This window comes from Jaculus jaculus, chromosome 14, assembly GCF_020740685.1.
Source record: "Jaculus jaculus isolate mJacJac1 chromosome 14, mJacJac1.mat.Y.cur, whole genome shotgun sequence".
In the NCBI taxonomy this organism is placed as follows: Eukaryota; Metazoa; Chordata; class Mammalia; order Rodentia; family Dipodidae; genus Jaculus; species Jaculus jaculus.
In genome coordinates this window covers 12,408,992-12,481,080 of record NC_059115.1, presented here as the reverse complement: position 1 = coordinate 12,481,080, position 72,089 = coordinate 12,408,992, and the positions used below count along the sequence as shown (strand labels likewise).

General features: G+C 43.6%; 2 protein-coding genes across 2 annotated transcripts in view; both read right to left on the bottom strand.

Annotated features, from left to right (window-relative positions):
- LOC101615035 (zinc finger protein 723-like) overlaps nucleotides 1-4,621 on the bottom strand; it is a 20,853-nt gene extending 16,232 nt beyond the window's left edge. Inside the window, exon 1 of the mRNA XM_045133683.1 lies at nucleotides 4,464-4,621. The gene's annotated coding sequence lies outside the window, so the exon portion shown is untranslated. The remainder of the gene's footprint in view (nucleotides 1-4,463) is intronic.
- An 8,779-nt stretch (nucleotides 4,622-13,400) lies between these two features.
- Peg3 (paternally expressed 3) lies at nucleotides 13,401-47,497 on the bottom strand. The gene is made up of 9 exons (XM_045133682.1): nucleotides 47,343-47,497; nucleotides 42,934-43,021; nucleotides 29,981-30,125; nucleotides 29,356-29,445; nucleotides 28,132-28,239; nucleotides 26,395-26,498; nucleotides 22,673-22,775; nucleotides 21,593-21,685; nucleotides 13,401-21,447 (listed from the first exon to the last, which is right to left on the bottom strand). Exons 3-9 carry the CDS (start codon nucleotides 29,994-29,996, stop codon nucleotides 16,889-16,891), a joined length of 5,073 nt encoding a protein of 1,690 aa, XP_044989617.1. The 5' UTR covers nucleotides 29,997-30,125; nucleotides 42,934-43,021; nucleotides 47,343-47,497; the 3' UTR covers nucleotides 13,401-16,888.
- Between the last annotated feature and the right edge of the window lie 24,592 nt (nucleotides 47,498-72,089).

Here is a 72,089-nt window from a genome sequence, read left to right as displayed (position 1 = left end):
TGCAGCATCTGGACCTATGAAGGGGCAGAAAGGAGAAAGTTTGAGCTGAGAAAATGGGCCTGTGTCTTGGCAGACGTGGTCAATGCTGTGGTCATGATAAAACCGCACAGTGAGATAAAACACACAACGTTGCTAGTCAACTTCCTGAGGATCAAAGGCATTCAGGACATCTCTGCACTGTTTTTTAACCTCCTTTGAATATGTAATTATGTGCAAGTAATTGAGCTTGCCAACGTTGTGTTGTTGTTTGGAAGGGGGGGTGCGCAGGAGCCCCACCCCTCACTAAGGGTTCCTGCATAGTTAGACTGTTGGAGGAGGGAGAGAAACGTCCTCAGTGGTACAGCCACTGGTCAGGTGCCCATGATCCTGTAAACAGCCACTTACTCATGCTTCTGTGAGCAACCCTAATGTAACTCACTGGGCCATCTTTAAAGAAAAAGGAAGAAGAGGAAATAAGAAGGAAGAAAGAAAAAGAAGGAAGAGGAGGAGAAAGGAATGAAGGAAGTGAAGGAGGGATGGGAGAGGAAGGAAAGAGAAGAACAGTTCATAAACATATTAGGGGAACTAGTTGGGAAGGGGAAGGGGAATCAGTGGGAGGGAGATAAAAGAGAGTATTGGGCAATTGATATAATTAAAAGACATTACTTCATGTATAAATATAGAAAATTAAAAAAAGGTTTTGAAACATGTATTTATTTATTTATTTGTAAGGAGAAAGGGGGAGAAAAGAGAGAATTGGGTGCACCCAATTGCCACTGTAAACTAACTGCATATGCATGTGCCACTTTGTGACTCTGGCTTTACATGGGTACTGGGGAATGGCATCTAGGACGTCAGGCTTTGCAAGCAAACACCTTAACCACTGATCAATCTCTTTAGCCGCCCCCCCGCAAAGGTTAATTTAAAAAGGAGAAGTTGGGCATAGTGGCGCATGTCTGTAATTCCAGCACTTGGGAGGCAGAGGTAGGAGGATCACCGTGAGTTCAAGGCCACCCTGAGACCACACAGTGAATTCCAGGTCAGCCTGGGCTAGAACGAGATTCTACCTCAAAAAAAAAAAAAAAAGAAAGAAAAGAAAAGAAAAACAGAAAAGGAGGCAGCCCTTGGACCAGAGTCACCCCACTGATAACCATCCTCATGAGACCCTTTCACATTGGTTGCCTCCACCCTTCATGACAGATAGGCCCTTGACAGAATGGTTGGAGATGAGGCCAGCAAAGGCAGGTTCTCTAGGCCACAATGAAGAGCCTAGGTGGCCTTCCAGCTCCCAACACACATCCCTGCAAGGGAGTGCCCATTTGACAAAATTGCCCAGGAGTTCCACCCCCTCTCGCTTCAGGAGAATTCATTTGGGGGGGTCAGAAGGCTTTGTGGGCCTCTCAATTCCTATCTGCCCACATATTCCCACCTCATGTTTCTCTCACCTCTATAAACTGGGGCATAGGCTTCAATGCTGGGGTCTTCTTGCTCTTGATGGTGAGGGGGTAAAGCACTAGGACTACTGTAGGCAGAACTGCCAGGTGAGGGCAGTGGAGCCAGGGTTCTGGGTTTGCATCAGTAACTCTAGCTCCGGGTAGGGCATGTCACTTCTCTAAGGTTTCATGTTCTCGACCAGAAACCAGCATCAGCAAGGCCTCCTTCCTTGAAGGTCAACTGGATAAGTCGTGTGGAGTGTTTGGCCTGGCATTTGACAGGCACAGAGGCTGGTTTGTGCATTCTGGGCTTGAAAGGGTCCCTCTTTAAGAAGAAGCAAATGGCCAGGCGTGGTGGCGCACGCTTCTAATCTGAGCACTCGGGAGGCAGAGAGAGGAGGATCACCGTGAGTTTAAGGCCACCCTGAGATTCCAGGTCAGCCTGGGCCAGAGTGAGATCCTACCTTGAAAAACATAAACAGAAACAAAAATGAATAAAATGGTGTTACATACCTATAATCCTAGCTATTTGGGAGGCAGGAGGATCACAATGTTCAAGACTGACCTGGGCAAGAAAGAAAGAAAAAGGAAGAAAGAAAAAAAAAAAAAAAGAAAGAAAGGAGGGATGGAGGGAAGAGGGGAAAAATCACATGAAATTTGTGGATACTGAGATGATAATCAGGGCTAGAGAGATGTCTAAAGGCATTTGCTTGCAAAATCTAATAATGGCCCAGGGTTCGATTCCTCAGTACCCACGTAAAGCCAGATGCACAAAGTGACGTATGCATCTGGAGCTGGTTTGTAGCCACCAGAAGTCCTGGTGTGCCCATTCTCTCTCTCTGTCTCTCTCTCTCTCTCTGTCTCTCCCTGCTTGCATGCAAATAAATAAATAATAAAAGGCGGACTCAAGACTGTTGGCTGAAATAAGAACCTTTTATTTCTTTCCTGTATGTGTGTGTGCATGTTTGTGTGTGAGTTCACATGTGTGGGTGCTCGTGGCCATGTGCGGCGAGGTGTCTCCTTCACTTGTTTTTTTTTTTTTTTTTTTGAGACAGGGTTTCTCATAGAACCCAGAGCTCACTGACTCAGCTAACATAATTTGCCAGCTTGTCCTGAGAATATTCCTATCTCCACCTTTCCAGTGCTGGATTACAGGCATGTGTCACCATGCTTAGCATTTACATGGGTGCTGGAGTGGGCAGGGGGTGGGCGGAGTCCAAACTCAAGTCCTCATGCTTTCAAGACAAGTGTTTTGCCCCCCAAGCCACCTCCCCAACCCCACAAATACACTTTGTAAAGGGCTTTCTAAAGCCTCACCAGAAATCCCTTCAGGTTCTGGACTCACTCCATGCTTTTCACACCTTGCACATATGCATCTATTTCTGTAACAAAGTTTATTTCCTTTCCCTACAAGGGAACATCCATCAAGGAGCTGATGCCATCTTATCCCTCAAGACTCTAAGCCCAGTGAGCTTTGTACCCAAGACCTGACATAGATTTGCCCCTTTTCTGCTAATGAAAACTTCCCTTTGCCTCAGCCTTGAGCACACCCGTAGTTTACTCCAGCACATGCATTCTCATTGCAATGCCCTGCTACTAGCAAATAAATAACTATTATTCCTTGCAGAGCCTCTCTTGGGTGACTGCAATGGACCATTAAGAGTAGAAAAGTGCTGGGAAAACTCTAACTGGAAATCAAACCAATTCACCCTCCAGTGGCCGGGAAACAGGCAGTGTGTGTGCATGTGACACAAACACACAAACGCACGCGCACACAAAGACAGCTCTTGGAGGCTGGGGAGATGGCTCAGCTAGGTAAGGGTGCTTACTGTGCAGGCACGAGAACTGAGTTCAATCCGGAACACCTCCATACAAAGCCAAGCATGGTCACACATGTCTATAACCTCAGTTGCTACAGGGCCAGAGACAGGAGGGTCACCAGGGCACTGGTCAGTCAGTCTAACTGAAAAACGGCAAGCCCTGGGTTTAATGAGAGACTCTGTCACCAAAGAGTGATTTTTTTTTTTAAAGGACACTTGATGTCATCTTTTTGCCAAATGTATGTGCACCAGGCATGCACATTTGCTTTCACATGTTCATAACACACACACTACAAACAGAAGACATTTCTTAGTGAGCAAACTTCCTCCTTGAAACTCAAAATGCATCAAATTGCTGAAAATGAGGGACTGTTGGGACACTTCTATCAAGCCCTGCAGGCTCAGAGAACACTGTAGAACAGGCGGCGAAAAGAAAATAAGAGCCAGAGGACGGGAACAGTGCTTTGGCCCGCTGTCTTCTGGACATGAAGTGGCTATTGCATTCATGACTCACAGTGGCTGTCCTTACCTTCATAATATTGAGCCCATCAGCATTCCATCGTTTATGATGGAGAAGGGCCAAAAAAAAGAAAAAAGACATCAAAATAGTTGGAAAGAAGTTCAGTGAAAGGGGAACAAAAGAAGGTAATCAGAAGGGATCACGATCAAAATGCATTATGTACATTATGAAAATTGTCAATAGAAAAGTTTTTTTTAAAAAAAAAAATCTCTTGGTTTTTTAAAGCCCCGTTCTAAAGTGATGACATAGTGTCTTACACCAAAAAAAAAAAAAAGAAAAATCTAGAGTTTAATAACCCAGTTTCAAATTCCAGGCCCTCCACAAACCACACAGAACTTGAACTCCCAAAGTATTCCCTTAATGGCATCAAGAAGATGGAAACCTAAAACTGCCTTTAGTGTTTGAGATGGGGCTCTGCAGAAGTGGTTAGTAGGTCTTTAGGGTGAAGCTCCTATCGTGTAACCCTCATTAGGAAAGGGAGAGAGTCTATGCAGAGAGAAACACACACACACACACACACACACACACACACACACACACACACACACGATGTGACATGGACAAGGAGAACTTTGACAAGAGCATGCACTATATTTTTAGACTTTTAACTTCTAAAATTATGAGTCAAATGCTCTCTTCTCTTTATGAAGCAGCCTGCCTTGCTTGGGTATGTCGTTATAGTAAATAAATAAAAACATTAATACTCCTCACCTGGACCTTGAGCAAATGACCCTGCTTCATTTTCCCTGGGCAGCTCCAATTCTGAAATGGAGGTGTTAAGTGACTCCTTCCCAGGACTTCTGCGGAGATGGATGGGCTGATACTCTCAACACGTCACATGAAGAGAGGCCAGCTCTACGGCAAGGGGCTTACTAAGAACATTCAGCTGTGAGCTCCCTGACTCCTCCTATTACTGGGAACATGAGAACACAGCAGAGAGGAACTGAGTTCAGCCAGCCTGCCTGAGGTTGAAGGGGAGGGTGGTTCTCCCAGCTGACCAGTCTCCAACTGTGACACCCCCAAACACATGGTTGTCAGAGCTAGCAAATAAAAATACGTGGGACACCATGAAATTAAGTTTCACATAAACACAGAATAACTTTTTGATCACAGATGTATCAAAAATATTACCAGTGGCATGTCTAGGCAAAACAACTATTTTAAAATGTATTTAGTAAGTTGTTTTTAAGTATAGGTATGTTCCATATAATAGTTGATAATTACTTTAAATATATATTATTTATCTGAAATTCAACATTGAGTCAGTGTCCTGTATTTATTATTTGTGTGTGTGTGCGTGTGCATGTGTGTGTGAACATGAGTGTGTGCATGCATGTTTGTATGTGGGTGATGGGTGTGTATGTGTGAAGGTCAGAGGTCAATATTGGTAGTCTCCCTCAATTCTTTCCAGCTTACTTTTTCTTAAAATTATTTTTTTAAGGGCTGGAGAGATGGCTTAGCGGTTAAGCGCTTGCCTGTGAAGCCTAAGGACCCCAGTTTGAGGCTCGACTCCCCAGGACCTACGTTAGCCAGATGCACAAGGGGGCACACGCATCTGGGGTTCATTTGCAGTGGCTGGAAGCCCTGGCACGCCCACTTTCTCTCTCCCTCTCTCTCTCTCTCCCCCTCTTTCTCTGTCTATCGCTCTCAAATAAATAAAAATGAACAAAAAATAATAAAAAAATAAAAAATATATTTTTTAAATTTTTTGTTTATTTATTTATTTGAAAGTGACAGAGAAAGAGACAGACAGACAGAGAGAGAGAGAGAGAGAGAGAGAGAGAGAGAGAGAGAATGGGCGCACCAGGGCCTCCAGCCACTGTAAACAAACTTCAGATGCGTGCACCCCCTTGTGCATCTGGCTAACATGGGTCCTGGGGAGTCGAGCCTTAAACTGAGGTCCTTAGGCTTCACAGGCAAGCGCCTTAACTGTAAAGCCATCTCTCCAGCCCTAAATAAAAAATATTTTTAAGGGCTGGAGAGATGGCTTAGCAGTTAAGCGCTTGCCTGCAAAGCCTAAGGACCCAGATTCGATTTCCCAGTACCCATGTAAGCCAGATGCACTTGGTGGCACATGCACCTGGAGTTTGTTTGTAGTGGCTGGAGGCCCTGACACACCCATTCTCTCTCTCTATTTGCCCTGCACTCTCTCTCTCAAATAAATGAATAAAAATAAAATATTGTTTAAAGTTTATTTGCTTATGAGCCTGGCTTTGCAGGCAGGCGTCTTAACTGCTAAGCCATCTCTCCAGCTATACTTTTTAAAGAACAATTGAGCCTGGCTGACAATTTCAGTAGACTAGCTAGCCAGTAAACTCTAGGAAGTCTCAAACCTCCACCTTTAGTGATAGAATTATAGATATGAACTAACACACCCACTATTTACATGGGTGCTGGGAATCTGAACTCAGCAGCAAGCACTTTACTCACTGAGCCATCTCCCTAGCCCCAGGTTCTGTATTTTTAATAGGCTATTTGAGTGTTGGATTGAGTTATTTAACCTCTGTATGCTTTTAGCTCCATAAAAATAAAAACAAAGCCAGGCATTGTGGTGCACGCCTTTAATCCCAGCACTCTGGAGGCAGAAGAAGGAGGATTACTGTGAGTTTGAGGCCAGTCTGAGACTATATAGAGAATTCCAGATCAGCCTCCGCTAGAGCAAGACCCTACTTCAAGAAACCAAAATGAACAAATAAATAAATAAATAAATATAAATATAAAGAATAAAAGCAAAAAATAATCAAATATGACTACTGTATGTTTCAGGTATACCGAGGAACTAAACAGTGCTTAAGTATGTGCAGGCTGTTTATGTGCTGGTTTCAATTTGATTAGTATTATAATTTGGGGGCAAAGGGGTCTTTTCCTCCACTCTGGCCCTGGCTTCCCTGCCCTACATTCCTGTCACTGAAGGATTCAACTGTGTCTCACGTACCTGTGCTCTTCCCCCAGGACTCCTTCTGTGTGAATTCACCCTCCGGGCTAAAGTAAATTGCTGCTGAGGAAAAATTTTAGGTCACAGTTTGTTGCTTCTGTAAAGCAGGGACACACAAGTGCCTGGTACCCATGACATGTGGTTGGGGGACAGGGGCAGGTTCACCAGACACTCAATATCCCCTGATACATGAAGATTGTCTTTATAGACTGCCATATATACACACCTACTGAAAGCGATAAACTTTTTACAAATAATGACATATTTGCAAATTTGCACAGGTACTGTCCCTATGCCTCAGGAGCCTTTCTCTCTGTGTGTGTATATGTGTGGGTGTGTACACATACGGGCCACAGCACATGTGTGCAGGACAGAATACAACTTTGGGATGCTGGCTCTTTGTTTGAGGCGTGCTTTGAGGTTGTGCTTCACTGTTCTGCTCCTCAGGCTTTCTCTCCCTCACTTCTCCCAGTAGACAAGGTAAGACTGCTGACCCCTGCTGCAGCGTGCAGCTTTACAGGGGCATCAGGGGAGCACTTATCAACTGAGCCATTTCCCCAGCTTTTCACCGGCATTTTAAAAGACATTGGAATCACTGGCACATCTACCCCCATGCCACACACACACACACAGCTTCAAACTTGGGAAGAATACGGGCACATCCAAACACAAGGTGTTAGAAACACATTTTCAGATAATGACCAAGGACTCTCCAGCTCAGAGAAACAAATGCATCTGCGTGTATACACTACAGAGAGATCGAGACACTCACCCATTCAAGCTGATGCCTAGCTATAAATACTCAAGCCTGGACATACATGCACACTACCTTCAGGCAAACATTGAGAACTCTAAGTCACCCGCCTGAATGCCTTGCTGGTAGACTTACACACACACACACACACACACACACACACACACACACACACACACACCATTAGTGCCCACCCTCAGCCTCACCTGATGACCTATAGTAGCAGTCATTCTTGTTTGACAATGCTACCTCCTGTCCCCACCCATAGCTGGCATACTCATCGTAAGTGCTAAAGCCCTTTTCCAAGTACCATTCTCATCCACAAATTTACATATATGTCCTCTGTGGATTCCCAAAGCCACATTAGCTCATAGACTTTTTTCCCACATATACCCCCTATTTCTTCTACCCGAAGCCATCCCTTCATGCCCCACCAAAGGAAGGGTGTAAGTGGGGCTGGAGAGATGGCCTCATCTTGCTTCCTGCACAAGTTCCATGTTCTGAGGGGGGCTGAGACTGCCCCAGGAGAAATATCCAGGATGGAAGTAAAAGGGCTAGGCATAGCCATGTGCACTTGTAACCCCAGTCCCACAGGGGGTTAGAGACCCAAGCATCTTCTGGAATAAGTAAACTGAGGTAGAAGAGTCATGGAGTAGGGCACCTAATGTTTGACTCCAGCCACCACAGGGGAGTATCCTCCTCAGCAGGCAAGCATATGGGATGGAGAAGTGCACATACACATGCATGCACCACACACACAAACACACACATGTGTGTGCAAAAATGGGAGGGGCATAACTGGTTCCTTGGCTTCCAGTTGACCATCTAGCCTCCTGGAGGTCTCCTGCTATATTCTGCTTCCAGACCCCTCTTGATCATGCCCAGCCCGTAGAGAACCCACCCCACCCCCTCCTCCAGAGCAGCTCCAGTCTCCTCAGTTGCTCTATGGCTCAGAAATGCCTGACAGATGTCAATAACAGTCTGAGTGCCTGGTCCACTCGTTCGCAGGCACGTGTGGTCTGTGGAATCCCCGTGAGGTCAGCAGGCACATCTTAGTGGAGATGGGACCTCTGCCTGGTCCCGTCATTTGCCCTGTAGCCACACCACTGCCTCATATCTCTATCAATGTCCCGATCCTAATGCAGACCATCCAGTCTAAGCAGAGGCTATGAGGCTGTCCTCCAGGCTGGGTTTAAAATCAGCTAAAGCTTCATGTTGGTTACCAGGCACTGGGCAGGGGCAAGGTGGCATGCCCAGTGTGACTTTGGCTTGGGTACCTACAGGGCTGTCTGATAGATATGCAGGCACCACATGGATATGCTACTCACAAAACTATCTGATCACACAGGTTAGATCTGATTTGCATAAATTCACACGCTCACTCACATCAAAAGCAAATACTCTCAAATACACACAAACACCCAGTCACACAGTCAGATGCTCACAGAAAGACACAACTCCCCAAACTACACAAACTCAGACTAAATATGTATGTCCACACAGACAAATCTCCAGCCACAGTATAGATTCAGGCACATCCTAACACACACACATTGATATGAGCTCACACTTGGCCACACTCACAAGGTTGGAACAGTTGGGCAAGAGGGCAAGTCACAGACTCAGAGAAACAGCCACAGCTCACAAGTGGGCAGAAACAAAGTCACACAAACAAAGCCGCACACAAACTCACACCTGACAAGGAAAGAAACCCTTCAGTTTCTCCTGTAGTCAGTTTTGCTACAGCTCCAATCACACAGGCAGTACAAGTTCACCCGCCCAAGGACCTCAACACAGACTCACTCATGCGTTCAATATCTGACCCAAGCACACGTGGAGAGCGGCGCGCGCGTGCACACGCACACACACACGCAGGCTCCAGCCCCTGGACCCACAACTGGAGTCCCACAGCTCTTCATGGCGTGACGGGCACGACCACGCGCACCGCCTCACTTTTCCCTGGCACATCCTCCAGATCACGGTTGTAATCCCAGAGTGGTGACCAGGCGGGGCACCTGCCAAGGAGCAGACAGCCCTGGTCTCGGAGCACCCTCCCCTCCTCCGTGTCACCTCCCTCCCTCTCCCTCCTTACTCACCGCACCTCCAGCAGCCGGTGGTCACCGGGACTGGAATGCCGCGGGAAGACTTTCAAAACCCAGCTCCTATAACAGCCTGAGGGCACCGCCCACTAGACTACAAATCCCAGAAGCACGCGCGCCCGCCACACCGAGGCTTCCCGGCCGCCCAAAGCCCCGAGCCTGCGGTCCCTGGCGCGGGGCTCGCTGGGAAGCGTAGTCCTCAGATGGACAGGCGCCCTAGATGCGCTCTCCATAAAACTCTGGGTTTCTGAGATTCAACTTTTAAAGCTCTCTGTCTAGTTACTGCGTTTCCTGGTGGAATAATTCCCTTGCGTAGTATAACTCCTGAATTGGCATTGCCCTGATGGCAGGAAAACGGGAAGAATATTTAGACTGCATAATTGATGTAATGGGGAAAAAATTTGAGTTTGTTTTGTTTTGCTTTACTTTGATTGGTACCTAGTCAATATGTAGCCCAGGCTGGCCTAGAACTCATGATCCTTGCCTTAGCCTCCTGAATGCTAGGATTAATGCCATGAAGCACCAGGCTGGGCTTCTGTTGTCATTTCTTTGCTTCTGGACGTGTATGTTACCATCACACATGGACGCTTCAAAAGTTTGGGGGATTATATCTCAGCTGGTAGAATGACTCTTCATGTCTAGAAGTGGCATCTCCTCGCGGAAGGCCATAACTGGTGTTTCATATAGATCATGCCGCTATTGTACATAGGGCGTGGAGGAGACATGTTGGGGGGGGGGAACATCAATGGGTATAGCTATAGCATTAATGCCTCCAATTATTCATTCCTCTTTACATACATGTTCTATGTCAGAAGGCCTTAAATTTACTCTCCTACAGGTGGAGTAAAAACTTCCTTGTTACATGTGACTTCTTTTAGCTAGTAAAATGAGATACCATTGTAATCAACTCCAAGCTTTAGGCCTGGAGATACCAGCTTTCTCCTACTTCTACTCCATCATGAAGAGGATGCTCACCTCAGAGAAATGAATGACATAAGAATATCCCACCTACAGCTATGCCTAGCCTAGGTTAGCTGCCAGCCAACCATCTGCCAGGCAAGTTACGGTGCCACCCGGCCAACCCCGAGGTCATCCTAGGCGAGCACCGTGTTATTGAAGTTTTGTGGATGCTCATTGTGCAATTTCTGTAGTTAACTGCTACATAGGATATGTGACACAGGACACAAGCCCTTAAGTTCATAGTTGTCAATATGAATCTGGTGATCAGAGGGGGGGAAATCTAAATTTAGAACAAGTCTCTACTTCATTAAGGATACAAAGTTGTCCTGTCTAAAGTGAAAGTGGCTTTAGTGTGATCAACCTTTAGGCTACCAGATGCCTGGCTAGAGACTGGTATAACACTGGACTTCCTTCTTTCTCACTCATGCCTTCCTAGGGAAGGAACTGGTCATAGTAGTTACGGTCTCATTGATAAGGCAAAACAGCTGCCCAAAGCATCTGCTGGGAGGAAAGGGTTTATTTCAGGCTTTCAGGCTTTAGGGGAAGCTTTGTGGTGGCAGGAAATAGAGCAGAGGCTAGGCATTACATTGTGCCGCAGCAGCTGGGAGGTAGCAGCAAGCATGAGCTAGCCCCGAACACCCACTGGGCTGGACTAATAAACTTCAAGCTCTTCCCCGCACTGACACATCTCCTTCAGCAAGGCTCCCAAAGTCTCCACCAGCTAGATATTGAAAACTTGGCTTAATCACACACTCATGAGGCTACGAGGGGATATTTCAAGTTCAAATCGCCATACTTCCATTCTCAAAAATTAGTATTGTTTTGGTTTCAACATTCAATAATTCTTGAAAGGATTTTTTTTTCCTTTGGCCACCAAGTGGGTTTTCATGTTTGTGGTTTGGATGAATGAGTGTGCCATAAAGGCCCACATGCTAAAGGCTTGGTCTCTGAGGTGCCACTATTGGGAGGTGACAGAACCACTGAGAAGTGGGGCCCGATAGGAAATTCTTAAGAGTCACTGGGTCATGCTATTGAAAGGGATTGTGGGATCTTGGTCTCTTAGTCTCAATTTGTGTGTGTGTGTGTGTGTGTGTGTGTGTGAGAGAGAGAGAGAGAGAGAGGGAGAGAATTGGCACACCAGGGCCTCAGCCACTGCAATTGACCTCTAAATATTTGTGCATCTGGCTAATGTGGGATCTGGAGAGTGGAACATGGATTCTTTGGCTTTGCAGGCAAGCTCCTTAACCACCAAGCCATCTCTCCAGCTCTAGTCTCACTTTTTCTTCTGTGGTTCACGAGCAGTGAGTGGTTACTCTGCCACCACACCCCTACCATAATGTGTTACCCTTGCCAGAGTCCCAACGGGATGATGTGGGTTAGAACCTCCACAAACCAACCCTTTTCTCTGTACAAGCTAATTTATTTCAGGCATTAAATTATGGTAATGTGGACAGCAGGCCTTTGAGCCTTCAAAAGGTACTGGGTTGAATGAGACAGTAGGGCCAAGATTCCCTGTGACCAATCAGCTGAGGCTGGGGAGTGGTCAATGTCTCATACAGTGAATATGGTGGCTGGGAGTTCATTATCCCTTCAAGTGAGGTGCTGGTAAAGGAAGAAATTCCTCAAGAGTTTAAGGGCTGGTCTGGCACCACCATCTGATATGTTTCATTTCTTTTCTCTACGATATTCCATAATATAATCTTCAGAAAACCAGTATTTTTTTCTAAATATTTTATTTATTTGAGACAAACTGAGAGAAAGAGGCAGAGAGAGGGGTGGGGATAGAATAGTTGCACAAGGGCCTCTGAAAATGAACTCCAGACCCATGCACAACCTTGTGCATCTGGCTTTAGGTGGGTACCGGGGAATTGAACTCCAGTCTTTAGGCGTTGCAGGCAAGTGCCTTTAATCACGGAACCATCTTTCCAGCCCCAGAAAGCCAATCTTGTGAAAGAACTGGCCCTCTCATCTTGACCTATACTGGTATCACTTGTCACACAGAATGGCCATCCAAGCTGTGACCAAATTTGTCACCTGCCAATTAGGTATCACAACTCAAGGGGCTTTCACTTTCATGAAAATAATAATTGTAAGGATGTAAAAAATTACAACACTCTGCCAAATTCCAGAGTGATCAGAATTAAATGAAAAGTATACTATTAGAGGTTAAGAGCAAAATACAACCAGGGAACATGGAGTGATAAGAGGAAGTGGGATTCCTGTCTATTTCTTTGAGTTATGGGATCAGATACAACAGCCACTGGTTGGGTATAGTATTACCATTGTGGTCACCCACAGTAATCCAGTTGGCAAATGGACTGAAAATCTCTGTTCATTATGGAACCACAGGCATGTTTAAAAATTACTTTCCAAACATTCTGTGATGATAACTGGCTAAATTGTTTAGCTGTTTCCACTGGTGAATTTAGGTTAAAGTTTAGTTAATGAGCTGAAATGACTCCCATGAGCATAATACATTGGATCTTTACCCAGGAGTTAGAATAGATACCTTACAGAGATTCTAAACCCCAATATTAGTATTTTATGTCATGTATTCATGGCGTCTTATTGTATGGGACCTCGTATTTCCAGTTAAAAATGCCCCATCAAGTAACTGAAGTATATTTGTGCTTATAATAGAATTTAAATCACTACTGGAATACATGTTTTCATCTTAGAAGTGAGTTAAAAACATGGAATCAAGCGGTCTCCAAAGATCCCTTCGAAATAATTGTTAAAATATGCAATCCTTGAAGAATGCAATTTGCAAGCCAAACTTTATAGGAGGTCTAAGAAGACACTAAAGTTTTTGGACTTATAACCTTGACAACAGCAACAAGTCCCACATATTTAACAACCCCAGACACTTTAAACTGGACAAAAGAAGAGACTGAAGAATATTTTATTTTAACTTTATTTTTATTGTTGACACTATTACAAGATAGAACAATCACAACCATATTAACAAACCAAAAACCTGTGCACAGAAGTAAGACAAAGAAAATTATCAAGATGTTAACACAGTCTTTGGATGGTGAAAACATGGGTGAGGTTCTCTTCTACATTTTCACAGCGTCAAGGTTTCTAGAATGTGTGCTACATATATAATGGAAATCTATGGAATAAAAGTGAACTATTAAAACACTATGGTAAAGACCACTCAAAGAAACTGAGAAAATACACTGCACTGTAATTCCACAACAACCATTTCTAAGCACACAACTGTTTCTCAGCTGTTTTCATGTGCCTTCCCATTTTTGGCACTCACACATACTTATCACTTACTGGTGCACAGATCCAGGTGTTAACAATAGTTGTTGAAATCATGAGTGAATTTTCTTCTACTTAACCGCATTTCTCAGTTTTCTATGAGTCTGTCTTTACGATGAAAGCAAAATACTTAACCATAATTCCACAACACTATTTTTCAATTGTTTTCCATGTTTTTTAATATTTAGGTTTTATGCATATCTACTTAACACTGTCATAATCACAAGTTTATGCACTGGAAACAAGATGGAGGAGATAGAGTCAAATCTTCACAATTGTTGGGTGTTGGGAACATGGGTGAAATGTTTTCCTTTTTCTTAATTGTTTACTGTATTTTCCAATCTTTCCTCTGGATAAATATTATGCTTCTAATGGTGACATGCATAATAAATTTTGTTATCAGGACACTTAATAGGGAGCATTTGAAAAACTTAAGATGAAAGTGTTTAACCGTAATTACGTAAGAATAACATGACAGCTATCTTGAATACACATTTTGACACAGTTGTAATATAAACCTGTGCACAGTAACAAGAATAAACAAGATATTGAAGAGATATTATCTATCTTTGGATGGTGGGAAGATGGATTATTTTTCCTCCACTTTTCTGTATTTTCCAGGTAATGAGTTCAAATTATGTTCACAATGGAAAATGGGATCATTAATGTCTTAACACTACCATTAAAGAACATTCAAGAAATTTAAGAAAATAATGCTCAACTATAAAGCCTACAACAACACAATAGCTTTTGACTATTTAAGCATACATTTTGAAAGTTATAATTGTAGTATAAATATAATCTTGTGTCCTGCTTTCTTCACTTAATATTCTGTAAATATCTGCTACATAACTCTTCGATTATCACTTTTAAACAGCTGCTTAAGAATCCAAGGATACATTTACTTTATTATTCCTCTATTGTTTAGCATTTATGTCGTTCCTAATTTTCCACTCATTTATGGTTGGGATGGACACCGATGTCTTAGCAAGATGCTTTCTGAAAAGGGTCTAACAAGTAACACTGCTCGCGGTGACACCCCAAATTTAACTCTGATGACAACACATATTTCAAGGATGCTTTTCCTGTGCAGTGTCTCACTGCCTCCCATTTTTCCCTTGGATATCAGTTCCAACCTTGTATCTTTCTATGCAGCTGGCCTTCACTTATACTATGCCATCAGAAAGGCCCCTTCTTCCAACTACCCAGGACACCCCACTCAACTCCTTCTTATAGCACTGGCTTTCCAACCTTTTCCTACTGGGATTTTGTTCTGTCTCCTTTCCCTTCTAGGTCTGGTGATATGCCTGGACTCCCTTCTTTGGCTTATTCAATTTTGCTTCTTACTCTCAGCTTTTCAGACTGCCTCCCTAGACTTTGGCATTCTTGAAAATCTGGACATACTTCCCATGAGTCCTGTGGATCTATAAGAGTAAGATGCACACATAATTCACCCAGCAGGTATTTTTTTAATTTTCTTGCTCAAATGATCTCATTTGTCTTTTGCTTTCTTCATCTACTGATCCACTTTTTAAAAATTTTTTAATTTTTAACTTTTTAAATTTTTTTTCCCAGCCAACTGAAGGCCAAAAACAAACAAACAAACAAAAATCCATTACATAGCCATTATGTGAGGGGAGGGGAAGCAAAAGAGTGCAGGTGGCCCACAGTACAGGACATGGGAAAACCTCAAGCTGTGAGGTCAGTTTGTGATTAAGAGGGAAAAAAAGGGCTTCAGAGAAACACATTAAACAGACAGCTCAGAAATACTTAGGCAGGCTTAAAGAGAAATAACTAATGATAACGAAACAAATTAAGGCTGCTGGGGAACCTGAGTCCATGTTAAGCTTGGATTAACTATAAAGAAAGCTTTTTTTGTGTGTGTTTTTGCTTTTCAATTTTTTTTTAAATGCAAGTTACACATGGATTAGACAGACAGGTAAAGAACAGAATTAAGTCTACAGACAGAAATATCTAAAGATACTAGCTCCTGGGCACCCAGAGAGCAAACTGACTTGTGGCAGCACACACTGACACCACACAGGTGACTTAAGCAATGTCGCCACTTGTCACTTAAGGCAGGAAGTATACAGCAGAAGTAATGAAAGGTTGTTAGCCTGCTTCCTTATTTACAGCTTAAGAGCCTCTCCTGTGGTTCTCAACCTTCATTAGGCACTGCTGTGATCTAGTGATGGTTGTAACCTATTCTTTAAAGGCAAAGACAAGATTTACAGGGGAAAGCTTCAGGATTTTATGAATTCACTATTGAACATATGTTGAGTTGGTTTAAAAAAATCCAATTGTAACGTTTTTGCATGAGAACTACAATGAGGTATATACAATGTGGCAACAGGTCGATTGGGATCACAAAGGCCAATCCATATACTGTAAAGGCTTACACAACATTAAGTTTGGAGGTTTTGGTGCAGACAAATGCCTTTTCTTTTCAAACAGCCAAGATGAAAAGACATGTTATCTTTCATGCCTACACCTTCACTAAGACTAAGAGTAAGGAACGAAACAGTCACAATTACTGAAAGAGATACCAATGGGGTTCAAATAATGCACAGTCTTTCTCGGGTTCTAAAACACTTACAAATATATGCTAATTTGTTGCTCTCTTCCTCCTCCTCCAAAAAAAAGAGTACCACATAAGGTACCTCCGTGAGTAAACTGTAACTGTATATCATATGAAAAATCCAAATATATGTGATCATTGTGTTGCTATGATCTGATCACTTATATACATGGTTAGGTATCATTATAGATAGGTCATAGGAGTGTCACAGCTGGTTCTAGAATATCCGAAGGGTCTTTGTCCATCCGGTTACTAAGATTAAAGGTAAGATACTTGGCTACAGCTTTCCCCCATGCTAACGGTGATGCTGAACAGGGAAAAGCTGAGACCAAAGCGGGTTAAGTCTGATTCTAAAGGAGCAGGTCAGTCTGATTCTAAAGGTCACATCAGGTGTGTGCACGGGAAGTCTAGGTTTCTTACTGACATCATCATCAGGTTGGTGCTAAGTCCTCTAACGCCTGCAGCTAAGGGCTCGAGCGGTGGGGCGGCGGTGGGGTGGGGTGGGGTGGGGTGGGGGTGGGAGGAGGACAACCTTTGCTCTCAGCCAGTGTGGGTGTTCTGGTGTCGGGCCAGGGACAGGCGGTCGTCGAACAGCTGGCCGCAGACGTCGCACCGGAAGTACTTGTCGTCGTCCACGTCGTCGTGGAGGTGCAGGTGGTGGTGGTGGTCGGCGCCGCCGGCGCTGGTGCCCGCGCGCTCGTGGTGGCCCGAGAACTCGCCCCGGTTGGCGGGCTCCAGGATGATCATGCTGGCGTGGCTCTTGAGGTGCTCGCTGAAGGCCGCGCTCGACGGGAAGATGCCCGTGCACTCGTTGCAGTTGTAGAACGGCTCTTCCACCTCGATCTCCTGCTCCTCGCCTTCTTCTTCAGGGTCTTCGATCCCGGCGCCGTCGGGCTCGTCGGCGTCTCCCCCGGGCTCCTGGGCTTCCTCCTCCTCTTCATCATCATCTTCGTCTTCGTCATCTTCATCTTCCTCCTCATCCTCTTCAGGCTCCTCGGCTCGCTCTTCTGGGTCCTCAATGCCCGCCCCATCGGGCTCGTCCGCGTCCCCGTTGGGCTCCTCGGCCTCCCCGTTGGGCTGCTCGGCCTCTCCGTCGGGCTCCGCCGCCTCCCCGTCGGGCCCCTCGGCCTCTCCGTTGGGCTCCGCCGCCTCCACTTCCGGCTCTGCGGCCTCCACTTCCGGCTGGGCGGCCTCCACTTCCGGCTCGGCGGCCTCCACGTTGGAGGCCTGGATGCGCAGGACGACTTGGGGGATGACGACGTTGGCCTCGACCACTTGCGCGGTGACGATCTCGTCGTCGTCGTCGTCGGAGTGGAAGATCACGTGCTCGGTGATGATGGTGTCGTCGATGAAGGGGTGCCCGCAGTCCTTGCACTCGTACACGGGTATGTGCCTGCGCAGGGGCTCGGTGAGGAACGAGGTGTGCGTGTAGGAGGGCCCGTACTCGTAGGGCTCGTCCTTGTGAACCTTGGTGTGGTGATCGCCCAGCTCTTTGGCCGTGTAGAAGCACTCGCCACAGATGGTGCACTCGAAGAGTTTCTCTTCGGTTTCGCTCTCCTGGTATTCTGTCAGGACCAGGCTTTGAATGAAGATCTCCTCGGCCAGTTCGTTCTGCTCCAGGTACTCGTCGTCTCGGTGATGCCGCATGTGCTCGTTGAGGGCGGAGCTGTGAATGAAGCCCTGCCCACACTGGCGGCATCGGATGGCTGAGCCCGCCACGGCCGGGTTCCTCTCTGCCGCACGGTTTCTCCGGGGCCTCACAGGCAAGAGGGCGATAAAGCCGTCGTCACATCCCTTCAGTGAATAGAGCTGGTCTTGTTCATGGATTCTCTGGTGCTCAAAAAGGAATGAGCTGTGAATAAAAGACTCCCCACATTTTGTGCACTCGTACAGCTGCTCCCCAGTGTATTCTTTCTCATACTCACTGACGGAATGGGTGTGCGCTTCAGAATGTGTGTATTCACGACTGTCAACAAGACTTGTTCTTCTGTGGACGGCCTGATGGTTTGTAAGGTCTACGAGACTCAAAAAACCCACCCCACACTCGGGACACTCATAGATTCTGCTATTGCGATTATTTCTTCGGGGTTCATCGCCATGACACTTCTGGCCATTGGGCGCATTATCATGAGTCTTCTGACCATGGGTCATCTCATCTTGGGGCTCATCACCATGGGGCTCATCACCATGAGGCTCCTTGCTATGTAGTTCCTCACCAGAAGTCTTCTGACCATTGGTGTCCTCATCATGGGCCTGGAGCTCTTCACCATGAGGCTCTTCAGCATGGGTCTCCTCATTGTGGGTCTCCTGAGTCTCCTGATTTTGGGTCTCCTCACCGTGGGTCTCCTCACCGTGGGTCTCCTCACCCTGGGTCTCCTCACCGTGGGTCTCCTCACCGTGGGTCTCCTCACCGTGGGTCTCCTCACCGTGGGTCTCCTCACCGTGGGTCTCCTCACCCTGGGTCTCCTCACCCTGGGTCTCCTCACCCTGGGTCTCCTCACCGTGGGTCTCCTCACCGTGGGTCTCCTCACCGTGGGTCTCCTCACCACGGGTCTCCTCACCCTGGGTCTCCTCACCGTGGGTCTCTTGATCATGTGTCTCCTGTTCATGGGTCTCCTCACAGTGGGTCTCCTGATTATGGGACTTCTCACCGTGGGTCTCCTGATCATGCATCGTCTCACTGTGGGTCTCCTGACCTTGGGTCTCAGGACCATGGGTTTCCTCTCCATGAACTTTCTCTTGAGCATAGATTTTCTGTGCACTGAGGTTATTGTTGGTGATAAAACGTTGTCCAAATTCCCTAAATAAGCGTGCTTGTTCTTCAGCATATTGTTCTTGGGCATAACTTGTCTGAGGGTCAGTAGGGGCCAAGCTACGAAGGACGCATCGTTCAAAACGTCTGCTTCCAAAGGGCCTTTCTCTATCATGAATCTTCCGGTGTTCAGTGAGGTCAGACCTATAAGCAAAGGCCTCGCCACACTCATGACATTCAAAGAACCTCTCTCTAGGGCGGATGACTTGCAGCTCATCGAAAGACAGGGAATGAATCATAGAGGTCTCATTGCTCTTACACTCAATGTATTTCTTTTTGGCACGGGCCTTCTGGTGTTCACGGACACTTGTGGTGGGAACAGAAAATTTGTCATCTTGCTTCATTTCACCAGATCCTTCTTCAGCAAGACTTTGTTGAGCCTCAGCATGGGATCCACTCTGTGTAGCAGAATCCTTGTGGTTGTTATTCTTATCTCCTTTGTAAGTATTCTCTGTAGTGGGAATCTTCCGTCGCTTATTATTAAGGTCTGAGATGTAAATGGAGGACTCTCCCTTCTCATCACCTTCCACCCGGTCATTTCCTCTGTGACGTTTCAGAGGGCGTGGGGCAGCCAAGCCACGGAAAATGGACCCCTTGTATTCCTTTCCTTCATAGTTATTCCCTCCAGAATGGACATTTTGTTGGTGGTTATTAACATCTGTGCTCTGAATGGTAGATCCTGAAATTCCTGTTGGCTTAGTGAACCCCACTGCACTGTGACTTTTCTGAGCTTGTGCAGAGCCTAAGCTATGAGTTGCAGAACTTTCATATGATTTCCCCTCAGAGGCATTTCCCATAGTGGAAATTTTTTGCTTTTTATTAGGGTTAGTGCTAACTGTAAATGCCTTCTCATCATCCGTGTTTTCAGGTGGTCTTGTTATAGTATGACTCTTCTGAGACTCAGTGAAAGGTACACCGTGAATGAAAGATCGCTCATATCCCCTGCCTTCAAAGATGTTCTGTCGAGAACGAATTTTCTGATGCTCACTGAGGTTTGTGCTGGGCATGAAGCGATCCCTGCCATTGCTAAAGTTGAATAGCTTCTCCTTGTAAGTTTTATGGCGCCTTCTAAGGGACTGGCTGGGAGTAAAGGTTTCCTCACACATTTTACTCTTATTTTCAAATGGGTTTCCTCTAGCATGGATTTTCTGATGCTCTTTCAGGGATGAGCTACGGAGGAAGGTGTCCCCACACACCTTACATTCATAGATTTTATCTTTTCCATATATTTTGTGAAAATCATTAAGGGCTGAGCTGGAAATGCAGGTTTGCCCATACTCAAACCCACGTTCGCGTTCGCGTTCGCGCTCGCGTTCACGTTCACGTTCACGCTCACGTTCACGCTCACGTTCACGCTCAGGTTCATTATCTCTGTTATCCCCAACATTGCCATGACCATGGATTTTCTGGTGCTCAATCAGGGCAGAACTGTGAAAAAAGGTTTTTTTGCACACCCTACATTCATAGAATTTGTCTTTGCCATACATCTTCTTAAGCTCACTGAAGGTGGGACTGGAAATGGCCCTTTTCTCATTCTCCTGATTCTTGGGTTGTGCTCTAGCATGAATTTTCTGATGCTCAGCTAGGGCAGCACTGTTACTAAATGTTTCTCCACACTCCTTGCACACAAAGTGCTTACTTCCACCCGGACCATTCTGAACATCAGTGACAGACACACTGTGGACAAAGGACTCTCCATACTCATAGAGGTTCTCTCTAGTGTGCATGATCTGGTGCTCAACAAATTCTGAGATGACACCAAATGACCTCCCACACTCGTCACATACATAAGGTATTCCCCCCGAATCACCTGGCTGCAACTGGGAGAAGGAAGAGTTGCCAATGTTGCTCAGGCTGCCCATGCTCATGGCCCTTCTCATCTCACTACCACATGCAAAGGGCTTCTTCCTGATGGACACATTATGAATGTAAGCTGGGCCTGCCCCGTCATTGTCAAAATGATAGTGCCTTTTCCTTTCCAGAATTCTCCTTCTAGAAACAGGGTCTGGGTTGAATCTGGAGCCTCCCCTAAACACATTCCCTTCATAAGCCCTGTCCTGGGCCAGTGACTCCCTATTATTTAATGAACTGTCCCTCCAGTTATCATTGGACATCCTGGGGAACGGGAACCTCTGAGGCCGATCATTCAGCTCTCTTGCTCTTCCTGATCTGGAGCCATGCGATACATCCCTGATGAATTTTTCCATGATCACTCCGTGGGAAGAATCATCTTCACAAATTCCCCGGCGGTGGGTTGACTTTTTGGCATCAGGCATAATTTTCAGACCTGGGGAGAAACCCCATGTGTAACTATTCCCTTGTCCCTAGACTCATAAAGGATGGCAGTGGGACTTGCAGGACAGCAGTTTTCCATGCTTGGGAATGTAAAGTGTAGATTCTCCACAGGTGTAGGATTTGTGTCTGGTACTTACCTCGACTGGTGCTTGGGTAGGAGCTTCTCTTGGACCTTGATGCATGGCCTTGGGTCATGTGGGAGTGGCGGTCATCTTCGGCAAGCTGTACCCCTGGTGATAAGAACAGAGGGACAACTCAAACTCAAACTGAAGCCTGAAGCTGAACCCTATAAGCTGCTCTCTCTCCCTTCTCCTCTCTCTTCTCTTTTCCTAAGGCACTAAATATAAAGGGCATGCAATTCTTTGCATGGCTTTGATTTTATTTCTATCCATTCTTTAACCCATTCGAACCTTTTTTTTTTTTTTTTTTTTAGGTAGGGTCTTGCTCTAGCCTAGGCTGACCTGGAATTCACTATGTAGTCTCAGGCTGGCCTGGAACTCAGCGATCATCCTACCTCTGCCTCGCAGAAGCTAGGATTAAAGGCGTGCGCCATCACACCCAGCCTGACCTACATGGTTTTCTTGACTACCCCTGGAAGATGAAGATTGTACAAAGGCCCCTGTGTCTGTGAGTTTGGCTCACGTTCTTTTAGTCTTCACCAAGTGATCACTTTCCACTGGCTTCCAATGTTTCTCTAGTGTTTTTCTCCTACAGCAATTCACTAGGAACATAGACTAACCTGGCCTCAAACTTGAAACCCTCCTGTTTTAGCCTCCTAAGTACTGAGATTTCAGGCATGTGCCACCACACCCAGGTCCTCCAACTTGTCATTGCTTTTACTATCTAAACATGATAGTTCTTTGAAGCCATGCAGACTTTAGACCTTTCTAACTACCTTTCTACTACAAATTAGGCTGCATGCTTTCTGGGGGAGTCTACACACAGGAACTAAAAATTATACTCTAAATGTGTTTTAAAATCTCTGCTCTCATTACTCTAGAAAAAGTATCGACTCTCTGGCAAACACACCATGTACAATGTATAGTTTAACCAAAGCCAGAGAGATTTCTTTGGGGAAAAAAACCTCATAGCTTATTCCCACCCAGGCTTCTAATTTTCCCAAGTCTTGTTACTCTTAAAGTCCAACTCTGTTCACATTTATGGATGCATTCTACAGTTTGAAGGTTCTAATGACTGGATTGGTGACTGTTGCTTACCCAGTGAGAGCAGCTTCCTGTAGTTTTCCAAGTTGTCCTGAATTGGATTCTGAGGTTTCCTGTCTTCGTTGAGTTCCATGGCATTCTCGTATGATTCAGCATCCTAAAACAGCAAACACAGACCCCTCAATGCAGTCTGTCCCCATGGATATCCAAAGAGAGAATAATGTTGGCGACATGGGAACAACTACATATATGAAGTTATATAGGAAGTGCTCACGGTATTTGGGGTTCTGAGTGATCCAAGTCAAGTGTTACTAGGGGCCTACATCGTACCTACCTTGGTGCTACACTCTGAGGCAGATCCCAAAGACGCATGACACATATTCCTTGCCCTCATGCAGCTTATAATTTGGTTGGAGAGAAAAGACTCATGAAACAATTAGAGAACAATAAACAGTAAATTGGGGTACAGATAATAAATGCTAAATGGGTTTCGTAGAGGGACTGTTCAGGGTGAGCCTGAACAGCGAGCAAAGGTTCTGCTGAGGGGCTCAGGTATGGCCTTAAGTGAAATCATAATAGATACAGGGGGGAGGGACACTGGTGGAAAAGCTCAGGCAGGCTAAATACCAACATGCATGGCATATCCATGAGAACAGAAAGATGTACTCAAGCAGACAGCTGAGTATTATTTTAATTTCCATTCCCATTTTTCCATTGCACAACATGGCTACCATGTAGGGTTTCCATTTTGTAGGATTTCCAAATAACTCACTGTCAGCATTGAAGGCTTTTATTTTAGAGCTACTTTTTGTTTTAATAAGATATTCCCCTCGGCAAGAAATATAATACAATTTGCTGAATTACTCAGAACATTCTCTGCAGGATCCCAAAGGACCTTTTCTAATTGCCAGAAGGCCTGCACTGAAATCCCATTGATCTTGGTGAGTTGTGATCCTAGGGAGGTTGGTACTGAGGCTTGAAAAGTATACTTGAGAAGGGAGATGGTGCTGGAGGGGTCCAAAGCCTTTGGAGCTGGAGAGAACTGGAGGGTCAAAGGCAGACCACACTATGTATGAGCTGTGTGACCTTGGAAATGAAAATCTCCCAGAACCTCAGGTTCTTCATTGTAAAAGAGAAGAGGACTTGCAATATTGTGGGTGAGGATTTTCTGCAATGTGATTGTTGCTTATACATTAAGAGAAAAGATGCAGGCTAGAGATAGGGCTCAACGATGCAAAGCCTAAGGACCAGAGTTGGATTCCCCAGCACCCACGTAAAGCCAGATGCACAAGGTGGCGCATGCGCATGTTTCAGACGTCCATTTGCTGGAGCTAGAGGCCATGGTGTGCCCATTCTTTCTCTCTCTTTCTGCCCCCCTTCCTCTTTAAAATAAGTAAGATATTTAGAAAGAAAATATAGATGTTTTGACACTAGATACACTATATTTCTATTATTGGGGAGAGGCATAGACATAATAAAAACATGGAAAATGGAGCAAAGAGGCAGGGTTTACAGAGTAAGGTTCACTTCCTAAGAAAGAGAAGCATGGGCATCAGGGTTTAAAGGAAAAGCCTCATTTATGCAGCTGCCAGTGTGGAAACATTAGGAAACAAACATAGAAAGTAACCACGGCAGGGAGATGTATGCAAGCTTCAGAAATAGAACTCTTTCTAGGTCAGAGCTGAGAGCTTCCAAAATAAATATGAACTCGCTAAAATACCATCTCATCAAGCTACAATGCACGATTTGTGTTGGGTGTCCATCTCTTTTTTTTCCAGACAGCAGGTTCCTTAGGGGAAGGTTGTGAAGGAGCCTTATCACTTAGTTATAATGAAATAAAGAGCGAGTGAGCACATAGACGTGTTTGTAACAGCACAGAAAACCAGAGCTTGCAACCTGGAGACTGGCAGACAGCAAAGGAGTCAAGAACTTGGAAGGACTGGGAGGGGGGAGGTAAGAGGATCCCCATTCCTGGAATACAACAGCACCTAAGGGCAATGGCAGATGGATTATTTTTCATATTTATCTACCTGTCTAATTTTCATAAAATAAGCACACATTAAATTCTGAATGACACTGCCCCTACAAAACAGAAAGTCCATCAGTTTAAGAGTAGTCCAAAAACAGTTGTACACTTTATGTTTGCAACCAATAATGACAACTAAATGTGCAAGAGCTGCAGTCAAGTTCAAATGGAAGAGATGCCCTGAGAACAATGCTAACATGACACAACTTAATGTTCATAACAACCTACACACATGGGCCATTAAGAGATTTACATGTGGCTGGGCATGGTGGCACATGTCTTTGATCCCAGCACTCAGAAGGATGAGGTAGGAGGACTTCTGTGAGTTCAAGGCCAGCCTAGGATATATAGTGAATTCCAGATCAGCCTGGGCTAGAGTGAGACCCTACCTCAACGAACAAACAAATGAAAAGAGAGACATATGTGATGCTAAAAGGTAAGAGAATTTTCTATCCTGTACTCCCTCAAAATGCAATGTCTACTGACTGTTGCTGCTGTTTCTACGACTGTGTTGGTAGGAACAGTGGCTTCAAGACTTTTGGATTATGCAGATATGGGGCTTGATTGGCAACTCTTCACAAAGCGTCATACGAGGGAATTTCAGACACAAACCCAGGTAAAGTTCAGCTACAAGACCTGCCAGCAATCCAGCTCACTGTTGCTCCAGTCATCTCCTTCCTTGATGTGCTACCTGCCTGGTTTTCACTGAGTTCCCATCCCACAGCTTTTGCCACATCCTTCCCTAATGCCTTGGATCCCCTCATACTAACACCTAATCCGGCTCACTCTTCCTTCATCCCTGACAAGTCAAGTGTCACTGTCGCTACATTTTCCTTCAATTCGAATAAAGACTCCTGCTGCAGTTTGCTATGTTCTAAGTTTCCCTGAGCACATTCAGAGCAGTCGGCAGCTAGACACAGTATTTATCTGCATGTTCACTTATGCAACTGGCAAAAGCATCTCAGAGCATGAGCCTATCTGTTTTGGTCACTGTCATACTCTCCAGGGACTGTAAGGGAAGTGAGAGCTCAGCCCACTGGCTCTTCACTTATTTCTAAGCTATGCTGATGCTTCACGCTCCATGTCAAAATGGCCCCCTTCTTTCCTTCAAGGGCCAGCTCAAATCCCATGTACTTTCCCCCTTTATGAGTCTCCCCTAGAACACCCTGCCTCTTAACTAATGATTGCCATAACTGTTAGCACAGTGTGCCTACCATGTGCCAGGCAACACAATAGGCACTTTATATAAACATGTGCGCCTGAGTCACACTGGCTCCTCAAAACAGCCCTAGGCGACAATCGCCGTGCTCATTTTACAGATGAGGAAACTGAGGTTCAGATGCATTGAGTAGTAGCCTAACCCCACAAAGCTGGTGGATGACAGAGCTTGGCTTCAAGCCCAGTTCTCATCAGCTCAGAGCCTTTGCTCTCCCTGGCCAGTCTGCTCTGTGGACACACAACTTCTTTGCTCCTCGTCTTTTGAGGACCAGAAAGAGCTCACTTCTTCATGGATCAAGTGACACACGTGCTGAGGAGGCAAGAGGTCCGGTGATCATGTGGCTAAATTAGCAAACAGGCAGCAGTGACCTGAACTACTTGTCACTCTGGCTGGTGTTTGGAGTGACTGGGGGGCTCTTGGTCACTAGTGGGAGTCTAGGGTACAGATGAACACATCATCTGAGGAGAGAAAGGCATGTTTGCCATGAAATGAAGATAGCTTTTTCTGGAAAGAGAGGAAACCTGGACATACCTGGGATCGGGACTCATAACTCATCGAGTCCCTGTCATCATCTCTTTCCATTTCAAAACGTGTTCTTGACATCACAGGAAGGGAAAGATCCCGGTGAGGCAGCCCTGGGAAGGGAAAAAAAAGGCATCAGGTGGGAGCAAGACCCAGTCTACCATGACAAGACTCAAACAGGGGAACTGTGCCAAGCTTTGAACCCACACTGGGGGATGAACGTGTGCAGAAAATGTGTCCTTTGCTCTGTCTTCTGGCCCTGCAACATCTCAGAATGAGTGCCTGCCAAGGTCCCTGTCCTCATGCTTCTGTCCCTAATCTCAGAGGCAGCTGGGGTCATGCCCCAATCTGAGGTCGCTATTCTTGCTCACACTTGGTTGCCTTAACTGGGATCAGAGATAAAGCCAGGAGGTCCACAAAAGGTAGCTTGGTAGGTGTGAGAGTATTAGTGTCCTTTTCCTCATTACAATTTTAGATGCCCTGCTGCTGGATGCAGTGTCTTCCAAATCCAAGAGGGACAAGAGGTGGTTTCTGGTAGCATGGACATCAGTCATACATTGGCTTGATATTCACCAGTCCCATTCTAATTCTCTCCTAGCCAAGAAGAAATCTTGGGCCTGGTACTTTGATGTAGAAATTCTTGTACACTTGCATGAAACTGTGGCTGGCCATGCTGTTATAATTAAAATGTTTATTTTGGGGCTGGAGAGATGGCTTAGCAGTTAAGGCATTTGCCAGCAAAGCCTAAGGACCCAGGTTTGATTCTCCAGTACCCACATAAGCCAGATGCACAAGGTGGTGCTTGTGTCTGGAGTTTGCAGTGGGTAGAAGCCCTGGCATGCCCATTACCTCTCACTGTCTCTCAATCTTACCCCACCCCCCCAAATAAATAAATAAATAAAATGTTTTTTTCATAATTATATCATCTATCTATAGCACTTCTATGAAATCTTTTAATCTTTATAACAGTTCATCTTTATAATGAAACTCTATTCTCTCCTTTTGCTGTCCCTCCCTCTGCTTGCAAACAAATAAAATACATATATAAAAGACAAGGGCTGGAGAGGTGGCTCAACAATGAAGGTATTTGCCTGCAATGCCTAATGACCCAGGTTCAATTCCCCAGTACCCATGAAAAGCCAGATACACAAAGTGTTGCATGTATGTGGAGTCTGTTTGCAGTGGCTAAAGTCCCTGGTGCACCCACTCTCTCTCTCCTCTTTTCTCTTTCTCTCTGCTTGCAAACAAATAAATGAAATATATTAAAAAAAATTTAGCTTAAAAAACTGTGTCCACTTAAGAAAAATACTGAGGGCTGGAGAGATGGCTTAGCAGTTAAAGTGCTTGCCTCTGAAGCCTGAGGACCCAGGTTTGATTCCCCAGGACCCATGTAAGCTAGCTATTCAAGGTGTGCTTGAGTCTGGAGTTCGTATGCAGTGCCTGGAGGCCCTGGTGTACACATTCTATCTCTTTCTCTCTCTATCTGCTTCTTTCTTTCTAAGTAAATAAATAAAATATTTTTTAAAAAAGAAAAATACTGAACCAATAACATTAGAGGTTGGCAAAAAAACTGCATGGATGTCTCCACTGAGGGTAGCTTTAAAACCAAGAGCCATGAATTAAACTTTTGAGGAACTAGAATAAAATCCATATTGAGTAGTGGGGACTTCTGAGGGTCTAATTATCTTTCTCCTGAACTGGTACCTTCCGGCCAGGTAGTGGGGTACAGGCCAGCAGACAACTTACTGCTTCTGGGATTCCTGGTGTATGACCAGCGGTCTCGAGGCTCCACATCTCTGCTTCTGCCCCTTCTGTCCCATTCCCGTTCCTGGTCCCGCTCCCGGTCCCGGTCACCTACACAGGTCAGACATTTGAGGAGTGAGTGAAATGCTCTGGCTGCACATATCCTTTTAGAAAAGACCACTATTCTCATTCATCCCTCAAGGGGATGTGTCCAAAATTGTGGGCTACCGACTTCCAGGCTCAGACCCTACCCGGTAGGCATGGCCCCAGTGGGGCTCCATTCACAGCAAGCTGAGTTCAGATTCTAACTCTGTGTTCAGATCCACCAATATTTGCACAGTTCCTCTGTATTCAAGTCCAAATTCAGGAAAGGACCATACAGCTCCTATGCCTATATCAGACCAGCTAACCTTAAAGCATACCAGATTCTCCTGCAAAGAACTGACTCCCAAGAAAATTCAACATACATCCTCATTAAAACCAGTTCTCCCTTAAAAAGTTCACTGTATTACCTGTAATAAACCCTCCTAGAGGCTGATGACACAGCTTGAAACAGATTCTACATGGCTTTAAATTCTTTACTATTAAAAAAAAAATCCTGGGGCTGGAGACGTGGCTTAGCAGTTAAGGCGCTTGCCACAATGCCTAAGGACCCATGTTTAACCCTCCAGATCCCACATAAGCTGTATGCACAAAGGTGCAAGCACAAGGTCGCACATGGCCAATAGATGGCACAAGCATCTGGTGTTCAATTTCAGTGGCTGAGGCCTTAGCACACCAATTCTCTTTCTCTCTGTGTCTCTGTCTCTTGCTCTCTCTAAAAAAAATAATTAAAAAGTAATGCATTTCATTCTATCCGTAGTGTCTATTTTGATTTAAAAATATGTCGATTAGGGCTGTAGAGATGGCTTAGGGGTTAAGGCAATTGTCTGTAAAGCCTAAGGGCCCAGGCTCAATTTTCCAGATGCACAAGGTGGCACATGCATCTGGAGTTTGCAGTGGCCAGAGGCTCTGGTGTGCCCATTATTCTCTGTATCTCCCTTTCTCTCTCTCTCAAATAAAATAAATTTAAAAATTGAAAAAAAATAAGTCGATTAATTTACTCAGGTCTCTGAGTGACACGTCATCTTTTAGAAGCTTTGATGCAGATATGCCTTCCCACAATGTGACACTTGGAATCTCCCTCAGCAAAGTAGAGAGGGCAACTGGTGGCGGTTCATTACTCACTGCTGAAAGAATGGACAGATCGAGGTGGTGGGGTTTCGCGTCCAGTTCGGCTCACTTCATCATCGCTGGTCATGTCGCTGTTGGTATCGTCTGAGAAGACACCAGACACAGACTCAGTGCTTTATCATACCTAACCTATACTCACAATGCCACCCCGTGAGGATCTGCAATTATTTTATCATTTTTCATCTCAAACACCCTTGGTAGCTTCTAATGACTTGTGCCACTGAGAAGACTGGGTGAGAAATGTAGCTCCAACCCCCTCTGCTCTGTCCCAAGAACAAAAGCAACCAACACACCACTTCCTGGCACACCATACACTCAGGACATCGTCAGAGAAGGTTCTCTACTAAGAGAGCTCCTCCCACAGGATGGTTGTTCTGTGACTCTGCTGGTTCAAGCTATAGTGCTAAGGTGGGGGTGGGGGGCCAGTTTGCTTGCAAGGCATCATTTGGCCACAGTGAAGACACATTTGATGGTCAGATCAAGTAGAAGGCCATGGTTGTGCCCAAGATGGTTCCTAGCCCTTGCCCCACAATGTCACCAGCCCAGAACAGCCATCACTGGTACCAAAACATAGAACTCGGGCCAAGGCTCACCAACATCTCCCTTTGGAATTCCTCACCTTCCTGCTGATACATCCTGTGATTCTTCAGTAGAGAGGCAAGTTCCTCAAAGTTGTCTGGCTTTTGTTGATCGCACCTGAGGCTTGAGCTTCTCAGGAATGGTGGGCAGTCGATGAGCCCCTCCTCCTCAGTGTGAGGCTCTGTCTGCAACCAATTAGGGCACAAGTTTTGGATTCTGTTCAGACCTTCTGAGATCCTACAAAGTCCACAGTGAGTTAAGTTCTGAAAAACTCTGATGAAAGAATCCAGAGTGAGTTGGACCTTTTCCTACCACATCATAGTCTAGCTCACACAGATTTGGGGTTCAGAAATTCTCAGGTCTTTCGAGGTAGATTTCTCTAATTAAAATTCTCACTGGAGAAACCAAACATGAAGCAACAGAAAAGATGTGGTAGCTTGTGATAGTAATTACACACAGACCTATAGATAATAAAGAGGTACACATATGTCTGAGAACTTGAGGACCAGGCATCAGTAGGGCTTAACTGCCCGATACAGAGAAAGCACATGGAAAATTCTCAAGGCCATAGTCATTAGTAAAACTAGATGTCAGGGTGGTTTTTTTTTTGGTCAGAGTGTTAAAGATACTGGGGGGGTGGGGGGAAGAGGCAACCTTGCCAATTCTTCCCTTAACACAATTATTGAAACACAGTGTGCAACATGTAAAAATAAATGGATGACCACACAAAAATGTTAAGAATGCTCAACTGTGAATACTGTGATTGAAAATGATTCTATTTTCTCTGTACTGAGTAATTTCTGTAGACTTGTGCTATGTACAACATTGCCATTGACTCTGCATGTTTCAGGTAAATGTACTGTGGCGCTGGGACATCTCAAGTGCTCCTGGCTACCAACTAGACGATGAAAAACACTGCTACTGGCCTGGTGAAGTTCACTTATAAGAAAGGCTAAGGATTCCTTGCTTGCAGTATGCACCCCCCCAAGGGGTGTCAGCCCCAAAATGCAGCCCTTGGGGCTCATAGTAATATACTTTCCCTGACACTCCAATCACTAGGCATTCCCAAACACTTATCAAGATTATTCTTAAATATGTATTTGGGCTTATTTGCTCATGTCCCAACAGTAAATTCAAGTAAAAGGAGTAAGGATTAGAGCTTTTTTTTTTTTTTTTTAAATCTTGCATCACTTTGTACCTGACAAAAGTCAGATACTGATACTCATGGCAATATTGAAAATAATGTATGAAAATCCACTTTAAGTGCAATTTTTTTGAGGTAGGGTCTCTCTTTAGTCTAGGCTGACCTGGAACTCATTATGTAGTCTCAGGGTGGCCTCAAACTCATGGCGATCCTCCTACTTCTGCCTCACGAGTGCTGGGATTAAAGGGGTGTGCCATCACACCTGGCTTTTAAATGCAATTTTAATATATTCCAGCAACATTATGGCATAGTTTCTGGGGAGAAGGGACATTCTGGTTAACCTCTATGTTACTGTTTCCAAAAGCATATTGTGGAGTAGCTGTTCTGAACCTGTCCCTTCTCTCAGTGCTTAGAGACATGTAAGATAAACACTGGAGGGTGCATGTGACCCTCTCGTCCAGCAGTACCTAGACAACTGAGGAGAGCTGAAGCACATACAGGCAAATCTACCTGACGCCTATGCAGTGAGCACAAGCTAAAGTGACCATCAAGCCTAGGATGCTGTGTTGTCCTTTGACCAAGGCCTGCTGTGTCAGGGATGCAGTTTGTTTCCAAGGAAGGAGCTACTCCTCTTGGTTCTTTATCAAGTTCATCTATTTCCTTTGCTTTATTTTCTTTTCTCACTATCTGTCCCTTGGCCTTTGTTTCAAAACATTTTCCAATAGGGCATAAATGTTGATTTCCAATCTTTTCTCATGTAATCAAGGAGTGCTATTCATGTCTCTTTACTTAAATCATTTTGCTACCATTTAAGTTTTAACATGTAGTCCTTCAATGTGTGACCAGCCAAACCTGCTGTGTGAAAGTATAACAATATGGAAAGGAAGTCTAGGTTTGGAAGAGTGCATTAACTACTTGATCATTTTGTACATCTGGCTTTATTTCCAAAATACAGCAAAATCATACACAGAAAGAAAATATCTTTATTTGGTTGTTTTTTTAAAAAAAAAAAAGCAGGGTCAGCCGGGCATGGTGGCGCATGTCTGTAACCCCAGTACTCGGGAGGCAGAGGTAGGAGGATTGCCATGAGTTCGAGACTACCCTGAGACTCCATAGTGAATTCCAGGTCAGCCTGGACTAGAGTAAGACACTACCTCAAGAAAACAAAAACAAAAACAAAAACAAACAAACAACAAAAATAAAAGCAGGGTCTCACTTTAGCCCATGATGACCTAAAACTTACTCTATAGACAAGTCTGGCTTTGAACTCACAGTGATCCTATTTCAGCCTCGCTCCCAAGTACTGTGATTAAAGATAAGAGTTACCATGTATGATTTTAGTCTTTTAAAGGCTTCTACCCTTGTTTAAAAAAGAAAACAAGTAAGCTTAGAATTTCTTAACAGAAAAAGGCCTTGTTCCCCATTCTCCCCCCCAAAAAATGTATAACTGTAATGTTCCAAAAATGTTTTAAAAACTCTAAAGGAAAGCTGGTAATGTTTCAATCACTCAAAATCTCTAACTAGACTTTATCCCTTGGAAATAAGTATAGTCACCTCAGCAAACCCACGCTTGTTTGTTTGTTTTGGGGGGAGCTCTTGCTTTCTGAAACATAATTTTCTCTCCCATGCTCCCTTTGACTACATTACCATCCTATGGAGAACACTCCTTGATTCTGAATTCCGGAGTGGCGACTCCACCACTCCTTCCCTACTCTCACTTGGGGCATTGGGGGGGGGGGGGTGCTGAGACACATCAGAGAAGGTGACATTGATATCCCTCTGCTGAGCAGGAAAACCCAAAGTAAAGAAAGGGAACAGGCCAGAGATGAGGCTCCAGAGAACTTGTGTGGCATTTTAAACTTAAGAACGTAATTAAGGTCATCCACTATGGCTAAGAGCAGAGTTCTCTGCTCAAGAGGGGAAGAGGAAAGGACAGAGGGCCCAATACTGCTTGGAGGCATCCAGACTCAGAGAAACACTCTGGTGCCCTAGATGACCATGGCCTCACTCTTGGGTGGGGCTGTGCCCTCAGGTATGCAATCACCTGCCTGGGTTTAGGGTCCTTTCTGGAATGTCAGACCAAGCAGCTATCCACAGGAACTGAGCCAAAAATGCAGGCACCTGCAGACATGTTAAAGAAAGAAACAAATGGACTAAGAAACAAGGAAGAAATGTAAAAGGAATGTTAGAGAGTTAAATCCCCAAGTGGCTGGGGACTGGGACAGTATTGGGGTAATGCCTTATGTTTCTTCAGGAAATGGCTATTCCCAGGCCATATAACCAAGCCAAGGACAAGGAAAAGAAAGTTTCCAAAATATCTTTATGAAACTAGAGTCATTTGATATCCCAAGACAAAAACAGCACTTAGCATGGACCAGACTCCCTATGAAAGCAGAAATGAAAGTCTTGACGCTACAATTACTGAACATTAGTCTATGGAGTGTTAGTCAATTACAAGACAAGAAAAACTAACCTGAGGCCCAAAGAGAAAAGGGGGTAAAAGCTACTGTTAGAAAACATGTTAAACATATGTCTGCTCCTACATTACATGAATTCTTTTCCTAGTAGGCATCTATTTGGGGCATAAAGCCCTATGTGAAAACCTTTCAATAAGAAGTATAGACTTCAAAAGTTTGATAGGAACTTAAAGAAAATTATGAAATTAAGACAATTATGCCCTAGAAAGAGGAAATTATAACCATAAGGGAAGCAATCAAAAAGCTGAAATGAATTAAGGAACAAATTCCAGGAAAAACTATCTAGAAAAAAAAAAGTGATTTCCACACTACAACAGGCGTTCCAGAGTACAGAGAGAGGACTTCCTACTCGTTAATGCCGCAACTGCTTGAATTCCCATGCGTCTCTTGTCACAATAGGGATGCCAGCTTCTGTGCTAAAAAATTACTTATTGCTTTCCTTAAGAAATTCAAAACGAAAAGTAAACAAATTAAGATTTTCAGCTAATGTGCTTGAGATTTTCTGACCAGAATCAACTCTGGTCACTAAGAGCAAGAAAAAAGCACAAGAAGTTTTAGAAAGAAAACCTTAACATACAATAGCTATTTCTTCCCATGATGGCAGAGAAAACTAATTTATGAGTTGACAAAATAAAGGGAGGGAAGGGCTTGAGAACAAACTAGTCAAAGTTGGGTGATATACATGTTTTTGTGTTTGTGAAGAAATAAACACACTCATATGCGGCTTGTGAAATGTAAATTTCATCAAAGTTAGAAGTGCAAATATTCTGTCCTATAAATTCTATTTCTATGAATTCATCCTAGTGATAGGCACTTTGATATGTGCAAGGATTATTGAAATGTTGATAAGACAAAAATATGATCTATTTGTACAATGAATCATGAAGTCTTGTCAAATAACAAGGCAACTCTAAAAAATGGGTATGAGATGATCTCTAAGACACATAAGTGTCAAGACATTACAATGTTTATTATAACAGTCTAAGAAACTATGAAAAACAGATGATTTTACATAGACAATTTCTATGATTTGGGAAACTACTGATGATGATTCATTGGGATTGCTTCTGGGATTGCAACTAGGGGCCAGGAAAGAGAGAAAAACTTACTTTTTCATTGTATATTCTCCTTTTGTTTTATTTTTTAATTTTTTTTTTTTACCATGAGCATGTATTACCTAGTCAAAAAAATAAATTCAAAGTTAAAACAAGAAACAAAAGTAATCGTCAAGGCCTTTTATGGTCACGCTGCCCCACCCCTGAGGGGGTGCAGGCAGCATTAACTCTTCACAAGGTTGCTGATCCAGAGCTCTGCTTCCCTCCCCTGCCCATCCCACCAGCAGCTCTGAGTTCATGGTCTACCCTAATTTACTCATTTGTAGATGACATGACAGGCAATTTGCAAAAGCTCTTGAACCCAATGAACATTATGGACACTGGAGCTGCACGTTGAATGTGCCCCCACTCCTCCAGTAGACCCATAAATTAGGAAAGCATAAATATAGTGCCGTCTCCTAAGTTTGTGATTCCATTTCTAACCCACAGATCTATCTTCTCTGGTGCCAAGAGGTATACACCTTCAAAGTGATCACAGAACAGAAGATGGGGACAAGTAGGAGGCAACCAGCATAATTCCAAAGGCAGAGACCACTGAAAGACCACCAAGTGAGAGACATGAAAATAAAGATGGGTCCATATGGTCTGCGTCATTGAAACCAAACAAAAGAAAAACCAGACATGGAGGGGAGAAAATATTTTGCAACAGGGATTATAATTAACATTCGAAGTGTCAAAAGCTCTTAGCATTAAGGAAAAGGTAAACAGCCCACATGAAAACCAATGCAGATTTCATAAAATTGGCTATAAAAGCTAATATCTAACATCAGAAAGACATAAAATATAAGAATGAGCACCTTTTTGACTTATCAAAGGGACAAATGTTTAAAAGGTAAAAATGGGTGCTGGTGAGGATATGGAGGAGCTGCCTATCACAGGTGTGGACAAGTTCTGGTGTCATTTTGGCCTTCTTTAAAACAACAACAACAAAAAAAAAAAAACAAAAACAAAAAAACAGACATTAAAAGAGTCTATTCCTTTTGAACCAGCAAGTGTCAGCTTAAAGCAAGGATAAGGCCAAAAGAAATGTATCAGTAAGAAAAAAAAAATTAAAGTCACCCTGCATACTAGTTAACTCTTTTTATGTGTACACCCAGTTTGTTTTAGGTAGAACCTTGAGCATGGAATTGACTGCTAACCATGGGGGCTGGGAAAGGACAAGTGTTGCTGACAGGGAAATGTGTTCTTTTAAGGCATTACTGGTATTTAACTGCAGTCCTAACAATGATCCTGGGACACATTTTATATCAGAGCAATCTGGGACCAAAATTAGGAATAGAAAGTATTGGCCAATAACCTCCTACAAGGCTAATGGACCCCTGGTGGGGCAATGAAATCAGTTACCCTCCTGGTCAAGTGGACCAGCCCTTACCCCTGACTCACCCTGTCCTCCACTCCTAGCCCAAACACAACCAGCAGTAGGGCCAGATGCCAAGTTAAGCGTCTTCCAGGGCCCCATACTCACCTCGCCCTCGCTGGGGAAGACCAGATCCCAGGTGACCTCCTCCTGTGACAGCCAGTCTGTCCAATCAAAAGCATAACTGCTCTACCCACATGGCCCCCACATCCCCAGGCCAGCTTCTCCATGGCAACAGCCACGCCCACCACTGAAGAAAACAGAAGATATATATTTGCAGATGGCCAAGGGGAGGAAAACTAAAGGTTTATCTCATATCATCAACTTAAATAATGAGGAGGAAATGTGTACCAGAATAGCCCAGGAGGGCTACTAATATGAAGGTACTCAAATGATCAGGGATGTACTTGAAGGCATACGAGCCCTAGAATTTTCTGGAATACCTGTAGTCACTTTCCTCCTACCTTGGGTCCCCAGGGGAAGAACACTATTGCCTTTTCACCACTGTACTTTTTGTTGTTTATTTTTTTTTTAATTTTATTTCTTTACTTGTATGTGTGCCTGTATGCATGTGCCCAAGTGAGTGGGGGAGTGTGGGCAGGCGCATTCCACAGCGCATGTGTGGAAGTCAGAGGACAGATTTCAGGTCTGCTCTTGCCTATCTACCTCATCTATGGCAGGGTTTTTTGTCCTGGATACTCGCTCTGCTCTTCTTTGCTCACCATGAGTTTCCTTCCAGGAAATTCTCCTGTCTTCATCTGCCATCTTGCTGTTAGCATCATCTTATTGGGGTTATAGAAGGTGGTCATTGCTTCTGACTTTTCACATGAGGTCTGGGGACTGAACTCAGGTACTCCAGCTTGACTGGTAAGTACTTTATCCACTAAACCATCTTCCCAGTCCTGTTGTTTATTTGAAGCAGGGTCTCACTATAGCTCAGGCTGATCTCAAACTCATGATGGTATTCCTACATGCCTCCCAAATGCTGGGATTACAGACATGTAATTTATAGTGTGTAGGCATGGGATACCATGTCTGTCTTTCAGTATTGGACGTTTACAGTATGTGTTTAATAATGTTTATTGCCCTTAAATGTGGAAAAAAAAACTTAATAAATACAATGTAGAGAAGTCTGAAGAAAAAAAGCTCATGTCCATGAAAGACCATCTGAAGAATCTAAGGATGGCATCATATTAAGGTAAATTGTTACACATAATGGATTTAAAAAGGAAGGGAGCTCATAAGCACCATTACATGTTGAATATCAGCCTTTTCTTATAGAACCTTAACAAACACTAAGATGAGAAGAGCAGCTCCAGTGAAGACTGATCACAGCAAATGCGAATATGTACATCACTAAGAACTAAAGGCACTCCTCCAGAGGGGTGAAGAAGAGTTTCCCTCGGCCACACCACTGCCATTCAACATTGTCTTGGAGGCCCTAGATAATGCAACTAAGGAAAAAGAAAGGTGTATATAGAAAGTATTATTTTGAACTGAAAAACTTTATTATTAAATATAGAAAGGGAAAGAAATGTCATTAAAAGCGAAGTTAAGTCTGTTTCATAAAGTAACTACAAAGTCCAAACAAACTTCTGAAAACTTACAGAAAAACACACAATTTAATTCCTACATAAGAGAAGACATATGTAACACCCCCCTACACACACCCCTGTAATCCTGTTTCTTCTAGAAGAATAAATATACAGTAATAGCAAAACAACTCTGAATAAGAAGGTTTTTGAGGGTCAGGGACTGTTTGTCTAGAAACTTACAGGAAAACAAAGAGTTCTTTCCAACACAAGGAACATAGCAGAGGTCTGGAGACTGACTTGTCTGAATGAATATACACACATCAGGATTTAATTGATAATAAATGAGTTTTATATATGTGGGTATGTTTATGTGCGTGTTTGTGTATGTGCAGGTTCATGTGTGTGCGCATATGCATGCATGTGAAGGTCAGAGAATGGCCTCAGCTGCCACCCTCAGGAACACTGCCCGTCTTTTTTGAGGATGCATCTCTCATTGACTTGGAGCCCGTAAATTAAGTCAGACCAGCTGGCTAGTGAGCCCAGGGATCTATCTTCCTGTCAGCACTTCCCCAGCACTGAGATGGCAGGCATGTGCCGGCATGTCTCGCATTTTTACATGAGTTCTGAGGATTGAATTCAGGTCCTTGTGTTTGTGTGGCATTTTTCCAACTGAGCTACCTTTCCAGCCCCAAGGAAGTATTTTTAAAATCAAGAAAAGAGTTTTGGTATTTATGCACAAGCTAGGAACTTCTTAGGACTAAATGGTAATGGTGACTTCAACAAGTGACAAGAGTGGATAACTACATTTTTTAGTAGTGCTTGACCTGTTACTCAAGCATGCATTTCCAAGGTTAAACCAGTGCTGTGTCAAATCTCCCCCCAAAGAAATTATGTTTTAATTATATATCTCTAGAAGGTTAAAGTCACTAAGGCCGATGGCAAATATTTATTCTAAATAAAAATAAGTCACTGCACTAAAAAACAAAAGGATCATTCTCCCAGTTTTATTACCTAATAAGCAATGAGAACAAAGTCCTTTAATATAATGTCACCTAATTATTCAGTCATATTTGTAAGAATTTCACAGCTTTATTTCTTGATTACAAACATGTATTACAGTATTATATTCAAGTAATGCAAAATACTAGGTGGAGAAACGGCAAGCCACACCCAGTGGTCAAATTTCTCATTATTACTAAACCTTTTAAACCAATACATGTGTTGTTATTGCAAACATATCAATTTATGTGTGCATAAAAATGATGAGAATATCTACACAACGGAATATAATGCAGTTTTCAGGAAGTAAAGCTATAGATGGCAAGCTTGAGTTTGAAATGTTGATAAATAGCCTAATCTCACTTGATATAAAAACAAACTATAACTAGTCATTTCAATGTGTAGAAGGATGTACAAAATAAACTGCAAGAACACTTCCATATAAACTTGTGTAAAGACTATTCATAAACTAAGGAAAGCAGAAAAAAGAATGTGTATTCAAAGAAAGCTTTTTCTACTTCTGTTATTTTAAATTCATAATCAGGAAAAAATATTTGATAAAAACTTTGTAAGTAAATCTAATTGTTATTTTCTTTTTCCTTTCTACAAAATTTATTCTAGCTCTTATACTCCCCCCTGCCGTCTCTTCTGCTGGGGTCCCTAGGAGAAGGTCTGTCTCCTTGTACTCTTTTGTCTCCTTTATCTCCCAACACACTCCCACAGCATGCTGCTGCTGCTGTCTGGACATTTTTCCTCAGTGAGTATGCTCCTGGGTGGTGGGTGCTTACTACCAGGCACCAACTTTCTTCTCCTGTGCCCCAAACTCTTACTTCATCATCCTCACAGATTGAGATTGAATTCTAGTCTCAAGCAAAAACCCATCCCTTTCCTGGCTTGAAGGCGGGCTCTCACACAACCCTCACTTCCACATTTCCTCTGCTCTCTCTCTATAGCAGGAATTTTAGCATGAGCTGAGGTAGCCTGACACTGGGCCATCAATCCCAAGGGTAGGAAAGAGAGGAGCCATGTAATGAGGGCCGGGAACAAGCCTGCTCTTTCCACACTGGGCATAGAAGAATGTTGAAGAATGTCTGGCTATTTCCTATGTCTGAAGGGTCTTTTCTGAAATACAGAAGCATGAAGCAGCCTTTTGTATATAAAGTAAGTGTCATCTCTGAGCTAGAACATCTGGAGCCATAGGTCAATAGCGCTGCCTGTTGGATAACAGCATTGCATTATGGTCTGTGTGGCAATGGCGATGTTATTATTTGGATATTGTAGACCACTTAGGTTCTAGCTCAAAATCTTAGCATAGAATAAAAGCATGGGTCTTCAAATTAACATAAGATATACTAAGGATAAAATTCATCAGGCATCCTTCACTCCCCAATGGGGGAGGTCTTTGTTCTCAATCAGAGAAACCACGGGTCAGTGTTCAACTAAACACTTGACATACATGAAGAACTGGAAATGTGTCCAGGAAAGAAATCCTATGGCCCCAGTCTTTGACCTCAGTCTCCCACATCTCATGAGAGGTGGAAGAAAACCTTATCTCCTTCTATCCCATTTCTACTTACTTACTTCATTCCCTCATCCTGGTGCACCTAGCTTCAGTCCCCTGACTCAGTCTACCTACCTCATTAAAAGGGGGCTGCAATTGAGAACTTTAAAGTCAGGAACGGAGGAGGTTACTCTCTTCATCTCTCAGGGACACAGCATGGTGTGCAGTCTCTCCTCTCTTCATGTTTGCTCCATTCTCCTGCCTCTTTCTGCAGACCGACATTCTCTACTTCAGCGTGCACAAGGAGTCAAGTGCTGTCCCAGCCCCAGGGCTACCTCACCTCCCGGCTTAATGTGCCCCCAACACTGATAAGACTTCTCAGGCTCTTCCCCCTTCATCCAAATTCTGACTCTGAAACATGCATGTCACAGCCTGACTTCTATGGTAGTGGTTCTCAATAGGCTGGAGTCACCTGCAGTATGTATGAAGAAAAATAAATGAAGCTGTCTCAGTGTGGGACAATTTAAAAACTCCCAGGAAAGAAGCATTCTAACAGGCCCTCTATAAACTGTATCTTGAGAATGACTTCTGTAGTCTGTAGTCTGTCACCTTTGGTCCATCAATAAGAAAGAAATACAAGGAGCAATAGGGTTTTGAGGGGGGAAGGAGGGGAACTCTCTCCTCTTTTCTTATGACTCTACATATGAAACATGAGGAAGAAATAAGTGACCTCTATCCCTATCATACATATTCACAGTCTCCACCCTCTGGTCTGGTGGCTCCTTTCCGATAATCTCTACAACATCCTGGGCTTACCTCTATCCGATACAAGCTTAGCACTTACCACACGCCAGCACAATCTCCTTATTGTTGTCCATTCTTGAGGGATTTCCCCAAAAGTTCAGAAAGAAAGGAAATAATGTCTAAGAGTTAAGTAGCACTAAAACAGTTCAAGGCTACTTCAAAGTCACAAAATGTCTTCCACACTGGTATTGTTTATTTAACCATATTTTAATAAATGGCTGGTCGTATTATTTAAGGGGATGGGAGGGGGTGTAGAAAGGTAAGCCACAAAGCACGATTCATCTAACCTTCTACAGGCAGCAGAACCACTCTAATCAAACCTAACTTGAAGGGAAATTGGGGAGGGGGACAACAGATAATAACTTCCTGGTTTCCTGATCACCCTGTGACATCACTGTGATCAGTTGGTTACACCAGGCCACCTTCCAAGCTTGGTGCCATTAAATCTCTTTCTTGTCCTCTTGGTTCTGATTGCATACTCACCCATCAACCTTATCAAGGTTTCATTTCCCATGTAGGTTTGCCACCAGGGAAAGAATTTTCTGATCACACCCACTTTTGAGTGTTTGGGTACCAGCTACAGTCATCTCCCCTCCCCTTCCCATGAATTAGGAAACTAGATTTGAGGGAACAGGAGCATTTTGTTTCAATCATGTCAGTATCATTTGAGTTAAATTTTCTGAACCTCATTAAATGTGATGTACAACTATGAGTCCTTGGGGGAAGGGAGATCTTAAAAAAACAAACAAACAACTCTTCACAGGTTTGCACACCATGCAGAGCACCTGACACATTCACTCAGGCCAGGAGTAAGACGCCAACCTGTCTCCAGGGGTCCTCTCTCCAGGCCGCACTCCCCCACCAACATAGCCAGCTAATTTGCTAAGCACATTTCCTTACTTTCCATGTAATGGGAGTTATCTTGGTCAGGAGGGATTACACCACTCATTTCTGGAATGCCAAAGTCTGGCATAATTCTGTCCCGAGTAGGCTGAGTACCACCACTTGCTGATGGATTGAACAAATGGACAACCTTTGGGCATTTCTTTTACTTCTGCTCATCATGTGATTCATCATGTCTGGTCTGAATCAGTCAGCAAACTATGAACAAAGGGAGTAAGTCTGTGAGGTCTTCCTCTTCGGCACCTCTCAAATATAACCCCCTTCACTTCCTCTGGTGCTGCCATTCCAGGCCAAGCCACCACCTCTCACCCAGACCCCAGGTGGTCTCCTTGTGCCCTTGTATTTAAAGCTGCTTTTTGCACGTTGAAAACTGATCATCTTTTCAAAGGCACATGTGAGTATCATGTTACTCTCATGGTTAAAGCACCTTAGTGACTTCCTGTTGCACTTGAGGTTATGTCCAAAAACTTACCATTGTTTTTCAGGCCTTGAACAATGAAGCCCCCAAACTTACCTTTTTTCACCTCAGTCAGGGGTCAATCGACTCTTCTCTTTTTCTGGGGATTCTGGATTTTCAGCTCCTTTCTCTGCATCTCTCGGGAACATATCTATCCCCACTACTGTCCCCATGAAACACCATTTACAGTCCTTTAAGGTTGCCAGCTATCTCAGGGAGGCCTGACTTGGCCAATTCCAGGTTAATTTATCTGTCCCTAGCAAATGTTCACTTTCAAAGGCATACATCACACAATTATATCTTACACATCCCCTTATGTAATTGCAGAAAACTATTCTTTTCCTATTTGAGACCATGTGACCCATGGTACAAAGTAAACATTTGATCAATGCTGAGAATTACATGATAAGAATCTCTCACTCTTCTTATAGCACCCAACACAGACAAAAAGGCAGTCTGAAGGAGTTATCTGGGTGCTAGGGGAGAAGATAGGACACTGGAAAGAATGGAGTAAGCTAAGGAAGAGAATTTTGAGTGAATTCATGATCCACCAAAGAGTCCATGTGTCCTCAGGGGGCACAAATGGTGCTCTTATGACTGTTGCACTGAGCATATGTCCATTAGTAAAGTGTCAAGGTGAGGAAGGACAGTGTTTACTACAAAAGATGGGGGTGGCACTCTGAGATGTGAGAATGACTTACCTGGATCCAGCTACCAAGCACTTGGATCTAGTAGCTCTCCCCTTGGCCAGTCGTTCTCCAAGAAGGGCAGAAAACCAAAAGAGTCGAGCTGTGGAAGGAAAAGAAAAAAATGAAGTACCAAATTTGTTTTGCATTTACTGGGTTCCTTGGGTGCGAAATAACTCCACAGTAGCCCCATCTTTCCTTCCTGTAACACTAGAGGTCAAAGGAGATTAGAAAGAGCACCTTCCTCATCCAGGTTGAGGAGCCATGGGCAGTGCTCCCTAAACTGCAGCTTATTTCAAGAGCACTGAGGTAATGCCTAAGGTACCTTAGAAACTTCTCTAAGGTTCTGGAATAAGGAATCTAGGACTCAGTTGGCTATGTGGCACTCGCCATACCTTTGAAGACAAGCCAATTTGCTACAGATGAAAATTAGAGAAGTCATTGAGGACCTACTGTAATTTAGTGCTGACTATATGCCACGTACAGGCTGTGACCTTATTTTTATGCCTCTATTAATTTTCACAATCTTCTAGATAAGCTATTACAATCAAGTACATGTTATTTTAAAAACAACAAAAAAATCTGACATGTACCCCAGGATTATAATAATATGTGCCCATTAGAACTATGGATTAAAATTTGAGTTTTGCCACTTAATAGCCCATGAAGCAGGACCAGAAATTTAAATTTTCTAGCAATTTTAATAATATGAAGGCATGTGACTATTTAGATACTGTTATCATAACCTACTTGTGATTAATATGTTAATACTTTAACATGATACCAGTGGTCCTAATTCACCTTGGAGCATGCATTTAGTCAACAAGTGACCCCCTGGGGTTAGTAATTTCAGGATCACAGCTCTGATTAGGGTTCAGGTGTTGGGCAAGTGTTTTGGTAAGGTTAAATGGTGTTATTAAAAATTAGTTGAAGCCAGGCCTGGTGGCACGTGCCTTTAATCCCAGGAGGCAGAGGTAGGAGGATGGCTGAGAGTTCGAGGCCACCCTGACACTAGATAGTTAATTCCAGGTCAGTCTGGACCAGAGTGAGAACCTACTTCAAAAAACAACAAAAAATTAGTTGTCATTTTTTTTTGAGGCTCCATAAATGTCAATGGTTATACAGTCATGGCTATGGTCATCATCAAGTGCATAACTAAGAATTAACTAAGAGGGAATTACCATGGGATATTTTTTTTTTTTTTTTTTTTATTATTTATTTATTTGAGAGCGACAGACACAGAGAGAAAGACAGATAGAGGGAGAGAGAGAGAATGGGCGCGCCAGGGCTTCCAGCCTCTGCAAACGAACTCCAGACGCATGCGCCCCCTTGTGCATCTGGCTAACGTGGGACCTGGGGAACTGAGCCTCGAACCGGGGTCCTTAGGCTTCACAGGCAAGTGCTTAACCACTAAGCCATCTCTCCAGCCCGGATATTTTTTTATAATCATGGAAAATGTTAATAAAAATTTAAAAATTAAAAAAAATAAAAAATAAAACAAAAAAAAAAAAGAATTAACTAAGAAACAAGAATCCTGTGTATCATTATCCCAGCCTCCAAAACAAATTCTAGCAATGTCCTCTTAGTCCTGGGTGTGGACAAACACTCCTCCCGTCAACCCCACCCCACTGACAGCCATTTCGTTGCATCCCCTGTACGTGGGTTATACCCCCACCCTACCCAAACAGGTGCCCAGTGATCCCTCCTCCCAATTTCCCATGCCCCACCCATGTGTGGACCCTCTAAAGCTCCGAATTCTCCACTTCACTGTCTGTGGAATTTCGAGGAAAATCCACTCTGCTCCCAGAGCGTCCAAATTACTGAGACATTTAACTCCTATCTACAGCCCAGCCGCCTGTTTTCTGCACCTCAGTCAACCCTGACTTCTGGACACCTCATGAATCCCAGAGGTGCAATTGAGCCTTTCTTTTCCCGGGGGGCTCTTAACCCCTGTTTGCTTCACCCCACTCCCCAGCTATGACCGTGTGAATACAAGATGGTGGCACTGTAGCCCTAAGCCAAGATGGCAGGGGAAGTCCTTGTCGCTGGAGCTGTTGTGTGCGTGATGTGTCCCACTCCTCAGCCCACGAAGGTGGCAGACTGCCAAAATGACACACGGCCCTGTAGCCTTGGTCCCCCATGCCCGCCCAGTGCGTCCTGGGCACGAGGACCCTGGCAACCACCCACCTGCCAGCACACAAGTGCTTGCTCAGGTGAGAGGGGAGGGGACCCAGTGGTCTCTGCCACTTAGAACAAGGCAGCCCCCCTCGCCCCCCGCTCAGTCCTGTCCACTGCCACCGGTTCAGCTGTCATTCACTGAAGGTGAGACTTTCATAGAGGACATCAGGCCAAAAAAAATTAATAAATAACTGCGGAAAAAATAAATAAGTAAATAAAACAAATAAAGATGGCATCATGGAGAGCAGAGCTCCATAGGCCCCGTGACTCGGGAAGAGAACCTATCCCTCGGTGCCCCTCCCTCAGGGATCCCAGCTGTCAATCAAGATCACACCACAGCAGCGAGCGTCGTGCGCCACCCCGTGGCCAGGAGAGAAGGCGCAGGGCCGGGCGGGGCTCTGCAGTTCTCGCCGACAGCCCCTCCCTCGGGCCCGCCTCCTGCAGCAAGCCCAGCTGTTAATCAAACGGCACCTGCTCAGGGAATGTCTCACGTCACACGACTCCCTCCAACTTGCACGGGGCGGGCGGGGCTCTGCGGGCCCCCCCCCTCACTCAGGATGTAGGCTGTGGGCGCCCCTCCCCCGGTCCCGCCCCTTGCGGTCAGCCGGGCTGTCAGTCAAGATGGCATCAGCTCCGCGGACATCACCGCCTCTTGATGACGTCAGAGCCGGGGGGGAGGGGGGTTTGGCTTTCCAGTCACTCACTCAGCCCCTCCCACTGGCCCACCTCCTGCAGCCAGTCCGGCTGTCATTCAAGATGACACCTGTATAGTCAACATTTAAGAAGCCCGCCCTCCCTCACGGCCGGAGATGCTGCCAGGGTGGGCGGGGCTCCACAGCGCTGTCACTCATAAGAGCCCGCCCCCTGGGGCCGCCCCCTGCATGAGTGCCGCTGTCACTCAACACGGCGCTTTCACGGTCAATGCCAGCCGCGCAAGGGGGCCAGTAAACCACCAATGGACTGGGTCCGGCTGTCCCATTTGTCACTCAACATCCTATCTACGGGACACCTGCCAAGCACCCTGCATAGACGTTGCCAGCTACAAGCCAGGGTCAAAAATGCCCGTCCTGTCCGACAGTAACAGCATGAGGCTCTGCAGCCCAGACCTTGACACTGAGAAACAGAAAAAAAAAAAAAAAAGACCTCGGCCTGCAATTCCGTCCTCACGACCGAAGGACTCATCGTTCAGCATATATGCCACTTAGGATCTGCATCCCCGCGGCAATGCGTGCCAGAGGCCCCGGGCCGGCGGACGCGACAGCAAACCCGGATTCAACCTCTGCGACCAGTTCGCAGTGGAGGCACAAAACAGACAACACAGTTTCTAGTAACTCCTCCCAAAAGCCCCAGACCCTTCCGGGCCAAAGCCCGCTCCTGCGCGGCAAAACCCACCGCATCAAAGATGGCGATGAGCGCCCGGGACGGGGAAACCTGAGAAGCCCCCCGCCCCGCCCCCAATGCAGTCGCTCAGCCGTGGCCCCACCCAGCCCGCGGCCAGCCAATCAGGGCAGCGCCTGCCCGACAGCCCTGCCCCCCCATCAAAAATGGCAGCAGCTGGGCGGAGCTCTGACGTGACCCGCCCCGCCCCGCCCGCGCGGGCCTCGGCCTCGCCCACCGCCACTGCGGCAAAACAAGACCCGCCCCCTAGGAAGACCGTGAGAGCTAGCACTCCCGGGAGGCAGCCAACCAGATGCCCTGGGGATCGGACTGACCCCAAAACTCCCAGACCCCCCTGAGGGGGGGAAACAAAAGGGCACCACAGGGACAGTGCCTTGCCCTGGTGGACAGCACCAGCCATGTCACTGGGACGGCAGCCCTGCACCCGTCCAGCATCTCCCCGACGCACAGCCCCGCAGGCGGGGGGACACTGGGATGCTGGCTCGCCATGCCAGCTCGTGTTGGCCTGTCTCCAGCACCCGGAGGCTCTGAGACCTCAAGACATGAGGATCTTCCCCCCGTTCCCAGGCCCGGAGACTCCGGCCATACACGGTGACACCCTCCTCCTCCCGCGGCAACGCGGCCGCTCTACCCACGATGTCCCCTGAAAGGCGCGGGTAGCAGCCTTGTCACCCACCCTGCTGGCAGAGTATGCCAGCTTCTGCCACCACCCCGTCGTGTGGCTGATGGAGGGGGGGGTTCCTGCCGTGCCCAGCTGCGCAGCACAGCGCACCCCTGGACACTGTCTGACCTGCAGACGAGTGGCCAGGATGGCACGCGCGCGCAATGCTGGGCGCCTGGCCACTCACCTCCCAGCACGCGGCAAGCCGCACACCCCCGGCTGGGACAAGCCACTCAGTGCACCCACACGGCACCGGGCGCCCGGCGGCGCCACCAGCCCAGGGTGGACATCTCCAGCTTCTCCTTCCTCTCCTCCGCTCTCTGATCCTCCCGCGACTCCCCAAGCGTCTGCACCGAGGGTCTGCGGGATGCCTCCTTGTCAGGATCCTCTGCAGAGGCGGGGCTTCTGCTCTGACCAATCGATGGCCGCGCCACCCCCCCTCTTTGGACCCTCTCCACGCCTCGCCACCATGCCAATCAGGCTGCGGTTGCCATGGCAATGGCTTGGCGCGAAGGCACAGAGTTGACGTCAACAGTGCTAGCGCGCTAAGAGCCCCCCAAGCAGGGTCTTGGAAAAGACGGGTGGGGTTCGTGTGTACTAAGGGGTACCCCCCCAAAATAGAGATGAAACAGAAATTGTCCTTAACAATGCCCAAATGCAAAAAAAAAATTGCGCAGAAAAATAGGACAAGTAACTATTTGCCGGAAAAAAGGAAAAAAAAAAAAAAAAGAAAAAGAAAAAGAAAAACTCAACACCACGAAAAATCCAGCAGGCAAAACCATATACGTTGAGGTCTACCCACAAACGGTATATTTGTAAGAAAAAAGTCTTTTCTTCCAGGGATACACAAGCACTCGGCTAATTTTCTTAGTAAATGAAGAGCTCCGGGAAGCCAACAAGAGAAAGACCAAACCAAAGCAAAAACAAAACAAATAAACAAACAAAAAGGTACAAAGAAGAGAGAGCTGGCATTTACAGGATAATACAAATGGTTGTCAGACCTTTGGAGGAAGAATCGTGACCCAACTCTGCATAATGAAAAATGCAAACCCGAAACACCAGGTACATGCGATTTATGGGAGTGGGGAAGGCTCGCTTTCTTTCGGGCTGTTACCCACCAGCCTTTCTTTCCATGCATACCCTCTACCGCTTGAATCCACATAGTAAAATAATAAGAACTGGAGAGCATTAACTAACCGACCCCCGCTCTGACAGAAAGAAATGGTGCACCCAGGAAATCTGTATTGTGCTAAGAACCAGTGTTTTAACAGACTGAGTGAACTAAATACGGGGCTGAAACTTATAGAAACGAACTGGTTAAGTGTTTTCTCCGTTCCCGGTTGTGAAGGAGACTTGCAAATGTAGGTGAAACTTCTCCGGGAAAGATGCATAAGTCGCTATGAACTGGTTACCTCTAGGAAAAGGAATGGGGGATAGGGGGAGCACGAGAGAAGAATTTCCTCCCTTCTGTCTATGCGGAGAACGTCCTTAGCAGAAATGGGCATTTCTTCCCTGACAATGATATCTGTGTGATTTAAAGTTCATTAATGTATCCACTGAACGAACTAGTCTACTCTCAAAGAACTAAAGCAAAGGAAATAATCAGAGAAATAATCTTGTGCAAAAGATTACACACAGGGCTATTCCCAGAGCATAACTTTCTATGACTAAAAAATAAATAAATAAATAAAATGTACCCTGCAGAAGAGAATTGGATTGAATCCTGGTAAATCCACAAACTATAATTTCGTGTGGCCAATGTAAATTGAAATCATACAACATTTTGGTTAGACACATAAAATGCAGTGTTTTAATCTTCAAGGGAAATATGTCTAAGACACAGTTCATTTAAAAAAACAATGACCTAAAATCACACAAAATATAATATGGCCAATTAAATTTTATATTTATATTTAAGCAGTTATCGGTGGTTTGCTACACAGAGGAGTTGGGGGCTTAGGGATGGGATATGTGTTTTATATTCCCCAGACCATAGACAGGGTTTTCATACCCAGCCATGTCATATGAACATGAATCCTTGGTGAAAACACAGCGCTTTCTGTGCAAGACAGGCTCCCTAGAAGCAAAGAAGGTGAATGTAGCACTACCCCTAGGCCGAAGAATTTTGAATCCAGCTCCTCATTAGGTTCAAGAAACTGTTAAACAATGACATGCCCAGGACCGCTCAGAGGTTTGTCTTGGGGCTCCCTAGGAAACCCTAATGTCCTGTTAAAGTTTTAGAGGTGCGTTTAACATATTCTAATGACTCACCCCTCTCTTCCTCAGACCCCCCCCCCCCATACCAGTTGCTCTCTAGACTCTAGATTACTGGTATCCCTGCAAATTCTGTATGCAGCTCTTGGCTACAGACCCCTTTCTTTAATGTTCCTCGCTCTCGACACCCAGTGATGCACTGGCCAGCCTGCCCTTACCCTGCGCAGAGCCTCACTGCGCTCTGTGTCTGGCTAACATGAGTTCCGTGAAATTTTCCTTCTGCATCCCCTGAAACGGTCTGGCAGCTTTTCATCATCAATGGCTAGGAAACGTTCTGACTCTCACAGTGGCGCCCAACATCTGAATTACAACAAGAGTAACGAGAGTCCGTGCTATTTTCTCTTTTCCTGTGCAGCGCTGCACGATGCGGGGCTGCACCCTGCATCGACGGCCTCCTCTCCATCATTGTGGGCCTCTCCTTTGCTCAACCGCCACGTGCGGGACACTCTAGTCTCAGAAAGGGGTCACTCGTCTTCTCTCTGGGCAGCAGCCTCATTTCCGAGCATGGCCACGCGGATGCCATCTAGACGCTGGAAGCCCCTATGCCACAGAACTCTCTACAGAAGCCCGCTTGAAAAGTGACTTCGCCACTCAGGTATTCAACAGGCACCTCAGAACAAACATTTTCTTTTCCCCCATTTCTAGAAACAGCACCAGCTGCTGTAGGCAGAACTCTCACGGTTGCTCCTGTTGCTGTACTTCTTACCAACAACCCATTTGTCAGCATGCCACACTGACCTCACCCAAGATGTACCCCCAATTTGTGCCTTATTCTCATTTTTCATGGTGGTCCTAACAACCAGCTTTCCTAGGATCCTTCCTCCTCCAAGCAGTCTGTGCATCGCAGGGAGTGGACTTTTGCAAGGCTGATCTTCAAAGACAATTAAGATATCATGTTCTAGTTTGAATTACCTCCTGTCCCTCCACCAACACTAATCAACATAAACAAAGGTTAAAAGAGGGATCATTACTTTGTATCTTGGAAAAGTGTTAAATAGTCATGCTTTAAATTTAACAATCTTCCCCTTCAGGTTTCTGGATTTTATAGCTTAAGAAAACCTTCCTTATATGAAGGTCATATTGATTCTAATATTAAGTTGTAGGTTTTTTTTTTTTCAGAAATACATTTTTGTATGTTTAAAGGTAGGGATACAATCCCCTACCCCTCAAACTTATATCGTGTTTCTGTTCGTAAGTGGACCTCTGCCTGAACTCTCCAGTTTGCTGTCTTGGTCTATTTGTCTGTCTCTGTGTATTATTAAAACACCATATTAATTATTATAGCTTTACAGTGCCTTGACATTTAAAAGGGCAATTTCTCTACTTTGTTTTTCAAAAGAGTCTCTCTTTACCCTGTAGTTTTCAAGTGATTTAGAGTTGGCTTGTCAAGTTTGATGAAATATCCTACTGAGATTTGTATTCATGTTTTATTAAATCCAGAGGGTAATTTAGAGAAAACAGAAAATGTTAGGTTAGCAAGACCTTCCCTCTTTGGCCATGGTCTATGTCACTATATATTCATATCCTACAGATATTAACAAAAAAAGTCAATTTTTTTTTTGAGGTAGGGTCTCATTCTAGCCCAGGCTGACCTAGAATTCACTATGTAGTCTCAGGATGCCCTCAAACTCATGGTGATCCTCCTACTTCTGCCTCCCATGTGCTGGGATTAAAGGCATGTGCCCAATTAAAATAAGGCAGTTTTTTTTTTTTTTTTCCTATGAAGGTCATTTGACTTTTAGGGGATTTTTCCTTATTAGTCACCATTGGTAATTTCTAATTGGTTATTTTAACAAATAATATCAGATTTACAGAAAAGTTGAGAACAGGGGCTGGAGAAATGACCTAGTGGTTAAGGTGCTTGACTACAAAGCCAAAGGGCCCAGGTTCAACTCCCCAGGGCCCACATAAGAGGGATGCACAAGGGGTTGCACGCATCTGGAGTTCATTTGCAGGGGCTGGAGGCCCTGGCGCACCCATTCTTCTCCCCCCCCTCCGCCCACTGCCTATTTCTCTCTCTCTCAAATAAAGAAAAAAAAAAAAACAGACTCCTTACCTAGTTTCCTTTCATGTAAATTGTCACAACATGACCTTGATACTAGAAACTGTCAACAAGAAATTAATATTAGCACAAAGCTATGAAACTATAAACTTTATTTGGACTTTACTCATTTTTTCCATTAACATCTTCCTTCTGTTTCAGGATCCCAACAAATTACCCCATAATCAATTACATTTATTATGTCTCCTTAAGCTCCCCCAGGCCCTGACAGCTTCTTAGCATTCTTTGTTTTTCCACAAACTTGACCCTTTTGAATTGTGCAAGGGAAATATTTTGTGCTGTGTTTCTCAACTTGGGTTTATCTGATGTTTTTCTCATGACCTGACTTGGGTTATATGTTTTTAAACTAAATAATCAGCTATGACATTTGAAATGTTGATTTTTGAGCCAGTGAGCCAGCTAACTGATCCCTAGTGGTTCTCTAAGTTTGTCTATAGATTTTCCTGGATTTAAAAAATGTTAATGTCTTCATTAATGATATTTTGTAGTAGATGACTTATCATAGTGACTGATATGTTGAAAATTCATTTATTCTTTTGTTTCTTAAATCTCACTCCTTCCCTCCAGGTTCATTTTTTTCTCATTGCAATAAATCCATAAGTATTTCAACTATAAATGTGGTTTATCTAATTACCTAACTGCATTTCTTAATATGCCTTTAGAAGATAGTTTTGAATAAAAAACCTCAGCTAGGTTTGGGACAAAAAGATATTATCTTTTTGCCTTACCATGAAGAAAACTTTTATTTTAGGACTCATTTCTGTTTTAAAATGTATTCACTTATTTACATGCGTGTATGTGTGTGCACATGCACCAGAGTGTCTTGCCATTGCAAGTGGATGGGCATGCAGCTTTATGTGGATGGCTGGGGAACTGAATGTCAGGCAGGCTCTGCAAGCAAGCACCTTTAACCCCTGAGCCATCTCCTAAGCTCCAATGAAGAAAGTTTTTAAACTTTCATTAGTAATCACACTTTTGTGACGGAATGGAACAAGTGTCACCATAAACTTGAGAGGGTGTTTAGTCTTATCTTTATTATGATGTACAAATGTTCACTGTAGACTATTTTGTTGAGCCTCTTTATTGGGGATTGAGGAAATTCCCTTTTATTTCTAGCTTTTAAAATAAATTCTCATTAATAGGCTTAATATTATGACTTGTCTCTATATGTTGGGGTTTTATTATTTCCTGATATTACCTGATAATGTGAATTATGGGAGATTTTTCTAATGTTGAAACACATCTCATTCCTAAGCCCTACCTCATCATGATTACAAGGGTCTGATTTATATACATGTGTAGGCAGGTGGATATAAGTTGGTTATATTTTAATCCTTTTTTTATATTTAAATTCACACTTTTAAAAAATTATATTTCCCTTGTCTGCTTTTGGTATCATGATTGCACCAGCCTTATAAACTACTTTTTAAAGTTTGTAATCTTCAATGGGAATTGTGCCTCTTATTTATATGGTTATTTCCTTTAGTTTTGCTAAATGTTTTACAACTTTGTCTTTTTTTTTTTTTTTTTTTTGATTTTTCAAGGTAAGGTCTCACTACAGCTCAGGCTGACTGGAATTCACTATGCAGTCTCAGGGTGGCCTCGAACTCACGGCAATCCTCCTACCTCTGCCTCCCCGAGAGCTGGGATTAAAGACATGCACCACCATGCCTGGCTAACTTTGTTTTTTAAAAAATGTTTATTTTATTTGCAAGCAGAGAAAGAGAGAGAGAGAAAGAGAGAGAAAACATGGGCATGCCAGGGTCTCTAGCTGCTGCAAACGAACTCTAGACACATGTGCCACTCTGTGCATCTGACTTGGGTACCCTGGAATCCAACCCAGGAGATTAAGTTTTGCAGGCAAGCACCTTAACCACTGAGCCATCTCTCCAGCCCCAACGTTGCTTTTTAAAAGTACTATTGATTTTGTTAACTGCCTTCTTTCTTCTTTCCATTTAATTGGTTCTTTCTTTACTACTTATTTGGGCTTCATTTCCTAGCTTCTTGAGTTGTATGTTTATCTCATTTATTTTTATTCTTTCTTCACTTTTAACATATGCTTTTGAGGCCATAAATTTCCCTCCATGCACCACTTGAACTGAATTCCACAGACTTCATTGTGGTTCAGTTCTGCACTTTGTTTCCATTAGTGGCATTAAGGAATTTCTTGAGGAAGTGGAGTCATTTTTTTGAAAAAAAAAAAAAACAACTATCTTTTGAATTTAGATTTTAAAGTAACTATATTCTATCAAATAGAATGGTTTGCTACTTTTTAAAGCTTCCTTTATCTTAGGATATGACTCATTTTTAATTGGTCAAGGTGTTAGAAAAGAGTGAGTGTTCTCTGTTAGGTATTAATCTGTTTATGTTTATAAGACAAAGCTTGTTAACTATTTATATTCTTTGTATTTTATCATTTCATTTTATCCACTTGATCCATCTGTTCTCAAATTATCATGAACTCTCCCAATATGGATATGGTTTTATTCGTTATTCCTTGCAATTCTTTTGGTTTTTACTTTAAATATTTCTAAGCTATATTTTTTGGTGCAAATAAGTCCAAATTTCCTTTAGTGACAGGAGATTTGGTCTATTTATACTTGTAGTTACTGACATATATCTTTATCTAATATGACTTTTGTTTACACTTTTTTCCTTTCTTGCTTTCTATCTATTGACTTGAACAAGTTTTCTTTATTGCCTTTTTTTCCTCTCAATTTTTTGTTTTTCCATTATATTTTAGTTATTTCTTTGTTCATTTTATTTTTATTTTTTAAAATATTTATTTACTTGCAAGCAGAGTGGTGGGGGGGGGGCACTGGACATACCAGGGCCTCTTGTTGCTGCAAATGAACTCCAAATTAATGTGCCACTGTGTGCATCTGGCTTATGTGGGTCCTTGGGAATCAAACTTGAGTCCTTTGGCTTTGCAGGCATGTGCCTTAACTACTAAGCCATTTCTCCAGCCCTAAAATGTCTTCAGAAAGTATTTTGAGTAAAAGCTTAGCCAGATATGGGACCTAAGGATGACTTTATCTTTTCTCCTCATCACAGAGATATTTCTCCATTGTCTTTATTTTTAATTTTTTTTTTCTAATTTTCAAGTTAGGGTCTCAGACTAGTGCAAGCTGCCCTGGAACTCACTTTGTAGCTTGATGGTGGCCTTCAACTCACAGTAATCCTCCTAGCTCAGCCTCCCAAGTGCTGGGATTAAAGGTATGCACCACCACATGGCTCCTTTGTCTTTTAACATTGTGGATAAGATCTACTACTAGTACCAGATTCCTAAGAACATTAGCTTTTCCCTTTGCAGTTTTTAGAATAGATGTGTGGTGTAGGTGTTTATCACGTTGAGATTTCTGTGATCAATGAAGGTCTGTCTGCCTTCCAGTCTGCAGATCTGTGGCCGGTATGCCCTTAGACCTTTCCTACCCTCCCAGTTCTATTTTTCTCAACATACCAACATATTAAGAGTAGTTAACTTCTTAATTCATAAAAGCAGCTTTATTGTGACTTTTAAGATTCTTAGGGCTGGACAGGTGTCTTAATGGTTAAAGGTCAAAGGAACTTGCTTGCAACGCCTACTGGACTGGGTTCAATTCCTTAACATCCATGGAAAGCCAGACATAAAATGTAGAATATGTGTCTGGCATTATTTTGCAGCAGTAAGAGACTCCTGCCATGCCCCCCCCCACCTCAGAGAAAGAAAGAGAGAGAGAAAGATGGTATCCATAAAATGCTCATTCATGTGAGAAAGATGGATATAAAAATACCAACTAGAAAACAGAATGGAAAAATTATAGCCATTGTAATTAGTTATCTCTATAACTAAAATATCCTCAATATTAAATATGAGTGCTGCTCTCATTGCTAGCTTAATGCCACCCACCAGGAAAAGGGCAGTAGACACTGAAGTGACACAAAACTCATCAAAGTAGAAAATCAGAAGCTGCTGAGAGCTCAGCACTAAAGGAGACTTGTCACATACTCTCCAAGGCTCAGGGAACACTGCAGAAGAGGAGACAGAAAGAATGTAAGAGTCACAGTGGGGGAAGAAGTGTTATGAAGTATTGTCCCCCACCCTACCGGCTGACTGATATATCCATGACACCATGATGAATTCTGAAAACCCCACAAGGAGGGCTCTAAGTGGAATTGGGGTGAGGAAGGGGGAGTATAAGAGTATAACATAATGGGAATATTATCATTAGGCAATATGTTCATAAAATAAACTTCTCAATTAAAAAAATATTCTAGATATCTCTATTTTTCCAAATTTATATTTAAAAAAGGCTAGGTGGAAGTATGAACTTACAAATTCAGAAGACCATTTAAATCAAAAGTATTATCTTTTTAAATCATCTACAATAGTTCTCACTTTTTTCCAAGTATAGAGTGGCATTTTCCTGAGGATCTATGACCTGTGACAGTGTTGACAGACTGAATGCTCAAGCAGATGCGAATCCAGCTCTTCTCTATTAAGTTGGATGCTAAAAAGATCTGTGAAGATGGAAAGCAATGTTATTCTGCTTTTGTTTTGAAAAGTCATGTTTCATTTAAAATGTTCCTTTTATTAACTTGTAATTGCTTTACTACTGCTACTTAAAACTAATAAATACACATTTAAATTATATTTTTATTTATTAAGATATAATTGACAAGAATTGTATATATTTAAGTCATAAAATGTGATAAATTGTTATAGTTATGCTGTGAACTTCAGTATTGTTTTCCATAGTGGCTGTGCTATTTTACATTCCCATAGTAGCATACGAGTGTTCCCTTCTCCCCACAGCCTTGCCCATACTTTGTTGTTGTTTTTTTTTTTTAAAGACCTACTTTTTTTTGTTTATTTTTATTTATTTATTTGAGAGCGTCAGACAGAGAGAGAAAGAGGCAGAGAGAGACAGAGAGAGAAAGAATGGGCATGCCAGGGCCTCCAGCCACTGCAAACGAACTCCAGATGCATGTGCCCCCTTGTGCATCTGGCTAAGGTGGGTCCTGGGGAATCGAGCCTCAAACTGGGGTCCTTAGACTTCACAGGCAAGTGCTTAACCGCTAAGCAATCTTTCCAACCCCATACTTTGTTTTCATAATAGCCATTTGGAGAATTCTGAGATAGTATCTCATTCTGGCTTTAGCTTGCATTTCCCTGATCATTATTGACAATGAGATTTCCTGTTTTAGGGCTGGAGGGATGGCTTAGTGGTGAAGGCATTTGCCTGCTAAGCCAGAGGACCCAGGTTCTAATCCCCAGGACCCACATTAGCGCACCAGGGCCTCTGGTCACTGCAAGCAAACTCCAGACATATGCACCACCTTGGGAAACTGAACCTGGGTCCTTAGGCTTTGCAGGCAAATGCCTTCACCACTAAGCATCTCTCCAGCTTTGCAGAAGCTTATTACTTGTTATAATCGCATTTATTTTTGTTGTTGTTGTTGTCTGTGACTTAGGATCACATTAAAAAAACCATGCAATACCCATGCCAATATCAAGAAGTTTTTCATAAAGCTTTCTTCTAGTAGTTTTACAGCTTGCAGCTCTTTTATCCAGTTTGAGTTGATTTTTATATATGGTGTGATTTCCACACACACACACAAATAAAACATTAGGATGAATCTGTAGACAACACTGAAGAGTACTGACATTTAAACAGTATTGCTTTCAAAGCATAATGACCTAGATCCAATTCTCTAGTGCTCATATAAAGCCAGACGCGTGATGTGGCACATGCATTTGGAGTTCATTTGCTGTGGCAAGAGCCATGGCATCCCCCTGGGGCCTCAAATAATTATTTAAACAATAGTTTTTCCAATCTGTGAACATGAGAGAAATTTCATTTATCTACTCATTTTCAAATTTCTTTCATCAGTGAAGCTGAGTTTTCACTGTACACATCTTCCACCTTCTTAAATTGATTTCTAAGTACTTTTTATTGATAGCATTTCAAATAATGCTGTTTTCTTTTTCTTGTAGTTCATTGATGATGGTATGTTGATCTTGTATCTAGCAATTTTACTGAATTAGTTTGCTAATCCTGACAGGTTTTTAGAAGTTTTGATTTTATTTATTGACAATTAAAAATATTTTTAATTCTTTATTATTTACAAGCAGAGAGAGAGAGAATGGGTGCACCAGGGTCTCTAGCCACTGCAAACTCCAGATACATGCAACACTGTTATTTGGCTTTACATTGGTACTGGGGGATCACACCCAGGTCATTAGGCTTTGCAGGGAAGTGCCTTAGCCACTGAGTCATCTCTCCAGCCTTATTGACAATTTTTATAGCTACATAATGTGTTTTAATTTTGGTCCCTGCCCATTACTGTCTTTTGTCTCCCCTCTTCTCCTCCTCACACTGAACCTTGCCTTCTTCATCGTAACTTTTGGGCTTTCTATACAAAAGATTATGTTATCTACAAACAGACAATTTTAATACTTTTCTAATTACCATGCCTTTTTATTTTTCCTGATGTAGGCTTTCTGGCTAGCATTTCCAGTACAATAATGACAAGAATTGATGGAAATGAATATTTTTGTTTTAGTTTTTGCAGGAAAAAGCTTTTTTTTATTTTTTAAATTTTTTAAAAATTTACTTGAGAGAGAAAGAAGCAGAGAGAAAGCATGACATTCCAGGGCCTCTAGCCACTGAAAATGAACTCCAGATGCATGTGACATCTTGTGAATCTGGCTTATGTGGGTCCTGGGGAATTAAACCTTGGTTCTTTGGTTCTGCAGTAAAGCACTTTAACCACTAAGCCATCTCTCCAGCCCAGAAAAACCTTCTTTTAAAGCAATAAAACAAAACAAAAACACTATTAAATGTGATATTAGCTGTGGGCTTGTCATGTGATCTTTATTAGGTGGATGTTTATTCCCTCTACACCTAATTTGTTTTTATCATGAAAGGATGTTGAATTTGGCCAAGTGCTATTTTCCTATCTATGGTGTGTGTGTGTGTGTATGGTGTAGGCGCATGTGTGTGCAGATGCACATGCTCCATGTCCATGCCTGCAGAGGCCAGAGGAGAACCTCAGGTGTCTTACTTTATCACTCATCTCACTATTTCCTTGAGATGGAGTCTCTCGCTGACCTCAGAGCTGCTGTCTTCAGTCAGACTGGCTGACCAGCAGCCCCCAGTAATTCTCCTGTCTCCACTTCCCACCTCCCAAGGGTTACAGAGGTGCAACATGCCTGGCTCTTTATATGGGGGTAGTGGGGATTGAACTCAGGCCCTCTCAGGCTCTCACATGTGTGAGTCACGTGCTGTTACCCACTGAGCTATCTCCCCAACCCTTAGGGATACGAATTTGATCCTTTATGAATGCAGTGTGCCACAGTTAAATTTTTAAACCTTTGTTTATTTATTTATTAATATTAACAACATATTTCATTCATATGATACATCATATGTTGTTACCCTCTTTTCCCACATCCTTGCCCCCATCCTGCTGGGAACCCTCCTTAGCAGGGCTGCAGGTATTACCTATGGGGTTGTGGGCTATGCGTTTGTAAATGTAAAATCACCCTTGCCTCCCAGTACCAAATCCTTTATGCACGGCGTATATTCTTAATGTGCTGCTGAACTTGCTGTGCCAGCATTGTGTTGAGGATTTCTGCATCTATATTCATCAGGAATAGTGACCTGTACTTTTGTTTGCTTGTTGCATGTGTGTTTGTGTGTGTGCAGATATGCACACCCCATGCATGGGCAAGGGTGGGAAAGAGAACTAGAATGAGCAGTAAGACAAGGGTACCTCAAGTATTTCCTTAAGAAAGGGTCTCTCCCTCAACCTTGAGCTGCCTGTCTGTTAGGGAGTCCCAGGGATTCTCCATCCCCAGCAGAGTGCTTGGTTACACCAAAGCTTTTGGGGAAAAAAACAAAAAACAAACAAAAACAGTTTCTTGGAAGTAGACCTTGGTGGCCCTCTGTTAGAGAGACTCTCATGCTTAAGTGACTTCCCAGTCCTTGCTTCTGTTTGAGCCAAGGACTCATGAATTTTTAGTTGGTCTCAAACTCACTGTAAAGTCTCCACCTCACAAGTACTAGGATTGAGGCATGAGCCACCACACCCAGCTTGTGACCTCTTGTTTCTCACAGTGTCCTTGGCTGGCTTCGCTGTCAGCGTAATGCTGGCCTTGTAAAATGCAGCCCACAATATTTTCTCCTTTTCAGTATCTTTGGAATAGTCTGGAACATGTTGGCATTAATTATTCCTTAAATATTTGGTAGACTATCCCACTGACACCATCCATTCTAGGCTTTTCTTTGGGGATGTATTTAATCATTTGAAATTCCTTGCTAGTTATTCATCATTTTAGATTTTCTATTTCTTTAGCAATCAGTCTTGGTAGTTTGTGTGTTTCTAGGAATTTGTTCTCCCCCCATCCCTTGGATTTTCAATGTTTGGAGCATGTAATGTACAAGGTAGTCTCATCTCATGACCTTTTTGGTTTCTGTGACATTTCCCTTTTTCATTTCTCACTTTCCTTCTTCCTCCCTCCTTCCCTCCCTCCCCATCTTCTTCTCTGTCTTTCCCCCTTTCTATCCTCCACCTTCCTAAAGGTTTTTGAATTTTATCTTTAAAAAAGCCCAACTCTTAGTTTCATTGGTTCTCTTTGCTTATTTTTCTAATCTCTACTTCTTTATAAAAATTGTTTGTGTGTATGCATGGTCATGTCAGGGTCTCTTGCTACTGCTCCAAAAAAAAAAAAATAAATAAAAATGCCTTTCTGGTTTTACATGGGTGGATGGGGAATTGAAATCAGAGTGGCAGGCTTTCCAAGCACTTTAACCAGTGAGCCATCTTTCTACCCTGACCATTTTCTATATATTTTTTAGGTGCAAAGTTTGGTTGAGATTTATTTTCCATAATGTAGATATTTGCTACTATAAACATCCCTCTTTTTATTTATTTGCAAGGAGTGGGGGGGGGATATGTGAATATGAGAGAAGGAATGGGCACACTAGGGCCTCCTACCCCTGCAAACAAATGCCAGATACATGTGCCACTTTATACACCTGGATTTACATGGGTACTAGGGAGGCAAATCCAGGCCATCAGGCTCTGCAAACACACACACACTTTTAACCACTGAACCATCTCTCCAGCCTCTAAACATCCCTCTTAGAACTGATTTTTCTGTTTCCCATAAGCTTTGTATGTACTGTTTTCACATCATTTGTCTTGAGACACTCTTTTATTTCCCATTTTATCTTTTGAGTCAGTGGTTGTTCAGGAATATGCTACCACATATTTCTAAAGTTTCCAATTTTTCTCATTGCTGATTTATAGTTTTCATACTCCTGTGATCAGACAAGGTATTTGATATGTCTTTGGCCATCTTAATTTTGTTAAGGTTTACTTTGTGGCCTAGCATATGCTCTGTCCTGGAAAATGTTCCATTTGTGCTTAAAAAAATAATGCATGCTGGAGAGATTGCTTAGCAGTTAAGGTGCTTGCCTGCAAAACCTAAGGACCCAGGTTTGATTGCCCAGTACCCACGTAAGCCAGATGTACAGGTGGCATATGCATCTGGAGTTTGTTTGCAGTAGATAGAGGCCCTGGTGTGTCCATTCTCTCTATCTGCCTCTTTCTCTCTCACACCCCCTCTCAAAAATAAATAAGTAAAAATATGTTTTAAAATAATGCATGTTCTGCTGCCTTTGGATCAGATGTTCTACAGCATGTTTAAGTCCACTGTTTCCTTATTGGCGCTCTGTCTGGATGGTTCCAGAGTGGGGGCACTAAAATCCTATGACATTTTAACTTCTAATATTATAGATGGCCCCTTCAGTTACAATGACATGCTTAGGTAAGCCCACTGCAAACCATAGTGAGCATATCTTAAGTTCAACATGCATTAAGTACATCTGACCTGCTGAACATTCCAACTAAGCAGCACAGAACACTGACATCAGCTGTTTGTCTCTGCCCACGTGGTTGACCGGGAGTGACAGCTTACTGCCCAGTATCACAGGAACGTGTCTTAGTGTGTACTGTTAAACATCAGTTGTTTACCTTGTGCTCATACAGCTGACCGGGAGTGACGGCTGACTGCCCAGAATCACAGGTAAGCAACATAGTGGTATTGAAATCCTGGAAAAAGATTAACATCCAAAATGTAATTTCTGATGAATGCATATTACATTCTCTCTATCCTAAAGTAAAAAGAGAAAATCACAAGTCAAATCACAATAAATCAGGGACCAAACAAAGAAGACATCAATAGATATAGGGATAAGCTATATAAATAAATACTGTTGTCAAGAATTTTAAGATTTGATACCCCTCACACTTCAACCAAGCCACAGCTGAAACAAAAGAGAAATTGGGGAGACAAGCAAGAGTGCTGCATCCATGCTAAACCTGATAATCAGCGCCAGGGTGAAGGAGACAGACCCCAAGGACACACAACACCTACCAAAGCAGAGATCTAGAGGCTCCTAAGAGCTCACCACTGAAGTAGATAGACTTAAATCCCACCCGCCACGGCTCAGGGAATTTTGTGGAAGAGGAGGCAGAAAGATTGTAAAAGCCACGGGTTGAGACATCATGCTCAGAGGCATTCCCCCCCTTCCCCAAAGTCACTGCTGCTCCCACAACGCATAAACCACAACCCCATGGGGAATACCTGAAACTTCACTGAGGAGCAACCCCAGTGGAATGGGGGCAGGGATAAAGGAAAAGAGGGTCTTAACACATGATGTAGCCATACAAACTATGTTGTTAATAATAAGAAGAAAAGAAAAAAAAAAAAGACTTTTAAATTTTGAATGAAGTTTTGAGACCAAAAATTTAAGGAGGGCTAGAGAGACCGCTTGCAGTTACGGCACCGCTTGCACATGCGTGAGGCTAGAGGGGGCCTGAGACCATGGAGTTCAGTTGCCAGAATCCACCTAAATGGCTGTGTGTGGCCACATGTGTCTGTAACCCTAGTCCAGTGGGAAGCAGGGGCCAGAGAATCCTGAAGCTCCGAAAACTGCCAACGCTCCAGAGCCAGTGAAGAGACTCCGTCTTCAGGAAACAAACAGATGAACAATGGAGGGGATTCTTCTGGTCTTTGTGCACACCCATGTGATGTCACATGCACACATACACGTGTATACACCACACATATGTCATACATAGCACATCACACATACCGACACACGCACATGAAGAAGTCTGAGGACACTGGTCTGTCATCAGTCTGTGACGGTCTGAGCGCTTTGAGTGTGTATGATATCTGCCCTTTCAACTGCTGCATCTCCAAGCTTAGTGCATCATTATCTCTTGGTAAATGCTTATTCAGCTATACCTTTGTTTTCTTGAGGCAAGCCCAATAGCCTGGCCTTTTTTTAATGAAAGACAGTGAGAGAGTGAGAGAGAGAATTGCACTTCAGGACCTCCAGCCACTGCAATCCAACTCCAGACATGTGCGTCACCTTGTGCACATGTCACCATGTGCGTGTGGGTTATGTGGGATCTGGGGAGTCGAACATGGGTCTTTAAGCTTCATGATAAACACCTTAACTGCTAAGCCATCTCTCCAGCCCTCAGCTATTCTTTCAACAAATATTTGGATGCCTACTACATATAAGGCCAAATACTAAGCCATGTTCACAGCTCATTGAAAATGTAATGGAAGTGGTTTCCATCTAACATCTGAGTTTCAGGGTAGCTGGGAAGACTTGTCCAACACCTAAGTAGACAAGTGAAGCAAACATTTAGCGGTTACGGTGAATGTCTTGAAGAGCAGGAGCTCCAGCGGAGCAGGATGTGCTTCTGTGGTGAGTACAGGGTGACAAAGCAAGGGTCCTCTGGGACTAAATGCTGAGATTAGCCACAAGCCAAGATAAAGATCTTGAATTTTAATTCTAAAAGGAAAAGAAAAGCCATGAAAAAAAAAATAATAATCCTAAGTGTGGTAGGAGAATACACTCTGCCATGGCCAACAAGGTAAGATGTTCTGGTGGTCCTGTGAAGTAGGCGGCCAGAGCCAGGTAACCGAGGGGAAGCAAACCAGGGCAGAGGCAGCTGCCTAGGGAAGGAACGCCTCTTTCAAGTGCTCTGAGCAAGATCGCAGTGGACACAGGGAGAAGGGAACAAATGAATGACATGTTCCGAGTCCAAAAGAAGCAGATCTAGCCAATGATTTATATACGTGTGACAAAAAAAAAAAAACTGTCACCCATGGTTGTGGCGTTTCAGGCAGCTGGGTAGATAGAAGTTTTATCTGTGTCCATCAGAGATGCACGACAGGGACGGAGCATAAAATTAGGAGCTCTCTGGGATATGTAACATTTGAGATGCCTGTACTCAAGTAAGTGGAGACGTGAACTGGGGATTCGGGAGAAGAGCTGCTAGTCCTCTGCAAGCTTCAGACCATCTCAAGACTCACTAGCTGGTTTGTTACATGACTAGTCAGATAAAAATAAACACTGTGGGGCTGAAGAAATGGTTCAGAGGTCAAGGGTGCTTCCTGTGCAGGCATGAGGGCCTGAGGTGGGGCGGGGCTGAAACTACCCGAGTTTGAGTCTCGTAAACAGCTGGACGTGGACACACACGCGCCCGTAACCCGTCCTGCAGTGGACCAGAGACCAGGGAACAGTGGGAGCCCTGCAAGCTCTGAAATCAGTGAAGAGAGGCCCGCTCAAGACCAGGCAGGAGGGTGATGGAGTGGGACACCCGCTGCTCTGCTCTGGCTGCCATAGTCAAGTGCCCCCCCCCACCGCTGCAGGTGAGCTTATGGGGCACATCATGCCACACCTACATGCACCCACGCAGAGAAAAAAACATATTACATACAAATATAAAAATGTAAAGTTCAAAGCACTAATTTACAAAATAAACAAGTTCTTCAGTACTTAGGACTCTTGTGAACATATTTGGTATTGGATTGATAAATATAATCATATACAAATTTGTACAATGTTCCCTAATAGTGCAAATCAAACCAATTTTCCTTAAAGGAAAACTTAACATTACTTAAAAAAAAAATTTATTTTCAAGCAGAGAAATATAGAGAGAGCGAGTGTGTGTGTGTGTGTGTGTGTGTGTGTGTGTGTGTGTATGTGTGTGTGCGTGCGCGCCCGCGCATGCACACCAGGGCCTCAAACTACTGTAAATGAACTTCAGATATATGTGCCATCTTGTGCATCTGGCTTACATGGGTACTGGGGAATCAAACCCAGGTCGATAGGCTTTACAGGCAAGTACCTTAACTGCTGAGCCATCTCTTCAGGCCTTGCCTTTACTTTTTAGTGTTCTTGGGGACTTTCAGAAAAATATAAAGCTAAGCATTCATAGTAGAGGTAACTGATGTTTTACACAATAGCTGTTCCTAAGTCCAAATTCTAAGAGAACGATTCATTTTTTAAAATATTTATTTTGGGCTGGTGAGATGGCTTAGCTGTGAAGCGCTTGCCTGTGAAGCCTAAGGACCGTGGTTCGAGGCTCGATTCCCCAGAACCCCCGTTAGCCAGAAGCACAAGGGATCGCACATGTCTGGAGTTCTCTCTCTGCCTCTTTCTCTCTGTGTCTATCACTTTCAAATAAATAAATAAAATAAACAAAAAAATTTTAAAAAATAAAATATTTATTTTATTTTGTTTATTTAAGAGAAAGGGAACAGATAGAGAGAATGGGCACACCAGGATCTTCAACTGCTGCAAATAACTCTAGACACATGTGCCATCTTATGCATCTGCCTTATGTGGGTCCTGGGGAATCAAACCTGGGTCCTTTAGCTTTTCAGGCAAGCACCTTAGCTGCTAAGCCATCCCTCCAGCCCAAGGGAACAATTCCTAATAGCAATTAGCTGCAGGATTAGAAGAAGGCTGAAGACCACCCTGTAACAACAGATGATAGAAAAGGAAAATATGTCAAGTCTCGCAGATGGTGTCAAAATTCAAAGAAGCCTGAGAACTCCTGTGACATGTGGGAAGATTTTTTTTTTTTTAATTTATTTATTTGCAATCGGAGAGAGAATGAAAGGGAGAGGGCATACTCATGTCAGGGCCTCTGGGGTTTGATTCCCCAGAACCCATGTAAGCCAGACGCACATGGCAGCCCATACATCTGGAGTTTCTTTGCAGTGGCTAGAGACCCTGGCATGCCCATACTCACTCTCTCACTCACTCACTCATAAATAAATAAATAAATAAATAAATAAATAAATAAATAAGAGTTAAAGTAAATATGACTTTGGACTGATATATATGTCAACTTCAATAAAAAGGAACATTTCCAGGGAAAATAAAATTATCAAAAACTGGCAACATAGTGCTGAGAAGAAGGGACGGAGGAGTGTCCAGCACTGAAACATCTCACACTCTCCAAGGCTCAGTGTCCATGGCAGAAAGAATGTTAAGAGCCAAAGGAAGGGTACCACTCCTTACATACAACTGTCTGGACAGAATTTGGCCTCAATATCCAAGACCTGACAGTGCTCAGCAATACCCACATATGAGAAAAAGATGATGATATCAAATTAAAACAGAGACTAATGGATAGAGGGAGGGGAAATGACAGAGAGCAGAGCTATGAAGGAGAAAGTGGGGGAGGGGAGGGGAGGAAATACCATGGTTTGTTGTCTATAAGTATAGAAGTTGTCAATAAATATATATATATTTGTTTAAAAATTATCAAAAAGTGACTATCATTGGGAATGGTGGTACACACCTTTAATCCCAGCACTGGGGAGGCAGAGATAGGAGGATCACTGTGAGTTCGAGGCCAGCCTGAGACTACATAGTGAATTCCAGGTCAGCCTGGGCTAGAGCTATATCCTACCTTGGAAAAAAAAAAAAAAAAAAACAGGCTGAGTACCAGGGTCAGGGGAGATGACTCAGTGGGTAAAGTGTGAGTTCAGATCTCCAGCACCCACATAAAACCAGCTGTAGCAGTGGCAGCATCTGTAATCCCAGTGCTCCTACCATGAGTTGGGGGATGGAGATCAGAGAACCTTGGGAACAGATGGGCCGCGTAGCCCAGTGCATGCAGCAGCATGCAGCGGAGACCCTCCACGGACACGAGGAGAAGTGAAAACCAAGCCGAGGCTGCCCTCTGACCGGCACATGTGCACCACGGCACACGTGACACTGCCTCCAAACTGACCGCAAAAGGAATAGGGAAAGAGAGTGGGAAAATCTTCGTACAAAGAATCCCTATATGGTAAAGTCACTGAGTACAAATTCAGTAACTTAGCACCCTGCAAAATCTGCAAGATAAGTAATCTTCAGTGAGCACTTCTTATTTGCTAGACAATGCATCAAGCACTGTATGTACTTGAAGCTCCCTTCCCTCATGCGAGCTATGGGTCAGGTGTGCTTGCTTGGATTTTTCTTTTCAAGGTTAGGGTTTCGCTCTAGCCCAGGCCGACCTAGAATTCACTATGTTGTCTCAGAGTGGCCTCAAATTCACAGTAATCCTCCTACCTCTGCCGTCTGAGTGCTGGGATTAAAGACATTAAAGACACATGGGCCACCACACTAGCTTCACTTGTATTTTAATGTAAGGACCCTTAAGCTCATGCAAAACTGTGTGTCAAGTACCTTAGTCCAGAGGTCAGGCTCTTCACCACACGATGATACAGTACTCTGTGCTAATTAGCTGGAAAACCTTAAAGGAAGGAACCCCACTTTAGCAAAGCAGAAATCGAAATCTCAGTTTCAATGGACATATCCTTCAAGTACCCAAGAACACATTATTCTCACTCTGCACAAATTGCTGCAGTGCATTAAAAAAAAAGAAAAAAGAATTAGAAGCAGACAACGACTTGCCAATTCATTAAACAAAATTATAAAAGTAGCTTTCGGAAGCATATTTCTTACAATGAAAATAGGTTACAGGGATAGATATGTCTTATGGGGCATTCATTTTGTGCCAACCTCTGGTGTAAGTGCTTCTAAAAAAGATCTGGATGTCCAAACGTTAAACAGAGTTACCATAGGACCCAGAAATTCTCCTAGGCGAAAAGGAAAAACATGTCCACACAAACACTTGCATATAAATAAATGTTCAGAGTAACATTGCTTTTAATAGACAGAAAGTAGATATAACCCAAATGGCCTCCAGCTAATGAGGAAAAGAAAAGATCATACATCCATGCAACAGAATATTAACTGACAATAAAATAAATAAAGAAAGAATCTGGGTGTGGTAGCTCATGCCTTTAATCTCAGCACTTACGAGGCTGAGGTAGGAGGATCTCTGTGAGTTCAAGGCCAGCTTGAGACTACAGAGTGAATTCCAGGTCATCCTGGGTCAGAGCTAGATTTTACCTTGAAAAACTAAAAAAACAAAACTGTGCTGGAACATGTTACAGTGTGGATGAGTTCAGGAAACAATAGACTACATGTAAGAAGCCAGTCACAAAGTCCATGGGGCATTATGATTTCATTTGCATGAAGTGTCCAGAATAAGCAAGTACGTTGACATATTATAAAATTAATGGTTGCCTGGGGCTGAGGAAAAGGGGGACAGAGAGCAAGAATTTATTTTTAAGGAAATGAAAATGTAATAAAATTGATCAACAACTTTGGGAGTGTACTAGGCAGCCCTGAATTATAAATTTATTTATCTATTTTGATTTTTTCGAGGTAAGCTCTCACTCTAACCCAAGCTGACCTAGAATCCACTATGTAGTCCTAAGGCTGGCTTCAAACTCACAGCGATCCACCCACCTCTGCCTCTCCAGTACTGGGATTAGGCATGTACCACAATGCCCCATTTTATTTATTTTTTATGTTTTAAATTTATTTTATTTATTTGAGAGAGAGAGAAAGAGGTATATAGAGATAAAAAGAGGAGATAGAGAGAAAAATGAGTGCACCAGGGCCTTCAGACACTGGAAACAAACTCCAGTTGGATGCAGCACTTAATATGTCTGACTTACATAGGTCTTAGAGAATCGAACCTGGGTTCCCTGGCTTTGCAGCCAAACATCTTAACCTCTAAGCCATCTCTCCAACCCCCTTTTGGGTGTCTTGTTGCTGAAAACCAGCATTCACCACTTTTTGCATTATTTTGTGTCTGGCTTCACATTACTTTCTGTGTCTGACTTTATGTGGGTATTGAAGAATCAAATCCTGGAGACAGGCTTTGCAAGCCAGCACCTTTAACCACTGAGCCATCTCCTTAGGCCTAGAGTTGTGCATTTTAAGTAGATGAATTATAGGGATATGGATTATATCTTGACAAAGCTGATACTGAAAATACATGTCTGGGTGCATTGACCCATCAGCCTTGCCCTAATGAAACCCAAATCCACACTTGTTAGAGCACATCACCTCCTGAAGTTCAGAATCTAATAAGGTGAAAAAGCCAGATTCAACTGTGGTTCACTCTCAGCAGTCTATTGCTTCCCAACACAATCCTATGCAAATACCCGGAAAATCTTCCAGAAATAGCACCCTCTTAAAGAAACATAAATTGATAACTAACAGGTTCATAGGGGAGCCTTCAGTGAACAAAATAATTCCTATAATTGGGCATCTTAAAACTAGATTAGGTGGGAAATAGTGTCCATTTACGAACCCAGCAAATAGCTTTGAATCTTAAATACATCTTACTTCAAAAGTGCCCTGGAGAATAATAAAAGTAACAGCTATCACTTATTAAATTTTTATAATGTGGAAGGCCTGGCAGCACACTCTTTATATGGATTGTGTTTTAATTACCATAACAACTCAGTGAGATGAATGATTTTACTGTGTGTGTGTGTGTGTGTGTGTGTGTGTGTGTGTGTGTGCATGTGCGTGTGTGTGTGCGTGTGCACACATGCACGCGTATAGAGGCTAGAGGACCTCAGATGTTATTCCACAGGCACAGTTGACTTTTTTCTTTCTCCTTTACAAGTCTCTTTCAAAAATATTTTTATTGGTTACAGAGATGGCTTGGCAGTTAAAGGTGCTTGCTTGCAAAGCCCACTGGCCTGGGGTTCAATTCCCAGTATCTACACAGAGCCACATGCACAAAGTGGCACAATCATCTGGAGTTCCTTTGCAGTGGCAAGAGGGCCTGGTGTGCCCATTCTCTCTCTCCCTCTCTCCCCTCCCATTCCTCCTTCCTTCCTTCTCTCTTTCACTGTCTGATTGCAAAGAAATAAATAAAAATGCTTAAAATATTTTTATTTATTTGAGAGAGAGGAAAACTGCAGACAAACTCCGGATGCATGCTCTACTTTGTGCATTTGGTTCTACATAGATACTGGGAAATGACATGAACCTGGGCCAGCAAGCAAGTGTCTTTAATGCCTGATTGTTCTTCCCATTCCTTTTTCTTTTGGAGACAGAGTCTCTCACTGGGGCTAGAAAACCCCAGGAATCCACCTGCACCTGCCTATCCAGAGCCATGATTACAAGTAAGCACCACAACACCTTGTTGTTGTTTTTAAATTGTATGTGTGTGTGTGTGTGTGTGTGTTTCTCTCTGTGTGTGTGTGTGTGTGTGTGTGTGTGTGAGAGAGAGAGAGAGAGAGAGAGAGAGAACGAGAGAGAGAGAGAGAGGGAGAAAATGGGAGGGAGAGAAAGAGAGAATTGCCATGCTAGGGCTTCAGCTGTTGCAATCGAACACCAGATGCTTCCACCACCTAGTGGGCATGTGTGACCTTGCGCTTGCCTCACCTTTGTGCGTGTAGCTTATGTGAGATCTGGAGAGTCGAACATGGGTCCTTAGGCTTTGCAGGCAAGAGCCTTAACTAATAAGCCATCTCTCCAGCCCTGTTTTGTTTTTTAATGTGGGTTCTGGGGTGAACTCAGGTATACATGCTTTCAAGCCAAGCACTCTGCTGACTGGGCTATCTCCCTATCCAGGTTTGATCAAAGTGAGATGAGCCTTGAGGGGTTAATGTCTATTTTTCTAGGCTACCAGCTAGTGTGGGTGGCAGATTTAGGAATCAAACCCAAGTCTGCCAGACGCCTGAACTCTCAATCACCACCGGGTACATTTCCAGGCTATTAAATTTGAAAGCCATAATGAAATGGATCATTCTTGAAAGGTAGATAATAAAAACTTGGCAAATGGCAAGGGAGTGCTTTTCTGCAAAAGTGCTTTAAGCCCTTGTCATTTATGGACAACTCTCTTTATACTTCCAAGGAATAATTCTTATGCTTTATAAATTTTAATACCATCAAAAAAGAGAGGAGAGAGTGGGGGGGAGAGAGAGATCTTAACAACAGAACACAGGCCTTTTAAACCCTAACTATCCCTTATTTTGAAAAAATAACAGCTAATGCTGAGAGTGGCAAGTGCCAAAAGTGCTTCTAAGCACTTTAAACCAACTCTCTAAGATCGGCTCAAGTAATAATTCCTCTTTTATGGATGAACAGAGACTCACAGAGGTTGAGTGGTTGGTCAGCCCCAAATCACGTGGTTAGTAGCTGGTGAAGATTAAAACCTAGGTCATCTAACTTTAACCTCTAGCCCTTACTGAACCACTGCTAAAAAAAGGATATGATGTGGCTAGTGTATGATTTCCCAGCCTCTCCATACTGTGCAGAGCCTTCACATGTATTTTTTTTTTTTTTTTTTTACCGTATCAGTGAAGAAGGGAGATTTGCCATTTGCTTGCAAGGTAAAGAACACATGGGGTCTGGACATACTCAATACGTCTCACAACCAAGATTTGAACCCAGGTCTTTCTTACTCCAGACTACAACACTAGTCACTATGTCATGAACTTTTATGGCATGAGTCAAGCTATATAGTCGATCTGTAAGCCAAATCCAACCCACTGTCTGTAGTTGCTCAACGCACATAAAAATAATGACTCAATGGTTGAGAAACATCAGAAGACTATTATGTTTCGAATGCAATCCAAAGTTCTACGTTCATAAAGTTTTACTGGATACAGACACACTCGTTGTCTATGCCTGCTGTCCTTCTACAGAGACAGAGCCATTTCAGAAGATACCGTCACAAAGCCTGAAATTTTGCTATTTTGCCTGTTACAAAAAAAGTTGGCTCAGCCCCCCATTCTTTGGACTAAATCTAAAGCTCTTATTTAAGTGGTGAGGGAGTTTAAAGAAGTACCCCTATAAAGAGAAAAAAATCATGACTTTAAAAGGTGACTGTAGGAATGACAACTTCCTTCCAACTTTCAAGGAACAAATAATTTATCTGTTCCATAAAGTGTGCCAAGGCTTAGAAAATAGTGGAGGACTTCCCAGTTTGTTTTAATTCACTGGCTCACAGAGCTTTACAATCCCTAAGCTGTTTTAATTGGAAAGAAGTCTGTACAATGAAAATAACAACAGCTGATGGTTATAGAACCATCCCTCTGCTGCCAGGTGTTGAGCTAAGTAAACGATTTCTATTTAATACTGCTAACAACCGGGGAAGGCAACATGCCATTGTTATCCAATTCAGTGGATGAAACTGGGGCCTAGCAAGATGAATAAAATTACTCAGTGCCTGACAGCTGGTGAGAACCCAGGCCTCTAACCTGTTTCTGCCTCTAGAGACCACACTTATTATTATTATTATTATTTGTTCAGAAACTTTATATGGACTCATCATGTATTCATAGCATCATTTCCCTCCTCCCTGTCCCCATTCTCCCGAGGGTCCTCCTCAATGGGGTTATTGGTATTCACCGTGGAGCTGTTGGTT

Coding starts and splice junctions, on each gene's coding strand:
- Peg3 (XM_045133682.1), bottom strand. Junction 22,776..26,394: donor GTTATGAGTCCCGATCCCAG/GTATGTCCAGGT, acceptor TTGCTGTTTTAG/GATGCTGAATCATACGAGAA. Junction 21,686..22,672: donor CAGGAAGCTGCTCTCACTGG/GTAAGCAACAGT, acceptor TCTTATCACCAG/GGGTACAGCTTGCCGAAGAT.